Genomic DNA, 66,797 nt, shown 5'->3' with positions numbered 1-66,797 from the left:
CAGCAGAAGGAGAACGAACGGGCAGCGACGACAACGAGTTGCACGTGTTTGAGGCCCTTAAAAATGCGGCAATTGTTTGTCCCCTGCAGCCATGCGGCAATGGCATTGGCCATGAACACTTGGGCCACTACTGCACAGAGAGTATGGCGCATATGTTGGCTGCTGGCTGCTGGCTGCTGATCCTCCCTCCGTGCTGGGCCGGCAATTGATTACTTAACATGTTTTATGCGTACGGCAAGTTATGTGGCGACTGGCGCGTTAATTTGCCTTCTTGCCTACGGTGTTCGCAGTTCCCGCGTCTGGCCTTGGTCAAGTCTAAGCCGCCACCAGCAACTCCTCCTCCTCTTCCTCTCAGTGCATCCGAGTCTGAGTCTAAGTCTGAGTCTGAGTCCGAGTCTGCGGCTGCGTCTGGCGGCCAAACAAATTGCCGCTCGGCAGGCGCTGGCCGTAAATCAGCGCACCAGTCAAAACACATCAACGGCATCAATAGGCGAGACTGAAACTCAAAATTGCGTATGGCTTTGGAGTCGGATCTGTGGTGTGAGGTGGCTTCCCAGGCCTCGGTTCGATTACCGTTGGCAGACACCCACATGCGGAGTGGGGCGGGGGCGGGGGGCGGGGAGACCAATTTCAAATGGGGCGTTCCGCAAAATCACTTCAGCAGATAAGTTCAGCTATGAGCGAGTGCAGCGGTCAGCGATGGCAGCGTGAGCCGGGCACACACATGTGCAGGAGATAAATCGGCTGGCACAATTATTCCTTAAAGCGTTACCTCGTGTCACGCTGCCAGCTCTAAGCTCTGTATGCGCAATGGCTTGCATGTGCAAATGGAATTAATTATGCGCCGCGTAAGCAAATACAAAACGAATGGAAATTGAGTGCGAGATGAATTGCCAGCCGGAGATGCTGGCGGGCGATAAGTTCCTAAACGTGGCTCTGATTTATGCCTGGCTGTTGTTGCTCTTGCTCTTGCTCTTGCTGTACCTGCATTACGTATGCCAAAAAAATGCAAATTGGCAATTGGAAGTGTGAACACAGCCAGTGGCAAAAACACACACAGCAGACTCCGGCAACCAACACATGCCACAGCAGCGGCAGCGGCAGCGGCAGCAAACTTCCCCCGTGAATTATGCCGCAGCACCTTGCCCATTAGAATGTGCCGACAATCGTAGAGCCTCAGAAATAAATTACAAAATCGTGTAAAGTGCAAACTGGACTTGGACATGGGATGCCAGTACCTCGGACTCTGTGTCTCTCTGGCTTTTCCACCGTTTCCCCTTAGCACATTTTGTCTTTTGACGTTTTTCACTTGGTCTCTCTAATCGCCTTTATGGCCACATAAATCTTGCCTCAAATTTGCCGTTGTGCCCCGGCCGATTTCCTTTATTTATTCATACCCTACACGTAGACATAATATTATTTTGTTGCTGTTTTTGTTTGCTTTTCAATTGAGCTGCTGGCTTTGATTTATTTGCGCTCCTTCTTGGTGTGTGTCTGTCTCCCGATAATGATAACATTTTCACGCATTTTTAATTATTTATGCTGAGTGCCGGGCTCCTATATCTGCTGCAAATCAGACGATATGCCATGTCGTGTGCAGCCGGCGAGTTGTAATTGCATCGTTTTAGCTGGCAAAATATGCCAAGCATGGCAGCGGAGGGACTGCTGCTCCAGCTCCAACAGCTGACAGGTGCAGCTGCTGGTGGGTCCCATTCCAGAGTTCAGCCATTGTGACATTAATCTTGGCATTACATCAGCTGCAGTTTAGTTCTTGGTCTAAAGTTGCTTTGATTTCTGCATTTGTGGAGGTGATTTCTGCGGCTAAAGCGTGGCCATTGCTGGCAGGAAGTGTCCGCTTATCATTAGCCAGTTGCCTTTGCCATCAATTACAGCAACTCCTCCTGCCCTTCTGCTGCTGCAATTACCTGCGATTATCGTCAATACACCCACCGACGCGGCTGTTTCGGAACGTACAAAGAGAGCTCCCCCAAAAAGGCAGGCAGCAGGCACAATCACAGCCACATTTAGTCATACCAAAAGGCTACGTAAACTGACAGTCTATTTGTTTTGTGTCAGTCGTCTGCGGCCATTGCCATTTGGCTGGCCTGTTTGAGATTGTTGCAGCCACAAGTCGAAGGAGCAGCAGCAGCAGCAGCAGCAGTGGCAGTGGCAGGGGCTGACACGCCTGCAATTGCGCTGATATGAATCACAGACAGAGCGCGGACCCAGTGCCGAATGAGTAGCATTATCTAGATAAATAATTATTCAACTTAAATCGAAATCGTAATGAATTTTTTGCTGCTGCCTGTCCGCTCTGCTGTCCGTTCTGCTGTCCGTTCTGCCGTTGCTCCCACTTTTTCGCGGGAGTGTCAAAGTGACGGCAAATGAATGCATTGTCAGTGGTTCGTTAGCAATATCGCTGCACTGCTGCTGCATGCCCCATGTTGCACGGCTTAATTGGACAGCGATACAAATCGCACCGAAAGAGGCTCCCGGCCACGCCCAGCGAAAACACCTGCAACCGTTTACACGACAGCCAAACAACAGCCGCCACGAAGCCAATTTGTCAAATTTCCGCAACGAAATTGAAGCTGAAGCTGAATTAAAGCCAAAAGCCTAAAAGCCACGGGCAGGGACTCTACTTTAAGTTGGATCTTCGGGACTCACTTAACGCCTAGTCGGCGTTGCAATTATCCTTATTAGTTGTGGCATAAAACCCGAAGCTTTATCTGCACTCGGATTGGGATTTGGATGCTCCTTTCCAGTCTGCTTGTTTGCACTGATAAATGCCCTGGAAAGCCGAAGCTGTAGCTTCGGGGGCTGGCAACACTCCTAATTACACGGCTCGAGTGTCCGGCTGTGTCGGGCTGTGCTTCCAGGAAGGCCTTTTGCCAATTTCACACCAATTCCCTTTGCGCTTCAAGTTTATGTTCTGAGGGTTCCCTATCATTAGCCGCCAGACTTGGACATGAGCATGGACATGGTCAAAGCAGAGTCAAGCAGCAATTATGGATCGGCTGGCTGCCCCTGCCAATCGATTGCCTGCCTGCCGCATTGCGAGGCATTTATGGCGCCGCAGACGCTGGCAATTAAACAATTGGGCAGCAGCAACAATGCGGCCTTCTGGCCAAATGAAGCTTTGCTTTGCTGCCATAGTTGGTCAATGAAATCGTAACAAGTTGTAAGCGATAAGAACTTGGAGCCATTGTTTGGGGCTGTTCTCCATGGCTGTTGCTGTGGCTCCATTGTTGCTGCAGCATTGTTGCTGCTGTTACATGTTGCTGGCTGCTGCTGCTGCGCTCCTGCCGTGTTGGCATTGTTGTCGCCGCTTGTTCATTGACTTTGGCCAGCGGTTCTCCTTCTCGTACATATATAATTATGGACATTAGTATTATTGCCTGTTGCTCTGGTCTCAACGAAATTTACATGCCACGGCGCCAGCAGCTGTAGCCAGCGGGCCGATTAGCAATCAGTCGGGAGGCGGTGCCAGGCGGCCACAGCTACTGCAATAAATTCCCAAATGTTGCGCTTGCAAGAGCGACACCTGTCAGCCATTGATCTGCTGGGAAATTACAAGCAATTAAATGCAAGGGCAAGGAGATTTGCTGGAACTGCAAGAGAAGATGTCCCCAGGCTGTCGTTCATGCTGGGTTTATGCTGGGAAAAGAGAGAGAGGAGTCGCTCCCAGACTATGTCCCCTAGCCATGGCCCCGGCAGCTAATTAATTTGCCATTTGTGTCCCATTAGCGTAATTGTCTGTCAGCCGGAACGCGCCTTGTTTTCCCCTTTTGACTGGACATGCAACTGAGGCTGAGGCTGAGGCAGAGGCAGAGGCTGAGGCTGGACCGGATTGCGGGCCAACCTTTAACTGCATTTTATGTGTCACCATTGTCTGAACATTTGCATACGAATGAGAATTTGCATGTAGACGTTGGCCTTCTGCTGGCGCCTGTGTCACCACTGGGCATGGGCGTGCCCACATTGGAGTGTCTAATGGCGCCCATCAGTCTGTAGGAACACCTGCAGCTAGCCCACGCGGCAGAGCGCGAGAGACAGCCACAGGCAGAGGCAGAGTCTGGAGCAGTTGGAGCCATAAATAAATATCCCAAAAGCAGAATATTTCCCTGCCTTAGAGATGGCAGCTGGGAGGCAGTGGGAGTCGTGAGTGCCGACAGCAAAGCAAAGAGTAAAAGGAGAGTAAAAGGGGGGGGGGGAGGGGAAATCTGTACTAGAAGCTGCTGTACTTGGGCTCTTCCATGCTCTGAATCCCCTCCAAGTGTGTTGCTTCCTTTCTGCCTCGCATATTCTTTCCATCTGCCAACAATTGCATCCAAAGTTCCTCACGATCCATCGCTGGCAGCGAGAGTGCAGCTGCAACACTGTCGCCACACATGCCCCACCCATAGCTAGACAGAGGGGCAGTCTGTCGGCTCGTTTGCCGTATAAAGGCAAAGGTCTTCCATTGCCATAGATTGCTGGCGCAGATGTCGCGCAGTCTCTGTCCTGGCAGCTGCGGCCCACGCACTTGTCTGGTCGCCAAGCAAAGTCAATTTGGGCAGCCAGGTGGCGGGCAGGGGTGCTGCTGCGTGGGCGGTGGCTCTGGGACTGACTGCAAGCTCTGACTTCGGCTCCCCTCTGATGGGCAGCTTCATCGTTGCATATTTTGCAGCTGCGTAACATGCAACAGGCAGAGGCAGGCAGCCATGCCCCGCTGTGTCCTCTGCCCTGGATGTCTCATTAAAGTTTCGCCATTTATTTTGGTGGCTCTGCGGCTATCTTATCATAAAAATGCAGTTGCTTCAACACCTGCGAGCCGCATCAAACACGCATTAGCACTCTGATGCAGGAATTTCTCCTCATTTTTCACCAGGCAAACAGGCAGACAGGCAGAGAGATTGCCATCCCATCCGATCCAGGCGACTGCCGCATAAATTTCAATCAGGCCTTCAATCCTGGCTTGCTGCTGCTTTTTGGCATAAAATATTCGCAGCATGAAATTAAAAAGAAAAAAGAACAAAAGAAAAGAACAAAATGAGCTGCAAAAATTGAGATGCAATCGATGTGGCGTGGCTCCGGGGTATGCTGCAGAAAAGCACCAAAAATTGCAGCCAGATTGCTGCAGAAATGTTTAAATATTTTATTCTTAAGGCTGCCCCCTCGCTGCCCTGCCCTCTCTGCAGTTACCCCTTTCAATAAGTTTTGTTCCAATTTGGTTGCCTTCGCTGGGAATTTATGGGGCCTGTCACTCGGTGCTGCAAGTTCTCAATGTGATTTCAATTCGAAACAGAGAGAGAGAGAGAGAGAGAGAGAGAGAGACACAGCCAGTCCTTGTCTGAGTGCGTTTGCGTGTTCCTCATCATTTGTTTGCAATGAAAGTAACACCAACATAAACAACAGCAAGACAGCGGCAGTCTCAGTCCCGCTGCGCCTGCGCCTGAGCCTGCGCTTGGACTTGGGCTTGGCCCATGTCCTGGCCAGGCGCCACACCCTGCTGAGGTTCCAGCTCGCAGTCTGCGGTGAGTCCCTTTCCCTCTAAGTTATGTCAAAGTCCGACTGGGACAGTTCCATAATTGAATTTTGTGCTGGATGGAGTCTGCCTCTGCCTCTGCCTCTGTCTGTGGCTTGCGTGCCGCTGGCACATCATTTTTTGAGCTGAAAGACCACAGAAAATGCTCATCAATGATGCGAAGTAGGAGTGCGGCGTACGGCCTGCGATTATGTGCATGTACATATATATAAATGATCATTTTGTGGGGGTTATGTGGCTAAGAAAAAGTTCTTGAGACAAAGGCAAAGGCTGGCAGCCCAAGGGGTGCACAAGCCTGAGGCTCTGTCCCTTTGCTTCCAACTACTTTTAGCTTTCTTTAGGTTTATTTCTGTATCGTAAAAAGTGCAGCCTGTCTGCTCGTGCCGTTTGTAATGTGAGTAAACAGTTTTATATATTTTTGGGGCCACTGTTTTGATTTTGAGACGACTCCGGCTGATTGAGACATTATGGGCGGCTGCTGCAGCTGACACGCCATCAGAGTGCCAGCTTCCAGTCTCCGAGTGTCCCCTGATGAGACTTAGGTGCAAGCAGCTCAAATTACAAGACTCTGATGCCTCAATCGGCTCGAATTACCAGCTCGTTCGTCTATGCGGCTGTGCGTTGTCTCTCTCTCTCTCTCTCTCTCTCTCTCTGCTCAAAACTGCCAACTTTTGCGCTGCCAATTAAAAAGTCATTAGGCAAAAGCTGAGCCTGCACAAGGGATTGAGTAAGGGTTGGAGCAGGGGCTTGGGAGGTGGGACAGTGCAGTGGCTTAATTGCCGGTTAGCCATGACCATAATGCCCCAAAGGCAAGGGCACAGAGTGCACAGGGGGAGAGGAGTGAAAGGAGCAGCAAAATCACTTTGGAGACCCCAAAAATGATGGGCACTTGCAGTAAACGAAATCGTTTAGCCGCGGCTTAAGGGGGGGCACGAAGGCAGAGGCTGGCAGCGATTTGATGGCAATTAAAGCAAACCATCGACCCGAGCCAGAGTCCGAGATGGAGTCCGAGTCCGCGATGGAGTCCAGCGTTCGAGCATCCCATGTCCATGTCCTAAATGTGTTCAATTTAAATTAACGATCACAAACGGCACAGAGCGGCAGAGGTGGAGAGCGACTGGGGCAGGGGCTGAGTGCAACATGCAAGCCGTTGTTGCAGTTGCAAAGGAAGCTTTGCCCCACCAGTTGCAATTAAGCAAAAGTTTTATTTAAATTGCTGGCGCTGCCTCGTGGTCTCCGGCGTGCCTCTGGAGTGGATATTTTGACTTCCTTTTCCCTTGCATTTTCCACTCCGCACTTCCCACATGTGTTTGCTAATTTCTGCGTGCAATTCGAACATTAATTAAATTCAACATTTTCGCCATAAATTGTTTGCTTAATTGCCATTTAGGGGGCCAGCGCTGGCTCCCAGCAGCTTCCTCCGCTTCCGCCTGCTCCCAGATTGGGTTGCAGCCATTCGAATGCCTGGCCATAAATAAATTAAAAGTCCAAGCAAAACGACAGCCAACAAGCTGCTGCAGAAACATCAAGAACCAGGGCAGAATGGGACTCGGGATTTGGCATTGGCGGCCACAGTTGTTGCTGCCCATTTCCAGATTATTAATGATGGCGGAAGCAAGTGCGGCGCCTTTTGATCACATGTGTCCCTAGACTGGGACGCTGTCCGTTGACATTGGCTTTGGCATTGGCTTTGGCTTTGGCTTTGACAGTGCAGCATGGAAAAGCGCAGAGGAAACGCTCGGGGCATTGATGGGGGCCACAGCTTGGGGGCAGCGACGCATAACTTGGCACCGGGCTGGCAAATCGTTTTCACTACCAAATAAAGCATTCAATGCAAATTCAAAGCCCCTGTCCGTGTCTGCTGCTTTGATTCCTCCTTTGAGTTCGATTGCGCCGCCAACTCCTCTTGTTGCCTTTATTGCTCTGCGCTCTTTGCATGTTGTTCAATTTCAATGGCGCCAAATCTTGGCCGTGGGCCGCAGACGCCCTCCTTGGCTTTGCTTGTTGCACGCTGCAAGCTGCATGTTGCTCTTGTTGCTGCAGTTTGTTGCAGAAACTGATTTGAGATAAGAAACACAAAGGAAAGACTCTGGCTCACGCTGCTCAGTGCCTCTCTGTTCCATTTAGCTTAATTATATATGCCCCAACTTCAGCCACGGACAAACTGGAGGAGCCACAGGAGCTTCCCACACTGGAATGCGCTTCCTGTTTCAGTGGAAATCTCTAACCCGAAAATCCACACACAAATTAGCAGCGAACGAGTGTGAGCACTTCCATTGAGCTTGAAGAGTGTTAGATGAGGGTCTGCTCCGCACACAAAGAGGAACAAAAGTTGTGGCGCAACTGGAGCAACTTGCAGCTGGCAGCCATTAAAAATCAATAAAAAAAATAAGCATAAATAAATGCTCAGCTGTGTGTGTGTGAGCAATTAAATATCAATTAAAACAAAATGCAAATGCCAATGCAACACGCACTGGGCACTGCCCGAAAAGCTGGCAACAAGTCGCCAAGACTCGAGACACAAACGGGCGGCTGTTCACCTTCAGCAGCATGTTGCACACATGTAAATAATAAACATTTAACGCAACTTATGGCCAAACGACAAACTTGATTCAACTTTTGTATCTGTGCGCATTTTTGGTTCGATTTGCCCATTGGCAAGTTCAAGTCGTTTGTCATTCGCACACTGCAGCTGGTCTGGTCTGGTCTGCATAAATAAATGCAGCAGCAAATGCCCACTGACACTGATTTTGTTGGCGGGGCGTTGCCGCAATTAGAACGCGGACTTTTAATTATGTGAGAAACGTCTCTCAATGGGCAGACACAGACACAGACTGCAGAAAGAGCAAGTGGTCTCGGCATTAAATCCACTAAATGTCTGTGGCTGTAAGTGTAATTGCCCCTGTGCGCTGTTCAATTAACTCAAATTGAGCCATTAGCAGAGCCAAATTGGGTCAAGTTTTTGGGCTATAAGCTAATCATATAGGGGCTCGGCAGGTGCCTCAAGTTAAGCAAAAAATACATCAAATAAAGTTAGTGCGAAGATTATGCAAATGGGAATTTGTAGCTGCTTAAAGGAGGAGCGCTCCTTAAGCGTTTATTTCTTGGCAAATATTTGGCCTGCCAATTGGGCAATTTTTGCATGCAAAACGCAAATAAATAAAAGCCCCACTGGAAACAGTGTGTTTTTTTCCCATGACCTCGAAAAGCGCTGCGCGCAGACTCAACATAAAAACAAAACCAAAGGCAGAGGCAAAGACAGCGACTGAGGCTGCGGCTGCGACTGCGGCGGAGGAGAATTCAAATCCATACCTGAGACCTGAGACCGTGATGACAACGTGACGTTGAAATTAAATTAACTAGACTAGAGAAGAGCCAGCCAGGCAGCCAGGCAGCCAGGCAGACGCAGACTCAAACCCACTTGACCAAGAGCAGCGGCAGACAAGTTTTTTTTTGGAGGATGAGGAGTGGCGGAGCAAGCAACTCGCTGACTAATGCACGACGACGGCTACTCGCTGGACAGGGAGCAGCTGGGATGCAGTGTAAATTGTTTAACATTTTAGCTGGCCTGGCCAGGGCCATCAGCGGCGTTGTCCGAGCAATTTGTAGCCCGATGCCTCGTAATGCACAATATTAATGCAGGCGCAGGCGCAAGCTCGTAGCCCGAAGGCGACAATTTTGATTAAAATGCCATTTAGCTAAAGCTGAAGTGGAACATGGATCGAGCGGACGGGGGGCAGTGCCCAAATAAAGTAATCCTCCATGATAGCAGCCGCCTCCAAAGTGAGTGACTAATTGTGGTCGTAATGGACGTGGATTAAGCGGCGAGCGAGGCCAACCCAGAGCCATTAATGGTTGAAGCTTTTGATCTATCCTTAAGTAAAGCTTAATTGTATTACGGATATTTTCCCTGCTGCAAAAAAGTTCAAACTACTTTCACGAGCAATGCACTCAGAAAATGCCCAAAAATGGAGTTGATTTTTTGTTCGCAGTTATTGAACTTCGGAGCTCATCCGAGCCCGAACCTGCACCCGACACGTAGCCAGCTCCCCCTCCTCCAATGTCTTCCGACAGTTCAAACTGATTTCAGCCACAAATCTCTGGCACGTAGCCGCAAATTGCGCGCCACAGGGTTCAGGTTCAGGTTCGAGTTCGATTTCGGGTTCGAGTTCACCTTGGACCCCTCGCCTGCTCCCGCCCCTCCTCTCCTGCTTATCGCGAGGCTGTGCAAATCAATAATAATCGTATTGACTGAGTGCAGCAATGCAGATCAAGAGGTCGCTTGCTGCTCGCGCAGTTATTATTTGCATGGCGCATCCAGCTGATGGGTTCTCCCCAGTCGCTATAACTCTTCCCAGATTGCAACCGCAGAATGCAGAAAGAACAGAATGCAGTCGGCAGTCGGTGGACTCCATGCCGAAAGGTCATCGCGATCATTTCCGCATGATTACCAATGCAATTCGTTGTCGTTCGTGCTTTTGCCAAGAGATCAGAGAGTCGGAGCCGGAGCTCGGAAATCGGAGAGCGCTGCTCGAAGTCGAAGCGCTGCTTTGAGTCAGAGAGAGCCTCAAACTTGCTCCAAGTCTACACTGGATCACCGAAGCTCAGGCTGGGGCAATGGTTGCGCCTGCGCCGTAACGGGGTAATGTAGGGGTAAAAGCGGGGCAAGCTCTCAGTGGAACTTGTTTCCAGACAGGGGTAACAAAACCCCTGCCAAGCTATGGGCAGGAGAAACGGTGGTGGGTTTCATTTGGCAGGGGTTAAGCCTGGGGTAAAAGTCTACACTGTCAACTGAAACTGTAACTTCCCCTGCAGATGGAGGAGGAGCAGTGTGGATTCTTTCTCTTGTTCGGTGTTACTCCTCTTGCTTGGGGGATCTGTGTAGATTCTAGGGGTAATGCTGCTCCTCTTTCTTTGTAGAGTCCACCAACGATAGGGCCACTCAATGATGATCGATGATCGATGAACGGTGAACGGTGGCTCCTTTGGACTTCAATGAGTTATTGTTGTGGTGCGACCCGTGCACCTATCATAAGTGGCAGATTTCGCAAATGAAGCTGCGGCAGTGTCCGCCCAATATCTTCTTTCTGTTTTTTTTTTTGGCGATAGGCCAGGAGTTGAAGATTTTGCAATTGCCTGCCGAGCGTTGTCAACATATCATTTGTCACTGCAACGATAGGGAGAGCGAGAGAGCGAGAGTTCGCGACTGCAGCTACGAACTGGTATCCGGCTGCGCTTTGTGGCTATCGCTGGTTATTAATGAAGTTGCCAAATGCCACATGACAGTGGGAGAGGGGGCAGCCACATGGGCAATTAACCTGCTAATTAAATGACTGCCACGGTAGCTGTAGGAGCTGCTGTACAGGAAGCTCCACCTCGACTGCGCATGTGTTTTATTCCCCGTTATCAAGCCATGCCAATCAGCCAAAAAAGAAACACAACACACACACACTCACACACACACACACACACACACACACGAAAGATATTTCGCTTAAGCCGCAGAAGATGCCTCGTGAATCGCCGACTCGCTGGACTTGAAAATGCGAGGCGACATTTTCTGTTCTGCCTGTGGATGCTACTCCTGCTGTTGCTGCCACTTCATTAAGTCCGAATTGATGAGTTCAATTAGGCAACAAGGCAACCCAAGCAGCAGAGAACTGGGGTTCCAGCTGCACAGACCCAATTCTGCGCGGCTTCCAGGCCAGTCAAGTAATTAGCGCAGAGATTTTGTTGGCTTTTTTTTTGTGGTTTTTTTGGCTTTTTTTTGGTGCTCCTCAAATTGCCAAAACTTGTTGGCCGACAAACAGACTTGAGTTGGGCTCCAACTCACCTGCCACATCCCGAAGTTTCACTTTCGCAGCAAATTGTGAAATCAAATGAATATGAAATTCCAAAGTTTTGCAGCTTCGAAGTTTCCGTTCTGTTCCGATTGCAGCTGCTGCTGCTGCTGGTCTCGGACATTCGTAGAATTTTGGGCTGTCTCATATATATTCGGGAGTCCTTAATGAGCTCGTTTTGGAAATGGTATTCCCGTGTTAAAACATTGATTCGATTGGCGCGCTTAAAAGGTGTCGCCGACCATAAACCTCAAGCCCAAAAACCCAACCGCAGAACCCAAATGAAAATTAACCGAAATGATTCGCTTTTTTTTTGTAGTCATAAAAGTTTTTGGTCGAAGTATAAAGGAAGAATCAAAAGGCGCCGTATCCCTTTTTTTTGTTGTGCGGCTATCATTAACGCTTCATTCTCCTCCAAAAGGCACCGAAATTCGCTTATTTTTTCAGCTGCCTCTACCGCTCTCTCTCTCTCTCTCTCTCTCTGTGGAACTGTCAGCTTTTATGTGGGGGCTTATGGTTTAATTTTAATAGGTAATGCCCGTTTAGCAGCGCTGCCACAAATGGCTCTCAATTCATTAAAATTTCGGCCATGGATATATTTTTATATCCGTAACTGTCGCTTGCGGGCTTGGGGCATTGGGTTCTCAGTCCCACACTTGGGCCGTGTGAAAGGTATTTTTGTAATTTTTAAATTTCTCTGCGAAAATAATGCGCAGCGAATTTTGGATCATGTAATTGCTGCACCACTTTCCAAGAGAACTTCGGAAGAAGAGTTCAAAGCAACAAAAGAAACTCGTGAAGAGGTCAGAAACTGAAAGTTCTTCTCTCTCCGTTTCACACGACACGCCCCCTGAGAGCGAGTTCCCTTACGAGCAGAATGCGAACCATCCATCTCCTCATTTAAATCTCTCCAAACGTTTGGGAATTTCGCAAATCGCAAATAAAATATTTCCCACCCGCTCACTTGCCGCTCCCTCACTCCCTCTTCCTTCCCATTAGCGGACAGACCAACATAATAATCCCCCATTTAAGTTCACACGACACTTGGACGGTTAGTTGGTCGCACCCTCACATGGTCTCAGTTTCACGTTCCATTCCCAGTCACAGTGAGCAACTGTTTTGGTTCTCGTGTGATTCTCGCGTCGCTGAGAAGCAACAGCCGTGTGGCCGGGTCGGGCCGGGCCGAAGCCCTGATAAGCCCGCGGATCGGATCGGCGCGGATCCCACCCTAATGTCTGGCCGCGCACCTGCGATCCAATGGGATGCCATACGATTCCCATTCCCGGGGTGGGTTTTTGGACGCGTGCCGCGCCTGTGTTTGCCTCTTTTTGTGTGTGAGAACACACTCAGACACAATTTGTTATTGTTGCCTTGTTTGCTCACATTTCAGGCACACAATGCAGGATAAAGTTGATGGGAACAACATTCACATGAAGCTTGGATGAATTTGATTCAGATTTAATTGCAATTAGTTCAAGTTGTTGTACCGAAATGATGGTGTTGGGTTAGGTCTGCCATGTACCATGGATAAGGCGGGGCAATGTGACAACTCTGTGGATTTTTAATGAGGAAATTAGTTCTCAAAGAGAAAACCGATAGAGATCTCTGTGATGTCCAGATTTGAGCTTCCTCAAGTTCCATTTATCATGCTGTTGGTTTAGTTATGTTTTGCCTCCACTTACTTTTAATGGCTGACTCTTTGGTCGGTCGTATTTGGCTGCATAAATTGTAAATACTTTTCCTTTATGTTGTCCATCAATTCGTTGTCCGCAGACCAAAGGGAATTTACTCACAAGGTGGCGCTGTCCGCTGTGGGGAGCACCAATAGCTTATTCACCATGCACGGAGCGACAAGCTCTAGAAAGGGATAGAGATAGAGCTGCACTGTGGTGAAGACATCATCCGTTATCTCTCTCTCCGCCGCGGATTGTGAATTGTTTGCCTCAATTGTTGAGCGTTTATCGATGGCGCTGATCCCGGACTGAATGTGCCTCGTCGTGCCACAAGGGCCTAGGCTTTCGGATCAAATTGCCATCATTTGAGCGGCCACCACCAATGCCAGCGTAGTTTCGCCTGTCGGTCAGGCTGCCATCAACTTGAAGCAGCAAAAAACTAAACAAAACAGAGAAACTAACAAACGATATCAAACATCATCATCATCATCGCCATGGAGGAGGAGTGCAAAAGCCTGGCCTGGGAGCGATAAAAAGATTTTTTGTTTCTTGATTTTGTTGCACCAAAAAAGGCAACGGCAACTCCCATTAAACCTCCCAAAAAGGCAAAAAGGCGCCGTGTTGCTGGCGGATTGTTGTTGTTGTTGTTGTTGTTGTTGTTGCTGTTGCAGATTGCTGGCGCCCACCACGTTGAGGGAGCGGCAGAGCAGCGGCACGCCCCGACCCACGCCCACCAAGCAAACATTTGTGGCACAAACTCTGAGATTTGCTTAGGCCTGGACCAGCACTGCAACCCATTCTCATGCCCATCCTTGGCAAGTGCAACTGCAACAGCGTCAGCATCATTAAAGCAGCTGCATTTAATTTCAATGCCCATTTAGGACGCGGCTCCAAGGGCTCCGCTTTTCCTCTCCCTCTCTCTCTCTCTCTCTCTCTCTGTCAGCGAGCGGCAGCTGGCCCCCAACGATCCACGCATTTCTTACAACATTTTTGCCGCGACTAGTTCCCAGCCAACACGATCGCCCAACCCCACAGTGCCCTCGCCATCGCCATCGCCATCGCCCTCCCCCTGACGCTGCTTCTTCTGCTGCTGTTGTTGTTGCATCAATTAAAGCTGCGCTCGATTTTTCAGATGCGTAGGGCGGACGACAGGTGCAAAGTGCTACAACAGCTCAGCCACAATCCCCTCCCCACTCCCAACTGCCAACTGCCAGTGATTTGAGATTTTTCCATGCGGTTTCTTGGACTAGCAAAATTACAAGTATAAATACCTTCAGAAGGGGGGGCACAGAACAGGCTCCAGTTGTGGCAGGCACCAAGACTGGGGTTAGTGGTGGGACTGGGCCACAGGTGCAACAGTCAGTGGAGTGGCAGCGGCAACAGCTGGGGCAAATCATTTGCAAAGCGCGTTAAGTGCATCACCGGATGGGCGGTGACGAGCTCTTTGCATACAATGATATGGGCAAACCCAATCCATAATGTGATTCAATGGGATGTACATGGATTAGGCGGCACTAGGGGTAGTCATGGCAGTGGGCTACACGAGACACCTTAGCGTGCAGGCAGCCAAAAGACTCAGACTTCAGGTATAGGCAGAGATGACTTATAAAATGTTCCTTCGAATCATTTAAACTCTTCAATTGTTAAACTTTCACTTCGTTAAGGGTTTTCTTTTATTACTTGGGTTCGCAGGTGTTGTATTCTGACTGTACTTCAATTCGCAAGTGTCGAATGAGAGCTACAAAATATTACAAACTATACAAATGAGTGCAAAAAAGTGATGTACATAAATACAAAAAGAGCGAAAAGTGACATGTAAAGATGTCTACAATAAAGATGATAAACATGTACCAATAATATATTATTTAGGTATATAATATATATATAACAAGCCTCAAAAAGAGTGTCTCTCCAAAACGAAAGCCTTAGGCCTATCCAACTTTTGGGCACATATGGCGTAGTCTTATTCTCTACAAATAAACATCGTAGGCTAAGCACGTACTAACTAGCATTCTAATACTTCCTCTCAGGGGTCTCTCGGGCTATGCTTGGCGTAGATTCTGTGCATTCCAGATCTGTTGCTCTGTTGCCTGTAGGCTTTGACGCAGCCTGAAAATGAGACTCACCGCCTGGGCATTCCGTTGGCCAATCGCAAAGTGTTTCACCTGGTCCAGCAGCAGCTGGACGGTGGGCAATTGCAGATACACCAATGGATTGGTACGCTCCAACACAAGGTTTGGCCTTTTGGCCAGGCTCTGTCCGTCTTCTGTCGTTGTGTCGCACTCCTTTCGCTTCCCATTGCCAGCCAAGCATGTGGAGTCTGGAGATTCGACAGGTGAAGTAGTTACAAGTGGAGCTGGGACACTGCTTCTTGGTTTTAGGTCACTGCGTACTCTTATGGTAGGCTTAGCTTGTTCCCTTTCAGGGCTAATGGTGATCTCTTCTATGTTGTGTTTCGGTGTAGCAATGCTCTTATGGTCTGTCTTGGTGGGCTGCTCTGGTGGCAGGTCTGGGCTGACGGTCATCCTGGCGAAGCAGGGTTTCGGCATAGATTGCTTGGGGTTGTCATGGATTATTATGAGGAGCTCCTCTGCTGCCTTGTCAGAGCTGATGGTTATCTTGTCGTTGTTTGGTTGCAGCTGCAGTCGGTTCTTGTTGGTCTTCTCTGCTGCCTTGGCAGTGATCTTCTTGGCATCATTGCTTTTCAGCTGCAATCGGTCCGAGCGCACTCCTGGTAGGGGTTCCTCTGCTGCCTTGCCAGTGGTCATCCCGCTATCATTGCTTTTCAGCTGAAATCGGTCCGTGGGTACTCCTGTGATGGTCTCCTCTGCTGCCTTGCCATCACTGCTTTTCAGCTGAAATCGGTCCTCGCGTACTTCTGACAAAGACTTCTCTAGTGCCTTGCCAATGCTGATCTTGTTCTGTCCCACTCTTTGCTTTAGCTTTGCTTGATAAGTTCGACCCTTTAATTTGCTGGGAAACTGTTTCGTTGCGGTCTGGCTCACTCTTTTCTCAATCGGTTGCTTTATGGCACGCTTCTTCAGGGTTTCCACATCCAGCTTGCCATCAATGTGGTCCTCGTAGTCCTGAAGATTAATGTCGCCCAGCTCGTCATCGTGGATGATCAACGAGCATGGTTTTGACAGGCTAGATTCGCTGGCCAGCAAACTGTCTAGAATCTGGCACGTCTCTCCATCTGCACTTGAATCTGTCTCTGCATCTGTCTCTGCGCTTGCGTCTTTATCCTCATCTTCGTCGCTGCAGAGATCAATGACAAAAGGCGGAGATTGTTTTGCGTCCGTTTCTGCTGCTGATTGCTGGTCCGCCTGCTTCGGTGCTGTCTGCCCATTGAGACGTGCTATCCAGGAACCAACCCACGCCATTACGTTCTCGTATGATGCCGCAGGCAACCTTTTCTTTATATCCTCCTGGCATTTACTTGACAATTGATGTCCATTGGGTCCCTTGACGATTTTGAATTGCGCCACTCGAGAGGAAAACATCTCTTTCCTGGAAACAATGGAATTTACATTTATTTCTTGTAATGCCAGTCGTATGCTACTTACAAAGTGTCTTTGCTCAGCCCGTCAAAACTCTGCATCTTGAGATAACGTCTGCCTGCTGCTTAGAGTCGTAATGAATCTGTGTTCAACCACAGGTAGCACAGGAAACACCCAGGACACACACAAATCCTTTAATTGTTTAAAATGTGAAGCGACGCACTGATTGTTGAAATTCAAATGTCATATGTTTCTGACCCTCGGAAATATACCGATATAAACAACCTCATTTAGAAAATATACTGTATATATACCGCAATCTTAAATCAATTTCCAACATTTTGATCTACTGTTTAATATTACCAGCTGGGTAGAACTCTCAGCTTTAAAAATGTTACTTTACTTGAATCGTCATTCAATTCTCTACAAGATTGGCTAATTTACATGACATATCTTTATTGGATTGACTGTAAAACAAGATTAAAACTAAAAGGGTCAACCCACAAGACCCGTGGAAATATACCGAAATATACCTTCTCATTTGAAAAATATACTGTATCTTAAATCAGTTTCCTCGATTTTGCTATTCTACTTAATATTACTAAATTGCAAAGACTTTTAACACCAAATCAATAATTTTATCAGATTGAAGAATCAATTTGGCTTAGTATAATCACTCTTTTGTATTTATGTGTATAGCATTATGACCTTATATTTTAGTAATTACAACACATTTTCTGCATATTAATAAATTAGTGATTACTGATTAGAAATGCACACTTGTCATATTATAATGGTCGCAGTAGCGCACTTTAAAATCACGCTTTGCAGCACTGTCGCTGAGTAAAGGGGAGCGGTAAATCAAAATACCATTTGAAAAATAAAAACAATACATTTTTCAGTATTTACATCTCTTAAAATGGCTATTATTTATATAAATTGTATAATTATCAGATTTACAAATGGTTTCCCACTGAGCTGCGCTGTTCGCCGCGGTTTATTCGCAAGTTGCCCATGCAGCCTTCAAAGAGAATATCGGCGATGGCTTTTCGAGCCAAGATTCGTTGCGTCGGAGCCATCTCTTCATATTGGACCGCCCACGACTTGGCCAGCACCTCCGAGGCCTCGCTCAAAGCTGGAGGAGCATCTAAACTATTCGATTGTCTGGCCACAGTCAACGTCGCGTTGGTGGAGACGTTCGTGCGATCCGTGTAGTCGGATGTGTCAAGGCCACACGTTTCCGGCTTGACATCCTCTCCTTGAGTGTGCCTGTCGGTATCCATGGGCTCCTCGTCCTGCTCGATGATCTCAACTTTCGGACTCAGCAGAGAGTTCTCCTCTGATGGTGGTGCGCCTGGCTCTGGTAGGTAGCTTGCTAGTGTCTCCTTTGTCGCCCACTCACTCACGGTATCAAGTGGGTCAGATGAGGCCTACAAGGAAGCAAGTAATCACTGGTAAAAGCCATTGCATCCAAAGCATTTCCACACTCACGTCTTTTCCAAACTCAAACATCCTCTTTGGTTTTATGGTTGCCGCTACGCGAACCTTCCTGGATCTGCCCTGTTGGAACGACTCCTGTGTGAGGAGAAATCCCATGTAGTCGTAGAACCAAAGCGTGGGCTTGCATAGGTCCGAGTGGAATCCGAGTTCCTTTTGTTTAAGAATCCGCATCTGCTCCCGCCGGTAGTTCGTGCGAAAGATGTTGATGCGACGCCCAACTTCAGTGCGGGTTGCATTTGGCTGGATCTCCCTTAGTTTCGTCTCCAGCCGCTCGTAGGCTCTGTTTCTCAGCTCCTTGTTTCGGTAGTTCAAGTGGTTGGCATCCCAGAGCTCCGGCATGTCTTGGTAGAGGGCCAAGAACTCGCGCCAAAACTGGCGCTTGCCGGCGCTGAAGCGGTCGGGCAATGATGCTGTCATCTGGTCACAAAACGAAAAAGAGTTAAATGAATTATAAACTCTGGGCAATTGCCTCCTTAAATGTCGATAGAGATATTCGAAATGTGTGCGAGTAGACGCAAAACCAACAGCAATGTCATTATACTCCTTACATGTCACTGACTATGCGAGTTAATTCTGTTTTTGATTATAAATTGTAAAAAAAATACAAAAAAACAAACACGCATCAGCTGTTCGCTGGAGTGTCCACTCTTTTTATGGAAAATCACACCAACACCAACAAGAAATGTGCAGTGCTGGAAAACACCAATCACACAAACACGAAATTCGACTCGATTCTTTTATGCATACCCTGGAACTTAATGCCGTCTGTGTGTTGTTTTGTTGTTGCATTCTCAAATTCCGTTTTAAACAAGACGACGCAAGCAAACACCCTCGATGGACCGACCCTCACTATTCAAGCAGCAATCATGAACTGAATCTCTGATGTAGACGCAAACAGCACCAGTGTGTGTGTGTGTGCCAGTGTTAGATTGAATGATTGATTAGTTTTCTGATGGCTTTGATTGTGTGCATGTATGCGAGGGTTGTTTGCCTGCTATTCACATACATACTACATCCATGTGTATGCAATACATACACAGAGCCAAGTCAATCAATCAACCGACGCGCATTGGGAACAGCCTCAACGGCTGAAAATGCGCAATAATGCAGATAAGGCTGCCTCGAATATAGAATTTCACAATTTTTAAAAATTCTCATTGCTGGCGTTGGGTTCGGAAAGTGCCACTTACCCCCCTGACCAACTCCCTTGCAATTCCACAACTCTGATGCACGTGGATGTCTGTATGTACATGTGTATGTTTGTGTCGCTGAGAGAACTGTGGGCCGGAGAACGCCTGGCCAAATGCCAGTTTGGACCAGACGTCTGGCTAAGGGCAGACATGCGCACATCATTCACACAGACAAATCTCGCAATCAACACGAGTGTTTTGCCATATTTAAGCGCTACTATTACAAGTTGGGGAACCGATCACTAAGAAACTACCTCAATATTGATATGGATTGAATGATTAACATGCCATATGCAAATGCCCACTTTTATTCTAGCGAATTTTTACCTACATACATATGTATGTTTGTATGTATTCTTGACACGCACTCACAGTCGGCGCCCACCATTCTCACACGCACACCAACACCGTACACACTCAGGTGCAATCAAAACAGATGTTTGATTGTGTTGGGTTTGAGAGAGCGCCCGCCCGGCCCGGCTGGGCCATCCATCTATCCATTAGGCAGCGGCAGCGGCAGCGGCCGCTAAGGGCAGACCTGCGCACTGACATATACAGCGTATATATTTAGCCGACTTTTTGTGCTGGCCATGAATAGGTGTGTACACACACACACACCCACAGCTACGTATAGTCTGATTCTATATATATGTACATTAGTAGGTACTTATGTATATTCCATATCGAGATTGCAACAATGACGCAAGGAGGAACGTAATGATGTTTGGTTTAAGTGTATTTGGTTCGAGTACAAACTAGAATATCCCTTATGGCCTAGTGATTGAGTGCATCTTCGAGATGCCTGGCTACGAACTAAGACTTAAGACTGGCTTGCTCTTTGGCTGAAGCATATTTGGGTTCCCCTGAATCTGACTTATCCTACGACGAGGCATCGTCCACCTCCCTCATCACCTCATCGGCACGTGTGATCAGCCCAATCAGACGAATGTTCCCCTTGTGGAGAGCGAATTGCTCCAGCAATTTCAGGTACTTTCGTGCATCGGCACAGCTGATGACGTTCGTCCCGCTGGCGGATTGTTCACCATTGTTGTTGTCGTCGTGGTCCATCGGTTGGCTACGCTTGATGCCTTGGCGTACGGCTGCTGGCGCCATGGTCAATGCTGGCATCGGTGGCAGTGTTGGCATCCCCTCCGCAGCTGTGCTCTGCCTGCGCTGGCGCATCTGCTCGATGTACTCCCTTGCGTTCTCCACATTGGCGGCCAGCACCTCGGCCAGCGACGTGACACTGGAGCGCCCTCCATTCGCATCGTCCTCGAGTTCATCTTCTTCGAGTGGCTCCTCCTTGATGCGCACGACGGGGGCCGCTTCCGCTTCTGGCTCCGGATCAGGCTGCGCCTTGGATGGTGCCATAGCCTCTGCTACCTCTTTATCTGTTTCTGTCTCCTCCTCGGGGTCTTTCGGCTCCGCTTTGATGTCCTTTTCCTGCTTGATCTCGACCATGGGTGCTGGCACCACTGGACCCTTCTCCGGAAGCTGTGGCTGCGACGACGGACGCTTCGTTATGCTCTGGGCCAATGTTGCCAGGGGAATAATTGTCATCGTCATTGGTTGTGCTCCACCGGCGGGTGGCTTTGCGCCTGGTGGCAGAATGGGCGTGGCCAGCAGCACCTTCTGCGATGTGCCAGGCGGTGTGTTGAGTGGAAGTGGCATTGGCAGTCTGACCAACTGTGGCAGTGGATGGGCAGCACGTGCAAGATTCAGTTCGCCCAGCGATGGCTTTACATCCTCCTCCTCCTCCTCCCGCTCACTTATGTCGCCACCATCCACATCGACTTCATCGTCCTCCTCGCCGGCATGACTGCTGAACGAGCAGGGCAGGCTCGCATTCCCATCATCCTGATCGTCCTCCCCTTCGTTCTGCTGGTTGCTGCTGTCATTGGGCTTGCACTCGGACGTCACATCCTTCACAATGTCCTTGATCTGCACCGAGTAACTCTGCGTGTAGCCGATCTTCAGCAGCTTTGTGTCATTGCTTTCGATACCGTAGGTACTACGGAACTTGTCGCACCACTCCTGGTGGGGGAAGAAGTTGGCCAGCCCCATGGAGCTCTTGAACTGCAGCGCCATCTTCTGAATGAGGCCGTCGGAGATGATAAAGTCCTTGTAGTACATCATGCGACGAATCCAGTCGTACACGGCCTTGCCCAGCATCGACACCCGCATCGTCTTCGTCTCCATCGTGCCGGCGTCTTGGGTGCGCCGCGTGCGCTGCTCCCAGGCACTCATGATCTCCTGGCGCTGCTGCACGATGCGCTTGATCTGGTCCGGACTGCAGTTGAACAGCCGGCCCACGTGCTTGTAGACCGAAAGGCGATCGTACTCCCGCAGGGCGGCCACCTTCTCGTTGAGAGCGAGGACATTCTTGCGCTTAATGCGATTGTCAAAGGCCACCTTCTCGGCAGCCGAAAGTGTGGGTGTCGGGGTGAATGACCTCGGCACGATTATCGGCCCTCTGGGCCTCACCACTGCATCCACGTCGATTACCTGTGGACAGCAAATGGCATGCATTGGGTGCCGCAATCATGGCAATGGCTATCTACTCACCTTATCCTTCTTGTCATCTCGTTTTGGGGGCTGTGCATGTTCCTGTGCCTGGCTCCTTTGCTCTCTCTCCCTTCTGCGTTTTTCCCGAATCCTCATTTTGTTGCTGCTTTAGCTGGGGACGACCCGCGCGCCTCTGGCGAATGTCGCAAGACACAATTTACAGTTGTTTTGCTGCGCCCACTCACCCTCTCCGGCTCTCTCACAGACACATCCAAGCGCTATGTATGCGAGTGTGTGTTTGCATGTGTGCGAGCGCTGGATGGTGGCTACGATTATGCGCGTTGACTGCTTGAAAACGTCGCCAGCCGCCACTTTTCTTTCCGATTTAATTCATTTTCCGCCTCGCATTGACTTGCAATTTTCGCCAACCTTTCGCGTGGCCACCAGCCAAGTGCAGTCCGCTGTCGATTATAGTATTCAATGGTTTTCCAACAACGCTCAGCTGCACGCACCTCGCCGCGTTGTGTTGTGTCGTCTAGAACGGTTACTATAAAAATAGCTGCTTTGTGCTGTTGGCCGCGGTGTACGGTGTTCTGTGTTCTGTTCTCCCTCTGGCGAATGCGCAGCGTGGCGGTCGTGAGAGAGTGTGAGAGAGCGCGCGTTCAAACTGCGCCGGCCTGTATTTCGGTGATAAGCGTGCGGGAGTAAAACTAACTGACACAAAGAGTGGAAAAGCGAGAGCATAGAAAGAGCGAAGCAAAGCGAACAAAACAAAAAACAGCTACGCGGAGAGAGGGTTGCAAAAGTGGTCGTGTGTGTGTGTGAGAGAGTGCTTCTGCGCATGCGACAACTTTACTGTTAGCTCTCTGATCGCACGAAATTCGAAAATTTTCATTTTGAACTGCAAACGCCCCGCTTCTGATATATTTTTTTTTTCTCTCTCTTTATATTTACAATCTGTTTTTAAACAATAAGTAAATTGTATAATTAATATTCAATTAACAGAAATAGCAGTTTTCCAATGAGCCCTGCTATTATATATAACATCTTTTTAGTTTGTTAAATTTATCTATCAGGGATATCGAGAATGTTGACATTTTGCTTTAATGTGGTTTTTCCATGTTAATCTGCGGTCGAGATGCAAGCCGAGATACTTCACACAGGTACTTTGTGGAATTGGTGAGCCGTTAAGTGTAACATTTGGGCAGTTACCTGGTCTTAATGAAAACGTTATTTGGACGGATTTCAGGGAGTTTATTCTAATTTTCCATCGAAGGAACCAGTCTTCAATTAGGCTTAGCTCACTCTGCAGGAGTTCAGAAGCTTCATTTATAGATGTGCTTGTGGCTAAAACGGCTGTATCATCAGCATATGTTGCAACAGTGCAGTTGTTTGTAACTGGCATGTCGGCCGTATATAGGGTGTAGAGAATTGGTCCCAATACGCTTCCTTGTGGGACGCCTGAGTTGATGAGAAGTACTGATGAACTATCGGTTTTCTGCTGCACGTAAAAGCATCTTTTAGCCAGATATGATTTGATTAATAAATAGTACGGAGCAGGTAGCCATTTCTTTATCTTGTACAACAAAGAACAAACCTTTGTGCCAGACTCGATCGAACGCTTGTTGAACATCAAGAAATGCAGCAGTGCAGTATTTTTTGTTTTCAAATGCCGAAACTATATCATTAATAACCCTGTGACATTGCTCAGGGGTCCCATGACCCCTCCTGAATCCGAATTGGTATTCAGGAATGATGGAAAGTTCGTCTAAAATTGGTAACATTCTCTTCAATAGTATTTTTTCAAACACTTTCGAGAAAATTGTCAACAGACTAATGGGACTAAATGGGTATGATGTCAATTCCGTTTATATTTTGTTTGGTTTTAGGATCATAACGATCTCTGCACATTTCCATTGACTTGGAAAGTGGTCTAGTCTGAGAATCGCGTTATATATAAGAGTGAGAAACCGAATGCATTTTGGTGGTAAACTTTTTAGGGTGGATACCGTCTATTTTATCAGGGCCTGGTGCTTTTTTATTGTTCAAGCATTTGATTTCTGTCACAACTTCTTCATATTTAATGCTTTTAATAGGCAAGCTCATTTGGCAGGGTGACTCAAGGAATTTTTCTACTTCAGTCTCTGTTGTATAATTATTTATATCGTTTGGCTGAAACACAGAGTGCAGATGTTGTGCAAATGCTTCCGCTTGTTCATTATTAGACCTACACCAAGTTTCGTTGTTTTTGCGAATATTTATGTTTCTTTTAGCTGGTTTCTTTAGGTATTTAGTCGCCCTCCATAGGTTGTATTCATTGTTGCTTGAATTAGGGTCTAAGTTTCTCAGATACGCAGCTAGAGATTCATTGCGTAAGTTCGACAGCAGTTGTCTAAGCTCAGATGCAGCCTTGTTGTATAATCTTTTGTCAGCAGGGTAGTGAGTTTCTTGCCAGCGTTTTCGCAGATTCCTTTTATTTTGTATTTTTTGTCGAAGATCGGTTGAAAGGTTCAATTGGTTTGGTTGTTGATGATTAAGAGCATGATNGAAACCGAATGCATTTTGGTGGTAAACTTTTTAGGGTGATACCGTCTATTTTATCAGGGCCTGGTGCTTTTTTATTGTTCAAGCATTTGATTTCTGTCACAACTTCTTCATATTTAATGCTTTTAATAGGCAAGCTCATTTGGCAGGGTGACTCAAGGAATTTTTCTACTTCAGTCTCTGTTGTATAATTATTTATATCGTTTGGCTGAAACACAGAGTGCAGATGTTGTGCAAATGCTTCCGCTTGTTCATTATTAGACCTACACCAAGTTTCGTTGTTTTTGCGAATATTTATGTTTCTTTTAGCTGGTTTCTTTAGGTATTTAGTCGCCCTCCATAGGTTGTATTCATTGTTGCTTGAATTAGGGTCTAAGTTTCTCAGATACGCAGCTAGAGATTCATTGCGTAAGTTCGACAGCAGTTGTCTAAGCTCAGATGCAGCCTTGTTGTATAATCTTTTGTCAGCAGGGTAGTGAGTTTCTTGCCAGCGTTTTCGCAGATTCCTTTTATTTTGTATTTTTTGTCGAAGATCGGTTGAAAGGTTCATTTGGAATTGGTTTGGTTGTTGATGATTAAGAGCATGATTCGTGTTTCTGTAGCTCGCTTATAGCTTATGAATTGTATTTGTGAAAAGCTCCACAGCATAGTCTATCTCCTCTCCTGTTTTTAACGGAATGTCCAGGCTTATAGCTGAATCTAAATGGCTTTTAAATGGCTAAATGCGTTAATGTCTGTAGAGGCTGTTATTACTTTATAGGGCTTTTCCAACATATGGGCTATTGTGCTGTAAGTTGCTATTATTGGAGAATGATCTGAGCTAAGGTCAAAGCTCTCCATTACTCGCATGTGTGATTGTGGGATTCCAGAGAATACTATGAAATCAATCAAATCTGGAATTTTTCGACTATCAGTTGGCCAGTATGTGGGCACACCAGTTGACAAAGTCGTTATGTGTTACGAACCTGTTTTGGTGTTGGGGCAGTCATCCCAGGGCTGAGTTCTTCCCAGGCCCCCAGGTCGCACAACAAACCAACTGTTCGGACATCTCGAACAAATATCAAAAACAAACGATAATTCAAAACATGCATCGGACTTTACTCTACATCTAACGGACAAACATCTCTCCAACACAGACGTGGACAAGTCTGAGGTGCCGATGGTCTAGCTCCTACGTACTCTACCTGAGATGCGACTCAGAATACCTCAGATCTCCTTCCCAAGTGTGGCGGACTTTCTCCATCTCGCCGTTGTGGTCCCCTTTCCCCCCCCATACTAATGTGTGATCGTGAAGTAAAATTTGCAATATTATAAATTTGGTTTTTGAATTGTGTATGAATTGATTTTTAGGGATATGATTACAGAGCACCGCGCAGGCGGATAAGGGCTGAGAAGTTGAATTTAATTACCCACCCTTATTAGTGTTTTTTTATTATTTATATTTATTATTTTATTTATATTTATGTTTATGATGTAAAATGTAGGCGTAGATTAATTATATTAATTGTCGGTGGCGCTGTGGCGGGTCGCGCCCGATCAGGGGTGTGACGAGGATTCCGCGGGCCGGGGAATCGTAATTTTGGCCCATCTACGGGAAGCCAGCCGATACAATTTACGCCCTATGGGTTTTAAAAATATTGAATCTGGGATTCATTTTCCCTTTGGACTGGACTCACTTTTATTTCGATTCGGGTAAAAGGGTCCTCTACGTTGGCCGGTCTGTTTTTTTTTTTCCTTAACGGTCACACACACAAAACGCCCTAACACTGCCGACGTTTATTTTCCCACTGCCGGCATGTTCAGCGTAGCTACTCTACGCAGTCCCCCATGCTGCAGTTGATCTCATCTCTTCTACTGCCCTTGAACCAAATTCAAGGGCATCGCATGGCATTCTTGAGGGTGTGGGTGAGCTGGCTCGTGGATCCCGCAATATTCCCCTCTCTTACATTCTCCCGCTCTCTCACCGGCACCGTTGATCGCCTTGCCCCTTCGCCTATCGACCTATCAACCTCCAAAAAAATACTACCAAATCTAGTATTTTGCATATCGCTCTCCTTCGAATGCAACATATGTTATTGTTTCGTATGCATTTGTATAACTCCGATCCCTTCGGGTTAGTTAATCTGGTGGATCCCCACCATGGATGTTTGGCATTGAAGTCGCCTCCCACGATAAACTTTGTTCCCAGTCCTTGGAAAAAGTTTTTGAAATCGTCAAGAAAATAACACTTAGAACCACCCTCTATTTAGCGACAATAACTATGTAGACGCACGTATGTAAAATAGACTTAACACCGTCGAACGTATCGCAAAAGGGATCATGACAGCATGATTTGAAATTTAAGGCCCTGCTTGACAAGAATTGCAGCACCTCCATGAGCTCTATCTGATGGATGGTCAGCTCTTACTGTGTTACTGTGTCGTATCCAGTAACTTTAAAAAAAGATTTGCTAGTGAAGTGTGTTTCTGGAAATAAGCATGACGTCAATGGCATTCGTTTTTAAAAATAAAGCTATTTCATTTACATGGTTGGAAAGCCCATTGGCATTCCATATTCCTAAGTTTAGATTTATTTGCATAGCTTATTTACAAGTAACATTATCATGTTAGGTAAATTATTGGTAAGTTGAGATTGTTTTTCTAGAAGCTGTTCTATTCTTTCTAGAGACTTGTTCGAGTTACTATTTCCTGCAGCATCTTGAGCGTATGATTGGTAATCTTTGGGTTGTTGGGTCGAATTATTAGACGGAGCAAATGATTGATATGTACCATGGTCATTTTTATTTTTGTCATCTTTGGTGTTTCTCTGGTGGTTGCGTCCGCTTACTATTTTTTTTTTTTGATATAAAATCCTGATAGACTTTACACCCTTTGTAACTAGCAGCATGATCTTCGTTGCAGTTGGCACATTTTGCTGGTTGCTCTTTATCTTTTGGGCAAACGTTGCTGGGATGGTTAAGAGAGCATTTCACACATCTGTGAGTTTTGGCACAATGTGACTTTGTGTGTCCAAATTCCTGGCAACGATATATCACTGACTTCAGATAAGAATATAGGTGGCGGCTTGGCAGATTCAGTTAAGCTATCTTCAGTTATCATGTCCAGTGCTTCGTTTTCATCTTCATTTCCGTTATTTGGAGGGCATATTGATTGGAGCTGGTTCTGGTTCTGGGTGCTAAGTCCAGAGCGATTTTTTTCTTTAGTAGAATAGGAGAGACTTGGTTTTGTCTCTTGACTGCCTTTGACTTCAATTTTACTCTCTGCCAGTTCCAAACCGTTGTGTCGTCTTCGTCGTCGTTCATGATAACAACAACACTTTTTTTTTTTTTTTTTAGATTTTAAGTTACCGCTCTACCCTTGGGTAGGCGGGAATTATTTGGCCACCCGCCTTTACAAGGGGGAAATCGCCACGTCGAAATATGTAACTTGTTACAGTTTTGCTCCAATACTTACCTGGCGTAGAGGTTATGTTCCCCACGTGCTTGCAGTGTGCCCAGACACTTTATCTTTATTTTTACAACAACACTTTGTTATTGCTTATCAGTAACCACTATTTTGTTTGCTTTTGTTTTGTGAATCGAATAGTACTTTTGCTTTATATTTACGAACTGAAAGTTTTTGCCAAGGCAACTTCGGCTCAAAAATGTACTTTTATTTCCGAAATTTTATTTTCACTTTCTCTCCTAGATGTTGCTCCTACGAGCTACGAGCAGCTCCGTTCGATTGCTTCTGATATAATCGTTATTTTTTATTTTGACAGGCGCTTAACCAAAGTTGGTGAATTTGCGCAGAATGTAAGACATGGTGGCTGGATTATCGGCGGGCACCATGTGTCCGGCACGGTTCACCCAGAACATGCTGAAATTGCCAGCCGTCTTCTCATAGCCCTCGAGCACACGGTCCACCGTGATGCCAACACGGGGAGCAGCCAGATAGGCCGCCTTGTCCGTCCACTCCATGCCGGCAATCCAATTGACAGCGCCTGGTGTGGCACAGATCAGGTCCAGGCCGCCGGAGAACACACCCACCCGGACGGTAGTGTTGCTCAGCAGTTCACCCACTGAAAGCACGAGGACGCCACTGTAGCAAAGGTGATCAAGGTACAGGAGGGACTCTCCACTTACCAATGTGCACGGCGGGCTTCATGAAATCACCCATTAAGGAGGAGAAGGTTGCGCTGCTCTGTGCGCCCCACTTGACGCCTGTGGTGATGTTGAGGGCCTCGGTGACAGGTCCACGCATCAGCTCCTCCAGCAGCTTTTCCCGATCCTCATCAATGTCAAAGTGCACCAAAGTGCGGTACATGATCTCTGGCAAAAGAACTGATTGAAAAAACGCTTTCCTTCAGCAGGTCTCATGTCCTCCTACCCTCTTGACTCATTCCCAGGGACCGCAACACGTACTTGTCGCCCAGGGTGGGTGTCTCCACATTGTAGAAGTCAACGCCCTTCGACTCACGCAACACCACCGACTGCGTGGAGCTCCACTGAAGTGTGGCCAGTGTCCACATCTCACGGTCCACACATCGCTTGGTCGCTGCGGCCGACGACTCGATCTTGTCGTGGCCATCCTGATCAACGATGCCCAGCTGCAGGAGGAACGGCGCCCAGGAGAGCACCGAATCGATGGGCGATGTCCACGGATCACCCAAGCCAACAGACACCAAGTTGCTGTTGATCTCCCCGCGCTGTATGGCATAGTACAGCTCCAGGGCGAACTCTGGAGCCATTTTGCCGCCGTAACTCTCGCAGAAGATGTGCAGCGGCACGGCCTTAAACTCTGGATGATTGTCATAGAAGCCCTTCATCAGCTCCACCAGATCCAAGGCGATCTGCTTGTTCGTCGTCGTATAATACGAAGAGTTGTCCACGTAGCTGAAGCCAGTGCCCACGGGATTGTCGATGAACATGACATTCATGTCCTTGGCCCAGTTCCACTCACGGTAGCTGCCATCCAGCTTGAGTGGTCCGAGTTCCTCGAAGTTGCCGTAGCCCGTGGACGAGGCGCCCGGTCCACCTTGCAGCCAAATGGCCAATGGACGCTCCGTGTAGCTGGTCACATTGGCCGTGGTGTAGTAGAGCCAATAGAACATGTGGGCGCCTGTGCGCACATCCATGAAGCCCCAATCCTGTTCGCCCGGTCCATATCCTTGGCGTGCTGTGAAGGAAGGAAGGAAAGGGGTTCGTTTGGCTACTTCAACAGATAGGTTACTGATTTCGCTGGAACACTTGACTCTAATCTGGACACTTGAAACGTTTCATGCCCCAATTAAGGCAACTCAAGCAGCGCCACTCGTTGCTGGCCGATAAAGCGCCTTAGATTATTCTTCATATAAGGCAAGCCAAGCCAATCACTCCCGTTGATTTTCGAACCGAACACACCTAATGATCGGCATACAAAGTGTTTGCTGGCCAGAAGCCAATCCAATCGACTCACCATTGACAGAGCCACAGCTGAGCAGCGACAGACAAAGCGACACAGCGGCAATGATAAGACCAGGAGCCATTGTGCACTAGTTTCGAGTTTCTAGTTTTCTTTGTAGCTCGAAATTTGAAGACCCAACCGAACGCTTGGCAGTTCGACAACTGTCTGATCGCTGGCCAGGCCAAGACCAATGAAAGTTGGCCCGCAGACGACGGCACACAAAGATATCTTGCGAGTTTGTAATCTACGAGTGGAACACTATTTATGACCCTTGGAAGTGATGGCAGTGACGCGGCTTATTGGTAATTATCTGCCTGACATTTGTCAATTTTTGGGCCAAATCTTCAGCACTCAACATGGGCAAATCCTTTAAGCTTGCATCACCATTATCTGGACAGCACCCACATTGGGTTTTTCCTCTGCTTTATTTCACTTTATTTACGATGTGTCTCTCCCCTAGCCGAAGCTCGTGAACTCGCGCAGGACATGGCTCATGGCGGCGGGATTATCAGCGGGTGCCATGTGACCCGAACGATTGATCCAGAACATGGTAAAGTTGCCGCCAGTCTTCTGGTAACCCTCCAGTATGCGATCCACGGTGATGGCAGTGCGTGGAGCAGCCAGATACTCGCTTCTGCGGCTCCAGTCCAGCTTGGCTATCCAGTTGACGGTGCCGGGAGTGGCGCAGATTAGATCTAGACCACCCGAAAAGACGCCCACTTTGAGCGGAGTCTTCTCCAGTAGCTCATTGACTGTGGAAGGGGACAAAGATTACTCTGGCTATCAGGCAGGGGTCTTGGTTCCCTTACCAATATGTATCACTGGCTTCATGAAGTCCGTGCGGTGTATGTCAAAGGTGCTGCTGCTCTGCGAGCCCCACTTGACGTTGGAGGGTATGCCCAGGGTTTCGGCTACAGGTCCGCGCATCAGTTCCTCCAGCAGCTGGTCGCGATCTTCGTCAATGTCAAACTTTACCATGGTGCGATACTGGCGCTCTGCCAGCAGGGAAATAATCTTAAATCACGAATTTAGCTGCACTTTCGTGTGGCACTCACCTTCGGGGGACATGGCCAACTGTCGCTGGAATCGATCGCCGAGTGTCTGCTTCAGCACATTGTAAAAGTCAACGCCCTTTGAGGCCTTCATCACCTCCCACTGGGTGTTGCCCCACTGAGCTGTGGCCTGAATCCAGCGCTCCTCCGCCACCAGTTCGGCAGTAAAGTTTGCAGCTGCCGCAATTGCCGCGTAGCCGTCGTGATCCACGATTCCCAGCTCCCTGAGCAGCGGTCCCCAAGCGAGAACCGAATCAATGGGAGATGTCCACGGATCACCTAAGGCAACGGACGTCAAATTACTCTTCAGCTCGCCACGCTCCTTGGCATAGTAGAGCTCCAGGGCGAATTCGGGTGCCATCTTCCCCCCATAGCTCTCGCAGAAGATGTGCAGCGGCACAGCCTCGAATTCCGGATGCAGCTTATAGAATTCCTTCATCAGCTCCACCAGATCCAGGGCGATCTCCTTGTTGGTGGCCGTGTGATAGGCCGTGCCATCCACATAGCTGTAGCCACTGCCCACGGGATTGTCGATGAACATGACATTCATGTCCTTGACCCACGTCCAGTTGCGGTAGTCGCCATACAAATCGACGGGTCCCAGCTCCTCGAAGTTGCCGTAGCCCGTGGACGAGGCGCCCGGTCCACCTTGCAGCCAAATGGCCAACGGACGCTCCGTGTAGCTGGTCACATTGGCCGTGGTGTAGTAGAGCCAATAGAACATGTGGGCGCCTGGACGTACATCAACGAAGCCCCAATCCTGCTCCCCCGGTCCATATCCGGCCTTGCCTACGGGTTTGCCAATGCGCGTGTAAGAAGATAGTCAGTAAATGATTTATGGACGCAGCTTACCATGTGCCAAGGCCGCGAAGCACGCAAGTAATATCACCACCAGACCAGTCATCATTTCCACGAGCTGCATTAAACACTTTGGCCATGGTTGCGCCGTGTGGCTACATTTAAAGGGAAAATCTTATCTGCCGAGCGCGCGCACAAACAGTTATCGAAAGCAACGCTGTGGCCAGCGCACGCACCCCTGTGGCCGACCCCTGGAACAGCTGTTTGGACATCGTTGTTTTCCTCTTTTGTGTCTGGAGTTGCGAAAAAATTTTAATTAACGCATTTTCAGAGCAACAATAATGGCAACTGTGCGCATACCCAAGCAAAAGGTGATCCTCTGCGGTGACTATGGCGTTGGCAAGAGTTCGCTGTTTCGTCGCTTCACCAACAACACATTCGTGACGGAGACGGACCGAAAATCCACACTGGGACTGGATCACATTGATCGGGAGTACGATGTGGGCGACAAACAGATTAAGGTGTGTAGTGTACATGCCTGCAGCTTGTCTCTGCTAATTCTTTGATTGTTGGCACAGCTGCAACTGTGGGACACTGGCGGCATGGAGCGTGTGGCCTCTGTGACATCTTCCTACTACAAATTTGCAGAGGGTGCCATCCTGGTGTTCGCCCTGGACAACGCAGCCTCCTTTCACTCGCTCTCGCAACACTTGCTGGACATTGTGACATATGCGGAGAATGCAAAGATCTTCATTTGCGGCAACAAGAGCGACCTGGAGGGCCGCGAGCCAGAGGTCAGTGACGAGGAGGTGGAAGCCTTTTGCGAGCAGTGCCACTCGCTGATCAGTGCCACCTACAAGACATCCTGCCGCTCTGGTGCGGGTGTGGAGGAAATGTTTCGCGACATTTCGCGTCAGCTGGTGCACGCCAATCGCTCCAAAATGGAGCTCCAGGCGCTCGAGCAGAAGAGCTTCAAAATTGACACCGCCTGCGATCCGACCATCAACGAGGAGGCCTCCTCCTGCAGCTGCTAGCAGTTGGGGAACATTGAGTTTGGTTAAAGCAAAAAGCTAAACCCGAACTCAATGCCAAGCAGAAATGCATTTTATTATTTAATTTTTATTTATTAATGATGCGAAGGTTGGTTTATGTTTTTTAATGCAAAGATACGTCCCCGAAAACACCAAACGAGTCATAGGTATAGGAGTTAGTTATATGTTATATATATCTCTATGCCAAATATAAACTTTGAATGTTTATATTATAATGTAGTTTAGTGCGTAGGTCTGTGCAGCTTTCTTCCACTAGAATTAGCCAACGTTAGAATCGTTTTCCTTTACACACAACACACACTGAATACTCATAGACGTAAGATTTGCTAAACAAATAATAATAAATAAATAATCAATTCACAAATAAAGGAATGTCTCTAGTGTTGGGTTACCCCTTTAGGTTTACTACGAACTGGCAGCAGCCGAAGTGGAACTCGGCGCAAAGGTCAGGTATAAGCTGACACCCACAGCCACCACAAAGCACACTCCCACGCCATATAGAACGACCTTTTCCCTGAGTGCTCGCAAAACCATGGTGTTCAGGGTGCGCGAGGCACGGCCGATATCTGCGTTGGTTTCCCTCAGGCGTGCCCGCGCGCCTTGCAGTGTTTCGCGCTGATGGTGCAGATCGTTGAGTACTTGTGCGCCCAGCGCCTCGGTCTCCAGGGCCACTCGATAGCCCTCGGTCAGCCGATTGCCAGTGCGCTCAATCCTCTCCGAATTGTCTAGCAGGCGCTGTCGCTGGTCATTGTTGATGGACACATCCTCGTAATAGTCACTGGTCCCACCCAAGTCCAGTGTTGTGAAGGCGTTTGGTTGCTTATCCTTGGTTTGCTTGTACTCCGCCTGCAGGCGTCGCAGTTCGGCTTGGGCCACCTGCAGCTTGCTGTTGAAGTTGCTGCGCTGTGCAGGATTAAGCTCTCTTACCTCCAGACCCATCTGCTCCAGCAGCTCCTGTGCCTCGGGCATGCTGCCATCGATTTTGCTGCACAATTCATGACGGTCACCTGCAAGGATTAGCGATAAATTGATTATCACCCCTGTGTGTTTGTGTGTGTGCCGAATCTTCTTCACTCACTGCTGCTGCTCTGCTGCTGTAATCTTCCTATATGCGCTGTTATCTCTGCAATTAGAGCCGCGTATTGCTGCTCGTACTGTTCCAGCAGCGACATTTGTTGTTATTTTTCAAGTTTTCGCAACAATATGGGTGGACTATTTTTTTCAATGCAGAAAAAACGTAAACATTGGCGTAGTGTGACCGCGTCGGAGGCAGCTGATAATCGCAACCAGTGCAGCGCTGCCAGATGTAATTATCGATGTTGATGTGAAATTGTAATTATCGATATCGATGCAAAAGTGCAATCATCAATGAAATATCATTTTAAGCCGGCTGGCAACTCCTTTGCGGCAGTTTAGTTTAAATTAATGATTTTATTTCACTTAAATAATACTACATATTTTAGTAATCTATTCGATACACTTGTATGTACGCTGTTCATCACATTTGTGTTTTGTGTTTGTCATTTTAAGGAGCAACGCCTCTAGTCTAGCCCTCAACGAGCGTGCCCTTCTCGCCCTTCCGCAGCACCAATTCCAACTGTGAGAGCAGCCCAATGGCTCGAAAGTTCTCTTTGAACAGCACAAAATCCTCCAGTGGCTTTAGATATTCGAGCGCATCCGTGTAGCTATCGAGTTCCTTCAGCACTTTCATTATGCCCGCGGAGCCCTTCGTCTCGAGTTCGGGTGATGTTCGGCCATTTGTCTGGCTGCCAGATCTGCTTCTGCTGCTGCCTCTGCTATTGGAGCTCCTCTTGGGCGAAGCTGGCGTGGAAGTGGATGGCTGCGCTGGCGAACTGTTGCTCTTGATGGAGTGGGCTGGCGTGGATTTTCCGCTGCTGCCGCCGCCGTTTGTCTTGGGCGCATTCTCCTTGCTGCTGGCACTGTCGCGCCCGCCGCTGCTGTTGTTGTTGTTGTTCTGCTCCTTGGGACTGGGCAGCCGCAGATTGGCCGTCTGTTCGTTGAGATCCTGCGTGGCTTGTGTGGACTCGGCCAGGGGCAATGGCGAGCCTCGTGAGATTGTCGAGCAATTGATTTCCTGCACCTCCATGTCATTCGCTGACTCCAGCTTTGGGTGCAGCTTCGGCAGCTGCACTGGCTGGAAGGGACTCACACGCTGTGGCACAACATTCGGTGGCAATTGTGGTTGGAATGGCTCCCGCGGCGGATGTGGAGCGGGAACAGTCATAGGTGGGAATTGCATTTGTTGCTGTTGCTGCTGCTGAAGCTGTTGGTGCATTTGTTGCTGGTGGCGCTCGAAGTAATAATCATTGAAGGTAGTGAAGCCCGGATGGGTTGGGGGATGCGGCGGCGCTCCTGGGAACGGCGGCCATGGATGATTCATTGGATGCTGCAGGTGCTGCTGCTGATGCTGTTGTTGCTGCTGCTGGAGTGCAAAGTGCTGTTGCTGCTGCTGCTCCTGATAGCTCTGCTCCTTGATGTCCATGCTGTCGTCATCCTCCTCGTACTCGCCATACTGCTGCATGTAGTTCATGTAGTGCTCCGGCATCTCCTCCAGCTTGGCCACCCGTTCCGCGCTGGCCGGCGGGAACAGGTGCTGCAGATCGTGGACAATGTCGGGTATCCAGAGGGAAGTGCCCATGGGCTTCAGCTGATTGGTGGCCAGTTTCTGGGCAAAGCCCTGCAGATGAGTCTCCCGGAACCGGTTCAGCCAGCGATTGTCGGCAATAAACGAGGTGCTGCCGATCACCTGACGCGCCGTCTCTGCCTTGTCCTTGATCATGCCATGTGTGATGCTGCCACGCAGCTGTGGATTAATGTTGGCCCGCACGAGCCACTCGTAGACGACGGCATTGATGTAGGCGCACTTGCGACTCCGCTCAATCTCCTCCACCATCGCCTGCTGCTCCACAGCGACCATGTTCGATGGCACCTCCAGCCGCAGCGTGGGCAGCGCATTCGATTGCAGCCTCCGCCCACCCAGGACACTCGGATCAAAGTGCAGCGCGCACACCACGGGCTTCTTGAAGGGCACAATCCGACGCAGTGAGGCGTGGCACGCCTCCTTCCAGAGCTTGTGGAATGGGCTCTCCGGCCGTGGAAAGGCGAAGAACTGCATGCTCGGATGCTGTCGCGAATTGGACATGCAGCCGATGATGCAGCAACGCCGAATGGTCGGCATTCCGGAAACGTTGTTCTGTATGCCCCGAATGTTTAATGAATTTTGTCTTGGCGTTGCGTTATTGCGCCGCCAAGCCACCGAAGAAAAAGAAAAAAAAAAGAAACCTCAATGTCCACCGAAAAGCTGCAAAGAGAGATAAGAAAATTCGCTGTTAGTTTGCTGTTTTTCGTTGTAAATTAGTTATATACACACACAAAACAAACAATAATGGCCGTCTTTTTGCATTCTGTTTTGTTTTCGCTGGGTCCCGTTAGAATTCATACTACTGCGGTGTTGCAAAATGTGACTGGCTGGCGCAGTGTTGCTAAACGACATGGTGGGCGCCAAGGCACAACAAGTGTTCCCTTTTTGAATTTTGTACTGCATTTGAGTCATATTTACCCAGAATAACAGACGTAATTATAGATTTATAGTAAATTCTATGAGCAAGCAAGCATCACGAGCAAGCTACACGAGTTTTAAGATGGATATACACACAAAAGACGCCCACGAGGGCCTTTTGCAGCATATCATTCCTAACATCATCACTTGAGGCACCACTTGAGATATAATGGAATACATATAAGACGTAGCACGCACCATTACCCTAAGAGTCACAGATATAGAAATGCCTACAGAAATCGATACACTTACAGTCGCAGCGCCAAAAACCAGAACCCATAGATGCCTCGTACGACGAACGAATTATTCACTATTATATCGGGCAGTATATCCACACCCACACATACACCTACAGCCTACCGACTGATACATACAGATGCGAGCTAGAAGTGACAGAGACGCCTGACTAAAGTGAACCACTTGGCCGCGCCCCCAGGGGCTTAAGAGAGGGCGAAACAGATACAGATACGACATCTCTGCTGAGTCACGACTACGGTTAGTCGGGGCCTCTGACTCAGGGGCCGGTCTGTGGATTAGCAAAGCAAAAGCAACGACACTGAGAGATGACTTAATGCGAACAGCATGTCCGTTTCTCTCGGATAAATTGAGATTGCCATTGATTAGGTTGAAACTTTAAAGTGAATTTCAATTTCCCCTCTCTTCACACAGCTGTCAGGCACTTCCTTTCATGTTTTGGGGTGAACCTACGGAATTGGGTTTTATCTTTCAGTTATGTTTAAGGGTTGTTCACTGTCTGTCTGCCTCTATCGCTCTGTTCGCTCTCACGCACAAGCTTCCTTCCTCAGGCAGCTGTTCTGCTTAACTTTGGGCAAAAGTTTTTGCTCCGGAAACTTCTTGGCATGGCAGGCAGAAACCCAAACCCAAACCCAATAGCAAGACACAAAACGAACCCTTTCCGCACTCAAGCATCTTGAAGATACACCTCGCACCTTGACACACAACGCGACTGCGCTTCGTCTATGGCTCTTCGTGCGGCAATAAACGCACACCAGCACAGACATGACACACACATACTCAACACACTCAAAAGACATTGTCGAGTGTGGCAGCACTACACCATCAATTCCAATTCAAATCTCCCCTGACTGACTTGCTTTATAAATGGTTTTATATTTCCTTTTATGTCGCCCTGGCTATGCTCCGACTATGGCTCTTTGGCTCTTACTATGGCTATATACTCGGTCTTGGCTCGGATGTGGATGTGTCTGAGGCCGACTGTAGCTGTAGCTACAAGTACATCTCTCTCTCTCTCTCTCTCTCTCTCTCTCTCTTGCTTTCTTTCCCTTATATCGATTGGCACTTTATCTTAATCGCCTCGAGAGTTGTCCCTCCTCGTCTTTCCTGCCCCACCGCCTGCCCTTGGGAGCGAGCGAACTTCCCTCCATCCATCCATCCATCCATCCATCCATCCACCTAATGGTTGCCTGGCATCGCTGCCTTCTGGAAATTTCCTGCAGCATCATTATCATCAGTCGTAATCACGATGTGATGGCCCCGGACTTACACAGTCAGGGCCTTCGTTTTGGGTTCTTTTATGTTGGGCCATACATATCTTTTGTATCGCTGTATCTCCCAGGCAATGGCATTGTGTTTGCCTAGGAAGTTTCTACGTTCTAGGTTCTACATTCTACCCACCACACCACCAATCCTCTGTCTGTCTGTCTGTCTGTCTCTTTTGTCTGCTATTCTGTTATGTTCTGTACGATGTTCGGGTGGAAGGAAGTATTCCGATTCCCAGCTCGCTTGCTTCCCCCCTCCTGCCGCCCGTCCCTTCTGCTAAAGATTTAGTTTCTGTAGTTTTGGGTTTCGTTCGTTTCACGATGTCTCTCAGGTAATCTCTTGCGATTGGTTTTCCCTCATAGGCTAATGGTTTGTGCTTGGGTTTGGACATGGGTTTGGGCATTTACTTATTTATCTTATATCTGAAGCAGTTGGGTTCGGGTTCGGTTAAAGTTGGCCTTGGATGGACCATTTTGGGTTGCTTTTTGGTAGCATAAGTGGCAGGGTATAAGCTGAAGTGTGGGAACATAAAGTCAAGGGAATAGAGAAATACAATATACCCGAGAGAGAGACATGACCTGAACTTTGATTACCTTAGATTTTGGCATTTTTGAGTTGAATTAATCAGGCATATAGAAAATATTTGGTACTAAAAACGTTGTAAGTCCCTTGGCAACAAGATAATCCACTGTTTCCATGCATTAAAGCGGCTTGACAGGAACCAGGAACCACTTGGGGGCTGAGTTTTTGGCCTTGAAAGTTGCGTGAATGCGAAATTTCAAGGACAGACTTCCTTCCGCAGCAGCACGTTTATTCAATTGGCGCCAAAGTTGCTGTCCCGTTATCACACAAACACACAAAGAGAGCGCCAGAGAGTGGGCAGAAGAGAGAGAATAAACAAGCACAAAAAAAAGTGAAACGAAAACGCAAACAAACGGCTGCCGGCAAGCAGCTTAGACGTAAACAAAAACAAAGCAAGGCAGTGCCAGAGGCAGATCCTCACTGGACACACACAAACACACCCTACCACTCACACACAGGCACACAGATGATCCCTCAGTATGCAAATGCTGCTTTTTTAATTGCCAGCAACAACAGCCACACAGTAGCAGCAGCAGCAGCGGCAGCGGCAGCGTCACAACAGAAGCTCAACACCCCCGTTTGTTTACCGTTACAGCAAACGCCGCAAGGGTACACTTACACTTCCAAAACAGAGAGCAATCGGAATTGCTGGGCTCCGATCCGTTTGGATATATCCAACACAAATTGACGCACGTACTCCTTGGCTATATACTGCTGCCGGTATTACTTCACCGAAGCAGCCGAATACCCCGGGCAAGCACAGAGGCACTCGAATCGAACACGTTTACGGTAAACGCGCTGCGAGAACACAACGAAGCAGCGAACCAACCGCTTCGGACGAACGTTCGGAGTGAAGTGTACGAAAAATACGGCAACCAAACTCACAAGCAACTACCCAACCAACTCGACGAACGACCCCGACCGACTCGTTTTTCCCATCTATAGGAAATACTTAATCCCAAACAGAAAGCAGCCAACAGAAGCAAACGCCATCGCCATCGCCAGCCAGCAACAGACATCGCCATCGCATAGCATCGCATCGCAAGGACGGGCGCAAGAGCGCACCTCTTGAACCGCGCTGCGACGTCGACGTTGACGGCAGCGTCAGCGTAAGACGTGCCCAAAGCCAACACAAATACGCAGCGACAGCGACGCTGACTGCAGCAGAGCAACATATCGTCGGATTGTTGGGTGGTGGTGGTGCTGGTGGGTGGGTTGGTTGGTTGTTCGGTGTCTCCTCTTCTGGCTGTCAGCCCGCGGCGTTGCACGAACTACCCGATCCGATCCGAATCTGAACCCGAAGCTCTCGTCCTACGTTTGTTGTTGGGCTTCAGGGGCTGGCGCTGGGACTGTGACTGGGGGAGGGGGACTTTGTGTATATAGAGAACTCTCCGATGGGTTTTTCAGGCATACGTAGTGCCCGTTATGGGGTCCAGCACACTCTGCCCTGCTCGCTCGTCTGTATATATCGAACGCTTAAGGTGGATGAGTGCTTTCGGGTTTGGTTCTCTGACGATATGAGCTTGGAATTTCGGTATCTGCTGTTGCTTGAGCTAGATATATGCGCTATATACGCTCGATGCCTGACTAAACACACACACAGGCACACGCACAACACATACGAGTGCAATGTTACCTATTTTTGGGTATTACTATTGACTTTGTTTTCGATTGCCATAATCATTATTAGAGTGGACCCTGTTAGTCTGATCTCTAGAGGTGACAAAAGGGTTTAGCTTTTTGCTAATTGCTGGGAGTTGTCATACGAGCATTATAATATGTTCTTTTGTGTTAAACATTTTTGGTAAAATAAACTAGAAAGTGTGGTTTTGGTCCAGCCTATCTGCATGGCTTGTAACTCGCACATTTGGTAGGTATCTATCACGGCAATCTAAACAAGTTTCCTATGGTTACTCCATATACGATTTGCGATGCTTGGATGCTGCTTTGTGCTGGTCCGGTCTCAGAGGCCTCTTGGGACAACATTCATTATATCTAAGACATGTGCACATCCGCTGGCAAACTTCGATGGGAGCCTAGCTATATGCGAGTGTACAGAAAAATCCATTCTATGCCAGCCAGCTTCTTTTCCAATACAAACACATCGCATTGAGCAGCTCGTCGTGTATGTGTATATATATATATACATATATCAGTCTGTAACTTGAAGTATTGGGTTTTGTGGGGATTTGGATTGGATTGGGTTCTCTGCTACGAACCAGACCGAAGACCACGATGACGATGGCAGAAGCAGCAGCCAGGCCACCAGCCAGCCAGCCAGCCCATTATCGTTGTAGTTGCGTGTAGCCCAAAAGCAATTTGATGGATTAGTTTTAATACAACAGACGCTCAGTCTCTCAGGGTAAGTAAGAGTTGGATAGATGGATGATGGTTGGATGGATAACGCTCTTGGGTTCGTCTCTATTCGGTTTCCATGCCATTCCTTGGCCTTCTTTTCCATTTGATTCGATTTCATACGATTGTGTACTTCTTTTGGTGGTGGCAAAATCACACATAGAGGGAGAGATATATGTGTGTTTATTCTACATTTATATATATATGTGTGTGTATGTGTGTGTGTGTGTGTGTGTGTGTGTATATAACAGTTAAAGTATTGGAAAAGGTATAAAACCACAGCATCAACCACACCATCATTGATGGGTGAGTGTGGTGCTAATGGCAAAGGTTGTTCTCAACGCTTTTTGGGTGGGAGTGTCGGGCGGGGACTTTGGAATTTCCTTGGAAGCTCCTCGGGTTTGACGATGACTCGACTCGACTCGACTCTATTATATTATGCTTTTTCAGCAGGGCTATCGGACGACTGACTGACCAGCAGCGACAGAAACGCAGCGAAAACTTTTCTCGAAATGTTCTTTGCCTTTGCGGTCTGGCATGAAGCTGCAGGGAGGTTCTCAGGGAGAGGGGGCGCTAAGCTAAGCCCTTGGCAACCTTTAGAAAACGAGCTGTGTAAATCGCATCGACTATGGGACCAGGGAGGAGAAAGCAGCAGCATTGAAGAAAATGACCTTTCCTTGTGCCATTTCATGACTCCGCATAGAAGAAGCTACACAGACACACACACAAACACACACACACACACAGAGGGGATTGTGCGCTGGGATTACTCACATCGAACCGCACAGAGAGCTAAGCTCATCTATTATGAACTTTTTCTGGAGCGTCAGTATGCGGGGATTTGGCCATAGAATTTATTATGGTTTGAACAGAACACCCTCAGACTGGAGTTAGTATTTCCCATTACCTTTTGGTGATTATGTGCGGGCTTTGCCCTTGAATGCTGCTCCCTCGACTGGGGTATCCATCTATCTCGTCCCGTATCTCCACATCTTGCGCTCTCATTGTTGTGTTGCTATAATCTATATACGATGTACGCCAGCAGCAGCACTTGCTCCTCCATCTAACTGTCTGTCTCTCTGTCTGTCTGTCTGTCTGTTTGTCCCTGTGTCGTTTCCTCTGATTATCTGACGCTTTGTCAGTCTGTGGGGACCTGTGTTTTTCCTAGTAATTTCCTTTGTGCCCTTTTCGCCTCTCTAGTGGCCATGCCGTTGCCCGATACACTGGGTTTCGATGCCAGTGCCCTCAATGGCTGGCCCATGGCAGCGACGCTACGTCGCAGTTGCAGTCGCCGTCGCCGTCGCAGTCAACGTTAGCATTGGGCTCTTCGTAATGCTAAGCCCCTCACCCCTCGCTGCTGCGAGTTTATTGCCGTTTCCATATCTGGGTTTTATATCTCGAGCTGCCGAGTGGATTTCGTGAGTGAGGCATACTCGTACATATCCATGCAGTCAGTCAGTCCTTCTCGATGGTGGTGGGAAATCAGTTCGAAAACTGGAAATAAAGCAAGGGAACAGACGAAGCAAAACCGAAGAGAACCGATCGGGTGGGAGATTTTGAGACTGTAAGAGAGAAAGAGAGAGATAATGTCAGTGACTGTGCATGAAAATATGTGATGATCTGCGTAGATAATGTTGGATATAAATGGGGTATATGTAGATATATAATTATATATCAATATAATTGATGTAATTGAGATATGTCCCATATCTAGGCATTTCCCTTACTTAAAACTTCCCTGAACTTGCACATCTCTAGCCAACACACAATTGGAATGATTTACTTTTGCCCCTAAGAAGATTCCAAAGGCTTCGTTGCGAAGCTCACACCAAAATCGAACCCAAATGAAATCCAATACATACCAATGGATGGTTGGATGGATGGATGGGTTGGCAAAGACGATTTGTATTTATAGCCAGTGTTCCGAAAAAGAGTCGAAGCAGCTAAACGATTGAGCGTATGGACTGAATGGCTGAATGACTGAATGACGAACTGGTTCGATGCTCTCGAGGATTTTGTGGTGGTGAAGAGGGTCAGAGCAGAGCAGAGCAGAGCAGAGCGTCCTCTCGACATCTTTGCACAATAAAGATAGATTAGCATCTATCGAAACGAGCTGGAACCGAAGTTGATTGTACGGATACGATGTACGAGGCGAGGCGAGGCGGCATTGTGCGGGTTGCTTGTTCGGTCGAGCGGCGCATGACTGAAAGCTGAAAGCATCATCAAGCATCAGCATTCCCAGCATTGGCATTGGCATCGGTATCGGCATCGGCAACAGAACCTGCAGAATCTCCCCTGGCTGGCCTCCCTCTAGAGAACAAACTGTTTGGAACTGCGACACTCAAGTGCCATCATCATCGGCCGATGTCTATGGAATGGAATTGAAGCCATGCCAGGAAAGGCGGCAGCAGCACAAAACACCATCCAGTGGCATCTCAAAGCCCAAGAGGCTTATGCAGGGCCGACAAACCAGTGAAGTGGAGGAGAACCGAGCCGAGCCGAGCCGAGTCGAGCCAGCTATAAAGTAGAGGCAGCTGCCCCGATGTTCGATGTTGGGTACCCGATTTCGAGGCTACAATAGCAGAGAACACCGACACACAGCCTGAGACGTGTTTCAGCTTCATCATCATCATCATGTTCAGTCGGTTGCTTCTCACGTTTTCCATTCAGTATGTATCTGCAGCTGTATCTATATCTGTACTCTAGATGAACGGGTATTCGTATAGCCACTCGACACGATAACCTCGCTTCCACCCCATACTGGCACTGGGTCTGTGTTTTTGGCTCTATGCGAGTGTAGGAGCGCCATTCATATTTGGCATACAATGGCGAACGATTATGCCTTGCCATGGGTTGACTATCCTCATTCGTGTATTATGTGCACTCGATGATTAAAAGGGTCGCTTTGGTTGAACTTTTGTGTGCAAAATTAAAGTAAGTAAATCAAATGGAAACGCTGCGAAAGTTCCCCTTCTAAATGACTCCTTGGGCAATACAAATCTTTATAATGAGATCTGTAAATGATGCAGTCATAGCTTAGAGGACACCCCAAGCCAAATGATTTCTATTATTACAAGAGCTGTTATTGTGAAGCACAAAGCACTGTCCATCGATTGGGATTCCAGAAAATCCATTTTGATCAAGCTCTCAACTATGACATTCCGTGAAAATATTGGGCACCTTCCCAATGTTTCTGGGAACTTAAATAGAATAAAACTGTTCGGAAATTGTAGCTGAAAGTTTTCTAAAAGTTTCCAATTATAATTATCCAAGAAGTGCACATGTTTCCATGCCTTAACTTCATTTATTTAGTTCCCAGTCTGCCACCGATCTCAGAATCATTTTGTAGCATCTTTCAGGCAAAAGCTGCAGCAACTGTACCCATAAGTTCGGGTAAAGCTGCCAGGTAAACAGCTCCAGGTTCAGCAGAGTTTGAGTACTAGCTGATATACAGCCTGTCTGGTCTGTCCCTGGCCCGTATATCCCTCAACAGCAATTTCGCTCGCAGCGTTTTATGTCAGAGCTCTCAACGCGCGCGGGTGGGTTTCCAGGGGGGGGGGGGGGGGGCTGTAAGCTGCCCGGCAGTCGTGTGGCAGTAACCTGAGTCGTGTCGGGGCCTTGCCTGCTCAACATTGTCGCTTTAACTGTGCGCTGCATTGATGTTGCTTCTTTATCGGAGCTCACAAACCATTACCATTACCAAAGTCCGCCCCATTCCCTATACCCTGTACCCTATACGGTTCGTGCCGCTAACCCTACACTCGTAGGTTTTCTGCAGCGACTCCGAGCGTGGAGCAGGTATAGTCAAGCCGTCAGTCAGTCCAGTCTGACGTCGGTCGGAAATCCTTGAAATGAAAATCCCGAGCTGAGGAGGGTTGCAAGCGTAATGGGAAACTTTACCCACAATCGAGGAACGGTTGGAGATGGCGCTGGGGCTGGGGCTGGCGAACGTCTACGTTTTGTGCAGCGCTTCCAGCGCTCTATGGCCCCGTTGTGTAATCGTAGCTCCTTCCATATCTATGTGTGTGTGTGCGTGCCAGAGTGTGTGTGTCCCACGTTGGGATGCTGCTGGCATCCGTTGCTACCCCACGCCACTTGCCTGTAGCAATTCTACCCATCTAGAATTGATGTAGCACCTACACAGGGCTCTCCGTCGGTCTCTTCCACGCACGTTCAACTTTATGCCACGCCACCCCCTCGCACATCGGGAAAACCCTGCAGGACATTCCAATCCAAGCGAATGGCCAGGGCGGGCGGTCGCTCGCGTAAAGTTTTAGAGGACGAACATAAAGTTTTAGCGCTGATTTTGCTTCTCACTTTGTCGAATAGCCTGAACCTGAACAAAGACAGCCAGAATGAACAGAACAGAATACTTCCCCCACGAAGGGGGTAGTTGTGGGGGTTACAGGTGGGCAATACATATTCTGACATATCAACCGAAAAAAGTTTGCACTTTTTGTAAGCGAAAGCAATCGCATAAATGAAGGATGTATGCACATAAAAGGGATTCATTTGATAGCTATGTGTACATGGGTGTAGATTGAGAGAGGGATCCTCTAGTCACTCTATATTGGTGGTTAACAAATAATTCTTAGGTACGTAAGCAAAGAGCAAACATCAAATGTATATGCAAATGTTTTAGTTATAGTATAATCATGAACCTTCTTCTTTAATTTATGCAAAAAACTGCACCGCACTTATAAATATTAACAAGTTTTTGTAGCATTCGCTTTTTCAATTGATTTTAATCATTTAAAGTGGTACGAAATACGTTATAACATTATTTTTTAAATATTTTGGTTACTTTGTACTCTCTTTAATTGAATAAAGAAGTTAAAAATTGCGACTGCCTTCAGTTAAACAATTACAATTCATTTTATACTTTGTACAAGAACTTTTCGAGCAACTTTTTGACGCATCTTTTCCAAGTGGAATTCAATTATTTCAGCAACTAATTGTTCTTAATGTAATATGTACATTTAGCTTCTGGCTAATATTTGGTACATTTTCTACTACTGTTTCCTCAACTTTAGGTCATTCTTCTTAAAGATCTGCTCCAGCTGAACAAGCAGCCCGATGGCGCGATAGTTTTTCTCCATGAGCGCAAAATCCTCCAGCGGCTTGAGCAAAAGCAATGCATCCTCATAGTTCTGCACACAGCGAGGCAGCTCTGGCTCTAAGTCTGCCTCATTGCTTGGAGTAGCAGCAGCCACTGGCGGTGCAGCTGTGGCGGCATGGAGGGACTCAACTTTCTGTATCTTCAGTGGTTGAGCAGCCGACTCAGTCAGGTGTTGACTCGAACGCTTTGCTGGCTGCGTGGGATTCTCGGGTTCATCCTCATCGTCATTGATTTCGATCAGTTCGGGCTGCTCCTCAATGGCAATGCAGTCATCGTCTTCATCAGCGTCAACACAATCTTCGTTTGCTTTGTCCGAAGAGTCCGCTCTTGGAGACAACAACACACTTGGACCCTCATTTGCCTTCGCTTCATCCACCTCCGCATTTGTCTTGGGATCCAGACGCACACTGGAGCGCTCCTGCTCCGCATAGCGACTATCGTTACGACCGCAGTAGCTGACAATGTCCCGCAGATCCAGGGACAGGGGCACTCTGCGATGGTTTAGCGGCACGCCCTGCGAGAAGCTAAAGTTGTAGTGGCTCTTGAAGTGATTGAAGAAGATTTTGTCGGGAAAGAAATTCTCAATTTTCAGTATGTCGCGCAGACTGATGGCCACAGAGCGCAGGTTGTCCATATCGGGTCTGCCCTTTTGGTGGATCTGTGAGCGTGCGATGTACTCGTAGAGGGCCTTCTCCAGAAAGTTAATCTTTCGCTTGCGTCGCTGCTGAACCTCCACGAGGGTGGCCTGGTTCTGACTAGAGGCGGCCACCAGTGTCTTGGTGCGGTACAGGGAGCGTGGTGAAGCCAAGTGTCCGTCTTGGCTCGTGGTTGGTGTAGCTGCTGGTGCTGGCACTTCGGGACTATTGACCATATTCTTGCACATGGACGTGTGCCGGCCGCAGTAGGACATAATGTCGCTGAGGTCCATGGAGCGTGATGGTTTGCGTGTCATGGTGATCTTTCGATTCGATAGCGTGATGTTGTAGGCAGCCTTGAAGTGATTGATCCACGGCTTGTTCGGCATGAAGCCCTCGATGTGCATGAGATTCCGAAACTCCACCGCCTTGGTGCGTATCAGCTCCTCGTTGATGTCCACGTGCAGATAGTACTGCGCCCTTTTCATGTACTCGTACAGGCAGAGGCCCAGAAAGTTGAGTTTGCGACCGCGCACCTCCTCATTGGGCGGATCGCTGTGGCGGCGCGAGGCTTCGTAACACTCCATAATGGCCTCGCGATTGGACACGATGCTCTTGATCTGCTCCCAGCTGCAGTTGAAATTCTTGGCTATCTTGCTGTACAGCGGCAGAATGTCGTACTGCCGAATGACCGCCACACGCTCCTCCAGCGTCAGCACGTTTCTTGTGCGTTGTACGCCGCCGTCGTCAAACTGTTTGCCTTCATCCTGGAAGAAGGGAAGTTGGTTAGTCAAGGGCAGGCTAAGGTTTGTGCGATGAGAGAGGCAAATACGGATACTAATCAAGCTTCAAACGATACAAAACCCAAAAGGTAACAGTGCCAACAGTTCTACTCTGACTCTCTGGTAAGTAATTCTAGTCTACTTACACCATTTCCACACTGTTCCTGCTGTATTTGTTCATCTGCAATCGCTGACAACCCAACAATAAGCGCGAGCTTTACGATTTTATTCATTCTTGATTGGAAAATCGTTTCTAGTCGTATAAAGCCCTTGCTTAATCGACTGTTTACAGTGCGATAATATCAAAGCTATCGCTCTCTCTCTTAGCTGTCAGGCCCGAATACTTACGTCAGAGAACATTTTCTACAGATACTGCGCTCACACATACGGTTACATCAGTCTGTTTCTCTCTCTCTCTCTCTCTCTGTGGCTGTCTCTTTTTGCGGGGATGCGACTCTCGCGCTGCTTGTCCGTTGATATCAATGTCTGTGGGTTAGTAAAGCACATTAAATTTAGCCATTACTAATTAAATACTAATGCTAGAGATAAATACACACCTGTGCACGGGCTCAGGGGCGCTGGTTTTCCAATTTTCACAAATCTGCTGCAGGTTTTTAGGCACACAAACACGCATCAAAGCAGCAGAACGGCAAAACAGCTCCGGATCATGTGGAGCGGCGAAAAAAACTGTTGAGCGAGCAGGAAAAAAATGTGTGTCGCAGTCGAATTGTAGTCATCTCTCTCTTGCTCTTGCTCGAAAACCTGTTTGGCGAGCGTGTTATGCGAGAGAGAAACGGCTCTTTTGCAATCGCTCTCAATGCACACACACACATGCCTTTGCTTTTTGCTTGCCGTGTGTTGGTGCTTCCATTCTATTTATAGCGTGGGCGGCGGCGTTGGAGCGAAAATGTTGATCTGATCGGGCGGCGCTCTCTTGCAATTAACTTTTCAAATATTGTTTGATTCTGCCTAAAATTCTCTCTTTTGTGTGTTAGTGCAATACAGTGTTTGGTCTAGTAGATAAAAATGTATGGATATATGTACGTGTGTATTTAGTACTCCTTTCCCACTTTCAACCGGCAGCCTTTTATCTCGTTTCATAGTGAATTTCTGGCGGACATTCAGTTTTAATAGAAGCCCCATTGCCAGTTGTCTTTACTTCTAATATTTTCGATAACTTTGCACAGTTAGTTTCACTAATTGCCATTCAATTTATGTAATATTTGTTTGTTTACATTTTGCTGGAGCATGCAACGGAATTTGCACATAGTCTTTTTCTCTTATTTTTACTTTATCAGTTTCTGGTCACATTGAGAAGATTACTTTTACATTCTACACTACATGTCACTCTACCTTACTTTACAAATGTAATGTAATTTTGTGGCCAGCTACCAGTAAAGCTCGTCAGATGTCGCCACGAAGTCATGTAGTTTGGCGGTGTAGAAAACAAAGAAACTTTTTTTTGAAACCTAAAATTAAAATAAATTCGAATAAATTACCACTGCTTCAAATATTATGAGCAAACAAAATTGAAATTATAAAAAAGTTGAGCGCATTTTTGGTTTTAAGGCATAGGAATATAAAACAAGGGTCACCCACCTTAACATTGAATCGAATGGGAAAACCCATTGACCACATCAAAAACTAATCGAGCGAATCCACAACTGAATTTTAATTTCCGCTACAGTACGACATGGAAAAGACAACAAATTAACATATTAGCAGGCCGTAAGGCAGCCCAGAGTTCGACTCCCACAACACCTGCGAGGAGAATGTGTGAAAATGTTTCGGCCGCGAGGAACCTCAAGAAGCGCACTTCCGCTGCTGGCCTAGATAATAACCGTGACAACAAAAAAAAAAAAAAAACTAGTAGCAACTGCAACTGCAACCCCTTAAACAAGTTGCAAGCATTTGGACTGTGCAACGAAGCGCAGCCTGAAGAGAGGAAAGGTGTTGCAGGCCTCCCCTTTTGGGCTCGCTGATGCGTTGGCCGAGGGAGTTCGGGTTCAAAGCCAAAACCGAATAATTGTTGCGCAACAAGGCGCAGCAGCGGCCAGACTCATTTCAGTGATTTTTTCCCATGAGGAAACGCGATCAGCCAGCCATAAAATGTGGGAACAAATCAACGAGAGACTCCAACATGATTGACACTGGGCCAATGGCTGCTCTGCTCTGCCCATGGCAATGGCTTCATTACGAGCCCAAAAAAAACAGCTCCCACAGTAATAACACTTTTGGTTGCTGGTTGCTTGGAAATTGCACTTCGTGCTGCCTTCCAATTCATGGTAGCCAAAGTAATTCTATCATGGATCATGTGCTCCGCTTCAAAGTCTTTGCCGCTGGTTCAACTGGGAAGGTTCAATGCACGCGGGTCACGACTTTGACTTCGACTTCGATTTCGACTTCGACTTCGACTTGGACCATAAATCCGGAGCAGACCCGTCTTTAACTTGTGCACTTTGAGTGACTGTTTGAGAGCAGATAGCCAGACAGGCAGACAGGCAGACAGACAGCCAGGAAGTGAAGCCTCCAGTTGCTCCTCCAGCTTGCCTACTTGCCCCATTTGCCATTTGTCAAATTTTCATTAGTTGGCCATAAATTGAAATCACGCGGCATTTGTTTTGGGCCAGCATACAAATAAATTTCAAGCTGATTCTCACGATCGGCAGATCGATCGCGGCTGCAGCAAAACTTTCTAGCTGTTCACACCAGCTGGTCCAAGCCACCTGCAAGCTGAAGCTGGAGCCATGCCTGAGGGAGGCAGCCTGGCTGTAGCTGGTCTTCGTCTCTCTGTGTGTCTGTGTGTCTGACTAAAAGCGAATTCCAGTTGCAAACCCATTTTTGGCACGATCATAGTGATGGCCATTTAGGGAAGAAGTCAGCCAGCCAAGAGAACGCCGCACGAAAGATTTTCGAGGCTAGGCATTGATTTTTTGTTGCAGTCTTTTTTTCTTGCCAATTGGCGGGCAGAACGCACACGTGGATGTGGCTGTTGGCTGTTGGCTGGTGGCTGGTGGCTTGGAGGAGTGGCAAAGGCGACTCTTGCAGGTGTGTGCCTGGATCGTGATTGCTTTTGCTTTGCTGGCAGTTCAACGGGTTGACTCGGACGCCAGCTACACATATCGACTGCATATCCAGCTGTGAGAACGCACCCACTTGGCCAGCAAACACACAGACACAGACTGTACACACACCCACAATCCATTGGGGAGCAGGTCGAACGAGGCAAAGATCGTGCCCATGCGGTTGGTTCGGTTTTCGGAATTGGATATGTGCACTCCCCTCTCTCTCTCACCCTGCCGCGATCTCTCTCTCTCTCTCTCACCGTTTCCGTGCTGATTGATTAATCATTGCCTGTAATTTGATTTTGTGCCTTAAACCCTGCAACGGCAAGCCTCTTTTCAGCGCTTTGATTGATTGTTTCATTGCATTTTTTGAGTTTTGAGCTTTAGACATACGACACGACATGTGTTCTCCCTTCCTCTGCATTTTTCATATTTCTTTTTCTGCACGTCAGCTTAGCACACAGCTGATTAGCAACTCAACGGCGAAGGCTGCCGTTTGACAGGCACAAAGAGAGAGCTGAAGAGTGGGAGAGAGCTGACAGCTGGCTGACGCTTGAGTTCATCGATAACCAAAAAAAAGCTATGAATTAATCGATTTCTTGTTTGCTTTGAATTTGAATTTGAATTTGAAGAACAAAAAGAACAGCTACACAGAATTAATAATTATAATCATAAAATATTTACAAAAGGTTTAACAAATATTAAATGTTAATTCCCCAGCATACATTTCAGCTATCCAAAAAATATAACCCCAGCTAGCTGACACCTCTCTCTGCCAAACAATCAATATAAATAATAATCATAATAATATGCCCATATAAACCAACAGGCAGATCTGCGAGGCGTTGCCCGTGACTTTGAAAGGGGCAGGCGACGCGTTTGTGGCAAGGGCAAGTCAAGCGTTGCACAAAGGAACGCTGAATGTTAAGGCGTTTACTTCGCACAACAGGCGCAGGCAGAGGCAGAGGCAGAGGCAGAGGCAAATGTTGAGCCTGTCAGCTGTGACGTCAGCGACGTTTCTTCTAATCGAGATGCTGCGAGGACAACCCCTAATTGAGGTTGAGTCTGCGCACCCCAAACCCGGAAAAAAAAGCGTGGAAGTCTGCGCGCAAAAGTGCAGCTGAGGATTTTGCGCTGTGACGCAATCGTGGGAAAACAAAAAATCAAAGCAGCAGCAACCCTAGCCGAAAAGCCATGACAACCCTTACACAGAGCGAAAGAGAGGGAGAGGGAGAGGGAGAGCAGCAACAGCTGTTCCCTGGTCTGGTCAAGATTTGCTTGTGGTCGGTCCGGTCCTGCCGCTGTTTGGTGATGGCCTAGGATGATTGGATGTCAACGAGTGGCGTACCGCGAAGCTACTACGCAGATACAAATGTATCTGTAGCGGCAAATCAGTCCAATTAAAAATAATAAACGTGCAAAAGCACGGCAGCAGCTTGTTAGTGGGAGATGGCAGATTGCCGCGCGAAAACAATAGAGGCAGCTCCTCCTGCTGGCCAGCCGCTGGGCGCGTGGGAAAGTCGCAACAACAAAAAAATGTTACAAAAATTCTCGGCACCTGCTGCTGCGTTTTCTGGCCACTTTTGCGTCTATTTTGAGTGATTTTTCCTGCGCTTTGGTGGCTTCAAGTGGAATTCCAACAGCAGAGAGAGAGCGAGCGAGCGAGACTGGCAATTGACAATGCCATTTGGCAGGAGCTCATTAAGCTCCATTTATATGCAACATGTGAGCCATGACTGGTCCAAAAGGAGTCAATGGTTGACAAGTTGTTGTCGCTGTCAAATGATTTACTAACCCGCCCGAGGTTGGGCAGCCTCAGCAGCATGCCGCGAATTGAAAGGAAAAACTGACAGAAATCGGAGCAAGCAAAGGCCTGGATCAGGGCTATTCAATAACAAATGAAAGCTGATGGTTGACACCAAACAAATCTGCATGGCTCCAGGAACCCACCTCAGATGTGCCCAGAAATGATCTAAGAATTTCACAACAAATAAACTGCAGCACTTTACATTGGTTTGAACTGGTTTCTACAATCTTTCCTTTGTTTTCTTAGCACATTGATTGCTTGATTGCTTCTGCCAGAGCTTCACCCACCGCAGCTCTCTTTGACCAAGGGGTCAGCTGGCAGTCAATCAGCCAGCGAGAAGGTCTGCCCTGGCAACTGGTTTTTTCCAATTTTTGCAATTAGCTGCCACCGTCGCGCTGTGTTCACACGAGCTGCCAGATGCGGACATTGCTGTTTTGTCAGAGCTGTGATTTTGAGTAATCATCGAGTGGCGGCAAAAGCCATGCAGACATGACCCACAAAAACATGACAAATCCATCTGCGAGAGTCTCTTCTGCAGCGTAAAGCAAATGCTCATAGTTGCAGCTTTTTGGCTTCAACTTTTGCCAGAGCTCCTTCGGACAGACTGTCTGGCTTCCAGCCACCTTTGACTGGTCTTTGAAGCTGCCAGGAAACTGCCAGCTAATCCCCGTTCGCACTTCTCGTAATTCTCTAATTAATAGACATGAGCAAAGGCAGTTTGAACTCTCGAAGACATGGCCACATGGCAACAGAGTCGCCATTAGCCAAGCTCCCAAAATGCAGCCAGAGTCGCCGGACTGTCGTTTGCCCTGTCGGCTTCATGTCAATTAGATGTTTGTCTTCGATCAAGTGCCCGACATTTGTGGCACTCCCAACTGAGGCGCTGACCCATTGACCGAATCGATAAACCTTGCCCCAGCCTTTGGTCTCGTGTTCAAAGTACTTCGATTGCCCTTAATGGAAGCGCAGGACGACGCAGGAGCTGCTCCTTGCTGCGATTGCTATTGATTTCCCAATGATTGTACAAATTGATTGATTGCCATAATTGGACAGAGGTCTAACGAGCGGCATTAACCGACTTTGACACGCGGGAGTGCAGTCTTTGGGTGTAGCTGGAGCCCAGAGCCAGGAGCCAGTTGACAGCCACTTGAGAGCGATTTTTGGTGCTCTTTGTGGCAGTCTTTGGGGTTTTTATTTGCAGTTCTTTTTGAGTTTTTATTTGACATTTTGTGGGTTTTTTGTGGGGCTTTTGGATGGGCTTTTGTGAACATTTGCTGGATTTTCACTTCACTTTAATACCCTGGACTATGGCCAAAAAGCAAGGCACTCCCGCTGGCAGCTAAGCGCCAGTTGCCTGCTTGCCTGCTGCAAGCTCATTAATAAGCGCCGTCTTTGGTCGGCTTCGGACTTGAACCACTTGTAAAATGCAACATTTGTTTGGGCGATAAAATCGACGACAATAAATTTACAATGAACATACCAAGCAGCCAGCAGCCAGCAGCCAGCAGGGGGACTCCAACCTCCAGGCTCCGGCAGACGATCGCGATGCAGATGCAGATGCAGATACAATGCCATTTGCTGTCTGTATCTGCATTCTGTGCACACGGAGAGACACAGAGAAATATGCCATAGAAAGCCGACAAAAGCTGGACCAGCTACCCGGAGGCCAATAAGCGAGCGACCACCGCAGCACAGACTCCAGCGAACGCGACAAAATAAAAAATAGAGTTGTACGACGACCACCTGCAGACCGGGCCGAGGCAGCAGTCCACAGTCGAAGCTCCCCCCCCCCCACACCGGGATATCTGTGGCTTCTTGTCTGTGGCACTTGCCGCCATTGAAATGTCGCGCTGCGGCCACTAAAATATTCAAATCTCCTTTTGAATGTCTTGCCAGAAGCGAGGCACTGACCCACTGGAATGTGGTAGAATAAACTTCATCCACAACTGCCTATCGAAGTGCGTCGTGTATCGATAGCTAGTTCGATAACTATTTCGATTGTTTTTGGACAGAGACTTTGAGGCTTTCCAGCGGCCGTTTAGACCCCTCTTCGAGCTGTCATTTGTCATTTGACCCGCGGCTAGCTGTCTGCAATTGGAATGAGACAATTTCCCAATCTATGGGCTCTGGCAATTGAAAGAGAATGCTGCGTGTCGATTGCCTGTACCGCCAGCTAATCGAACGAATCGATCAAATTCTCAGCAATCGCAGAGGTTTTTGGGTTTGGCTTGGGGTTTGGGTTTGGAATTCAATTATGAGCCGCTGCGAGCCAATAAACAAATGCACGAACGTGTTTAATATTTAATAATAATAAAAGCAAAGCCACAAGCCACAGTCGCTCAGTCGCTGTTGGCCAACACCCGCAACTGGAGAGCAAAACAACAAAAAAAAACACACACAAAAAAGCGGCAGAAACGAGTAAGAAAGAGAAACGAAGCAGGGAGTACCCTGGTCAGAGGTAGAGCGGGAATTTGATCATTTCTGCACAAATTTACCATAAACGAACTTAGAGCTTAGAGCTCTGACTGTACTTTTGGTCTTACTTTACTGCACCTCTGCCCCAGGCATACCCTTTCCCCTCGCCGATGCAGGGTATGCCGCAGCTAAACAATAAAACTTATTTATGTCTTTGGTCAAATTTGCGTTGCTATTTTGGGACTTATTGGACAGCTCCCACAGCTCCCACAGCTCCCACAGCTCTCAGGGATTGTGTGGGGCTGCTGCTGCTGGCTTCAGCGCCTGTCCTTTGTTTGGTTTACGAGCTGTTAATGTGCAACCAGGCAACTGGGCAGCTCTGATACGCAATTTGGTGCGCATTTTGTTTGTATTATTAAATAAATTTCATGTCAGTGGCGCGGCTGCATTTACTTGCTGTCGCGTGCCCCCGGGCGAAGGTGTGCCTGGCTGTGGGTGGGTGGTTAATAGTGTTTCCTGGCTCTAGTTTGGCTGCTTTGCTTATGGAAATTGACACCAAAGTAGAGGCAGTTTTGAGCTGAAAAGTGCCTAGATTGAAGACCAGAATATTTGGCAGCAGTTCTGCCATCCATCCCGCATTTGCCACAGCTCACCCGCAATTGGGTGATTGCCTCGCAGCATTAGTTCCCTGATTAGATTAACATTTGCCACAGCCATAGGGGCAATGCCTCGCTCAATTTATTTCAATAAAAACTTTAATTCCTGCCTCAGCCAATTGAGCTACAAAATTCTTGCAGCTTCGCCTGCGCAAGGCCCTCATTTGGTGCGTTAATCGCACTGAAAATTGGGCTTGGGCTCAAGTCTCGAGTTACCATTGTGCATATGAATGCGTTTTGTATTGAGTTACGTAAAGTGTTCAATTGGACACCGAATGGGCAGAGAGGGAGGACGATATCTCACACTGCCATGAACATGGAGGCCCCGGTCTCACGTCTGTGGTTCCACTTGTTGAATGCGCACAGTGGAGCCCACAGACAGGGCAAATAGTCAACAGAAATTGATGACACGTACGACATGTTCTTATCGACGAGTGATGTCTGCCCGCAAGGCATTTCCTGTGGCTTGGGACCTTCTGTTTGCTGAACTCAGCCCAGGGGTCCGTCCGAGTGATAAGACATTGGGCTGGCTGGCTGGATGACCCAATGTCAAGTCAAATATTTGTGATAAGTGCAGCCACAAGTGAACCAAAGGCTGATAGCAAAATGCAGTTGGAGTGAGCGATAGTCGGGGGGGGCAGCTCGACCTGCAGTGGCAGTGCCTGAGGTTCCAAGTGTACGACCTCTGTGGCTGGCATTCCTCAAGCTAAGATCCACACTCACAACTCATTAGTATGCTGGCACCGCGGGGCATGAATCTTAAATGAGGATGAGGCATGGAGGCCCCGCCACGAAAATGAACAAATCTTTGGCTCAACAATCGAGTGCCAGGCTGAACGTGATCCTGCACGCTGGACACGGACGTGTGTAATGCGAAACCAACACACAAAACAGAAGATGTCTCCGTCGGCGAAGCATGAAAAGATCACAGCCAGAGAGCGGGTTCCAGGAATGTCAACAGAGCGTTGTTGGTGGATGGGTACCTGCGACAGCGTTTCACACCCAAACAACCAACAGACAGGAGAGCACAAGGAGACACAGATGCACCAGCCAGGAAGGGGGCAAGTGCCAGCAGAAGACGAAGGCTGCCTGAAGATGGCAAACACATTTGAGGCCACAAAACTCAATTTATATTTGAGCAAAGTACTTCAGCAATCTTTGGGCAAACTCCGAGAGCTGTCGAAAAGTGGGATCTGAGAGTTTCTCCTGCAGACAAATTGCAGTCTGCCTGTGCCACATCGAGGAGAGCGATGTTGGGAGCAGCCACCGCCTGTGACAATTTAGCGCGCCGCGGCCGTGTGTTAAAAATATGTAAATGCTGTGCAGCCTGATGATGCCCCCGGGGCGCAAAAGGAACTTTCCCTTCTTGAAATTGCCCTGCCCAAAGTCTGACCAAATGAATTACGCACATGATTAATAAAAATGCAGCCAGCCAGCGAGCAATCGAAAAGTTCAATTTGGGCCACAATATTTTTGTATCGCAGCCATCTCCGGTCCAGTCCAGTTCAGGGCCTCCTCCTTGGCTGGGCTACCGCGCATTCCCATAAATTAAACGGCAAGTTATTTGAATTCTCGGCTCAAAGGAGCGAAGACCCTTGTGCAGCTGCCGCCGAACAGAGAGAACAGGAGCCGAGGCGGCCAGGAAGCCACTCTGATTTGGATGCTGTGATTCGTATTTGTCCATTTTTTGCACGCTGCTCAATTATCGTGTTTCATGTTTGCATTCTTCTTGGGCGCTGCGCCACATTTCCTGTCCCAAGGAACACCATTTTTCACAGTAGCTTTTGGCAGAGGTTCTTGGGGTGTCAGCAGCTCTGTGCTGTGTGGCCCAAAGGTGGCTTTGGCTGCTGGTTTCCTTTGGGCTGTGCAAAGTGTTTGAAAATTTGCAGCGCTTTGGCTGCTTTCTCTTTTCTCCTTAAGCCTGAGACTCAAGCGGAGACTTCTGCTGCGGTGTTCTCCATTTAGTCGCGCTTCGAGTGTTGCCATTCCGTTCCCCGCAATTACAATTCACTTTGCGGCAGGACGAGGGCGCCTTTGGGCTTGTCGGCTCGTTGCCTGGCCCGTACTTAAGTGCAATTACGCGGCGACCTCTGGCTGCTGGGCTCTCTGGCAAGTGTTCATCGATGTCGCGCCTTGTGGCTGCACATCTTGGCAGCAGGATCAGGCCTGGATCGTGTCTTGGCGTGCCTGCCACTTGCAACTTTAACGGGAATCATGTGCCGAAACTTTTAATGATCCGCGAGACTCACCGAATGGGAATTGAGACTCTTGCACGGGGGGCAACGTAACAGAAGCTTCATTTGATTTGATTTCTTTCTGCTTTGTGTTCTTTTTGTTCTCTTTATGCTGATGAGGATTAAACACGAAACAGCACTAATGGCAAGCCAGAACGTGGAGCAGCCAGCAGTGCCCCAGTGGAAGTGGAAATATCAGAAGATTTGAGCAAGAATCTGACTGGAAGAGAGCCAGAAAAACCCACCCCTAACTGCTAAGACACGCTGTGAGAGAGCGAAATTGGCTTTCCTCTCAGCTTTAACATTCCCCCAGAGAGAGCCAAGGCCAGGCTTAACTCTGGCACTCTGCCAGAGTTCTTTGCTATGTCAGAGTTTGACTCGTAATTAGGCTACTTGGAGGCAGCCCAGAGACAGAGCTAACACATTGCTGTCACAGGCACGGATGGGAGCCAATTGCTCGTCTCTGGCTGCTGGCATCTCGCTGGCATCTCCTCCCGTTCTTATCGAGCTTGACGGGCCGTTTAATTGAAATTCGTTAAGGAAAAAAGAGTCTGGGCCAGCCATGGGAATGGGCGGCACCGTTGGCTGTTTGCAGCTGCCAGTCTCCCCAGCTACCAGCTACCAGTTGCAAGTTGCAGTGGCAGTGGCAGTGGCAAGCAGTGTGTAATCCACCCGCAACGGCGCTCTAGTTGGGATAATTGCAGTTGTTGGCGTAAAAATGCTAATTAAAGTTTACTTGTTGCCAGTGGGAGACAGCAAAAGGGTTGCCCCTCCGTCCTTAACGAGCCAAAGAAATCGCTCAAGAAATGAAAAACCACCAACCACTCACATGAAGTTCGATGATTGGCAAGCCAGAAGTGCGAATACTCTGCCCAAAAGCAACAAATCAAACTGCATAAGGGAAAGGCTTGCGCAGCGACACTGCCCACTGCAGTAAGGGTATGCCACAAGCTATCGGCAAAAAAAAAATGCAAATTGTTCGTTGATGAATTAACAAAAGCGAAAATCGTGACTTATGCTTTTGGCAGCTGCAAATGTCCAGAAAAAAAGACCCAAAACAGACAACTGTACCGCTGCCGGGTTTTGCTGCCTGGAATTCCGATATACACTGGAACGATATCCCAGTGCCAAGTGGCAGTTCCTGTAGCTGCTCTCGGCTGTGCTTTCTATGACGCAGCTCGAGCCGAACACCTGCAAACAGCTGCATCGATGGCTGCTTCTAGGTCTCGTCCAGATAAGTCCCATTAATGAGAACAGCAACACAACTAATTTGATTGCCCAGTTATGAGGATGACGATGATGATGATGCGGAGAGTTTGCTGCTTTTGCTCCCGCACGTTTTTCGCGTTGAACCTCACTGAACTTGAGGACTCAACTCGTTGCCAGTGAAAGAATGTGAGCCCAATCTGCAACAGGGCATGAAGGCATTTTGCCTTTGCAGTCGTGATTTGAGTGTCGTGCGAAATATTTTTACAACTTTTTACAAGTAGGCTTGAACTTTGTGCAGTCACTTAATATTTGCGGCTTTGAACTGCACAAGAAAGAGAGCTGAAGCTTAAAAGATGTGGGAGAGATTACAGGCAGGGTCAAAGAGAGTGTGGGGGAGAGATTACAGGCAGGGTCAAAGAGAGTGTGGGGGAGAGATTGCAGGCAGGCAGACTGGAGAGTGTGGAGAGATTGCAGTGCGCCGAAGAGAGTGCTGGAGAGCTTACACAGTGCCAAAGACAGTGGGTGAGAAAGAGACAGAGAGAGAGAGAGAGGGACAAAGAGAGCGCGCTGGCTGATTTGAAGAATTGCGCCAGCGGCAGACATTTTAATGTGCGGCTTGAGCTTGAGATTTTTGCCGTTGTTGTTGTTTCTTTTCTTTCTTTTTTTGCGCTTGCTTGTGAAATTTTTCGACTCTTTTTCTTCGAGTGGAATTTTAATGCCTTTGGCACACCTGCGCAGCAGTGTAACGGTAACGGTAACCTTGTTTCTGGGCTAAAAGTTTGAAGATTTTTCACCGAGACAGAACAAAATGCGGCACTGGAATGCACTTTTGCCTAATTAAAATGCACTCAATGAATGCCATGGCATGTCGTGGGAGCGGCGGTCTAAGGTTACTCATAAAACGAGACACGTCGTGCCTTTTGGGACGACAATCACAACAAATCTCTACCTGAAAGGTTGCCCGAGCCCCCTAAAGATGAGCAATGAAAGAAATCCTTTAGCCAGCCACAACTGGAAACCCATCAGCAAAGAGCCATCAGGCAACAGCAACAATATCATGTTTTTAATGGCCGATGACTCAACCACAGCCACAGAGCACAGAGCACAGAGCTCATGGGAGAAGGCAAAAGAAGACAAAGATGAAGAAATGAAATGAAATGAAATAAAATAAAGAAACAAACGAGGGAGAGAGACACACACAGACACACAGACACACGCACACACCTGTGAGGAGAGCTCAGTGCACACCTGAGAAACAAGAAATGCATGCAGGTGTCAATCGCCAGCGAAAGAATGGTCAGAAGTAGCAACAACAACAACAACAACAACGACAACAGAGGCAGCGCATCAGCAGCAGCGGTGGTGGTGGTGGTGGTGGAAAACCGAACTCAAGATCTCTGCCTATCTGCCTGTGGCCGCTCTGCCCGGACCCCCGGCACAGCGCACACACACACACACATACTGATCGCTTGGTTTGCGTGGTTGGGGGAGAAATGGTTAATCATTTAGGTATAAATCTCGATGTAGCGTCTTTGTCCGACATTGCCCGTTGGGGGCCAAACCAGCACTTGTGTGCACCCATTAACCCATTAACGTCCTTGTCACACTTTTACACTAGTGATGTAAGCAGCACAGAGGCTGAAGTTTGAGGCAGAAAAATGTTGTGCTAAAAATATGAAAATATGAAATTTGTGGCTTCTATGTACATAATCCATAATCTAAAATTTTCTCTCTTTTATCTTCCTCATTTTGTCACTTGCCTGCGCAACGTTAAAGGGTTAACCACGGACGCCGACGCAACCAACACACACACACACACACACACAGCTAGACGCAGCCACAAAGAGGTAGAGCTGGAGCTAGAAAGAGAGAGGGAGAGGGAGAGGTAGGGGGAGCTTCAAGAATTCGTAGAATTGTGAGCCTCAATTGATTTACTCAGCTGTGCGGCGGCTGCTCTTCGGTTGCCGCTTGATAACTCTGAGATTTGTTATATTTGCTTCATCATCGTGGCACAAACGAGGCAGTTGGAGATCCCAGATGGAGGCCAGGCCATGCCAAGGAACGATCTTCATCATCTCCATCTCCATCTCCAGCTCCATCGTCGACGCCGCACACATGTGCGCACATTAAAAAGCAAGTTTCTCAGGTGTTTAAAAGCGTTTAAAAAGAAAACAGACGCAGACGGCTGGCTCGACTCCGCACAGCCACAGCTACAGCCACAGACCGAGTCGAAGATCTCAACGAGACAACAATAAACGCAACGCAACGCAACGCAGCGCAACCCGAGACACAGACGTTGTAGAGTTAAAAATATCCAAAGAGTACTTCGTACTGTGCCAAGAGCCAGTTAAAGCCATGATCATGATCTCGAAGCGCTGCGGACAGCGGACGGTACGGACAGCTGGCTGGGGCCACGAGCACACGTGAAGGTTGCCACAGCCATGTTGGAGATTTACTTAACGAAATCAAGAGGAAGCGCGCGCGTAGCATCGATCGAGGATGGTGGAGTTGGGGAGGTGGCTGGAGGTGGGCTGTTAACCTAGCTGTCATACAGCATTGATTGCTGCGAGGCAATGGCAAATACAATACAAAAAAAAAGCCCCACAGACTTGCGCTTGATTGCCGGCGGTTGAGTTCGGGCTTGGGGTCGGGCTTTGGGTTTCGGGTTTTGGGTTTGGGTCTGGGTCGGGGGTGTACTGGACCACGTAGCCAGTGAGTCAGCATCTATGCATTCCCTTGCTTTGTTGGTGTTAACGATGCATCCATCTGGTGGCTGCCTTTGAGCTTCAGCCAAAATGTTAAGTGCATGTTTTGATTGGTTTGTGGCGGCCCCAAAACGGATCGAGATTATGGCCGATGAATGGGAGCCAACTCCAGCGACAGGCAGCAGGAGTAGGAGTAGGTCCAACCTCACGATCTCATCTTTGGCAGCGAGGATAATGTGCAATCTTATGTGCATAATCTGCTTAAGAGGTGTCACAGGCATTTATTATGCACGCTGCTCATGTCAGACACAAAGGCCATATTAATGATGAGGAACCAAAAGGTTCCCTCGGATCTAATGGAATGTGTGGCCTGTGGCTTATCGCTCCTTAAGTGTTTGAGCCATAAAAAGCAGCAACAGCCAGACAGAGTGTCAAAGATCTGCGCATTTTGGGTGCCTGAAAATGCAACTCCTTTGGCTTTGCCTTGGCTGGCATTCCGGTCCACATGTGGCATGACCATAGCCAATTGGCTGGCCAAAAGTTTGTCTCAATCCAATGCTCTGCCACAATCAAGTGAACATCTGCAACATCCGCAGGCGGCTTGCACCTGTTGGCCATATGCAAAAACTAGGCAGACAAAAAGGTGTTAGAAAGGTGTTTTAGTGGGAAACCCTTTCGGGCTGGAAGATGAATTAAGCGAAATTCTGGAAATTCCGCAACATGTTAACGGTTCTTGAGGATGCGGCAACGGCCACAGTGGACAATGGCTAGAACAACAACAAGAAGAGCCAACAGCAAACACGCATTAACAATGGGCTGCCAGATTTAGCACCTGTGTGCCAGAATGCACTTGGAAAATCTCTACAAATATTTGACGTGACGTGAGTGAAATTTGCATTTTGGCCCGGGAGTGTAGCGGCAAAAGAACAAAAGCCCGGCAACAGGTAAATGCACTTCTTGCGGCTGTCCCCGGTGCCGAGCATCATTAACACGTTCATGCCCGGCTGGGCGGGGATTAGACTGGCCGGGCCAAAAGGTGCGAAAATCCATCAGCGTACGGTGGTTCCGTTCCACTGTAGTTGAAAGTCTGGCCATGAATCGCTTGGAAGTTTACAAGAATATTTTGGAATGTTATGCAGCTGAACTGGGGGATTGGAGCCAGTGGAATGTATTGGATTGGCCATGGGCACGTTCGAGTGACAAATGTCAATTTGCATTCGAATTGGCAAATGTTCTTTTGGCTGCTGTTGCCGTTAATTGCGCGCGCTCGCGCTCTCCACCCTCTCCACCATCTCTCTCTCTCTCGCACTCAATCGCTCTCCCATTCCAATCTTCGACGTTTTCCAATCACTGGAAACGGCAACGAACGTTCAAGCTCAAGAACACACCTTAAACTTTGGGTTTGCTTGGTTTGCTCTTTGTTTTTCTTTTTGGAGCGCTCTACAGCTGGTTGCTGTTGCTAGAATTCATGAGGCAGGCCGAAGACCTGCCCCTGCCACAACAGCGGCCAGCAGCAACAAGTTCAAACACATGACTCTGACTCCCAAGAGCGGCATGGCCACCACTTCTGCCCCCCGTTTGCCGCTCTCTTCGTTTCTTCGCTTTACTCTACTCTACGAGCGACTCCCAGCTTCAGTTCAATGTCAATTTCGATTCGTCATCCGCAGCTGCGTTGATTTCTCGAGCGACCTCTTCCCCTCTCACTAACCCCTTTCCAGTTTTGTTGCTGCTGCGTTCTTTTTTTATGGCCATGTTAAGTTTGGACTTGGCTTTTAACACACAATCACACCGACACACACACACACACACACACACACACACACGGACTGAAGACGGCAGGACCACCACCGTTGACTCCATCGGATGGGGTTCATTCTACTGTAATTTATTGATGCGGTTCCACAGTTAAAGGCGTACGTCGCGACGGACATGTGTGGGCAGGCAAGCGGCCAGCAGCCAGCGGCGGCAAGATTACGTTCCGCGGATGCATGCCCTTGCTCTGTGCAGCTGGCAAAAGCAAAAACCACTCGAACGCCCACGCAAATGTCACTCTCTTTTTCTCTTCTCTCTGTCTCTGCCTCATCACACGATGGCCGTTCGGTTTACATAAGCACAGCGATAAAGGGCACAAGTGCATTGATCTATGGGGCCAAAAGAATTGCTTTTCTCATTTCATATTTATTTTGCGTGATATTTTTCGTGGTACAGTGATCGCTCAAAAGAACTGAACCTTTCGCTGCCAGAGTCCATTTCGCACGTACAACTGCAAATACAACAGCAATTGGGATTGTATGTGTGCGTATGAATAACTACCGAAAGAGAGGGAATGTCAATGCGTAGGTGGCTGCTATGACACTTCTTACTGTACTTTGCTCTCACAAGAGAGTGCAAGAACAAAGCATAAGCGACGATCAACGCCGACGTCAACGCTTCAGTTAGTTTCATAGAAAATTACGAAACGCAAAATTGAAAGTCAAAGTGTAGGTCAGTTTTTAATACACGACAAGAAACCCATCAAGAAATATGTCTTACAGTTACAAGTATATATTCGCACATACATTCAACATCTAAACCATTTAATCTCTACTTTGTGACCACAGTGCACTGGACAGGCAGGCGCACTCAACCGGTGCGCGCTCTCTTTGTATTTCACTCTCTCTCTCTGTCTCTCTCTCGCTGTCTTGCTGTTTCCCTCTCCCACTATTCGCTGCACTCGCGAATGTTACTGCAATTCCGCCTGGTCCAAGGCCATCTGCTGCTGGTTCAATAACATTTGCGAGGGCTGTGATTCCTCTTGTTGATGTTGCTGCTGCGGTTGTTGCTGTTGGCGTTGCTGCTGCTGAAGCTGCACCGGCGGCTGCTGATGCATCGTCTGCAGCAAGAGCTCTCCCATCTTGGCCCGAAAGAAAACGTTCTGGATGGGCGTCATTTGCTTCATCAGCGGCATAAAGCTGATGAGGTAATTATAGTCCGAGTCACCCACATGCAGCACATTTTTGCAGCGCGCCAGGTCTTGGCTGGTGGACTGCATCAGCTGTTGCTCTTCGCGTTTCAGCCCCTCCAGAAAGTTGACCTGCTCGTCCACGCGCTTGGCACATTGGCAGACGCTGGCCGCCGCCGCTGCCACGGCTGTTCCCATGTTCATGCCCATGCCCAAGCCAAGTCCGTGTCCTAGTCCCTGTCCCAGTCCTTGTCCAAATCCGAAGCCGCTAGTGGACGGGGATGGGGACGCTTGTTGCGGCATGGACCGCTCCTCGGCGGCGGCACTGGCCAGGGATATGCTCTGCGAGAGCCGTCGCAGGGCCTGAGGCGTGGCCATATTCTGGAATTCCTGCATCAGTGCATCGTTGTCCGCCTCCATTTCGTCCGCCGGAATAGTCTCTCTCTTAAACGACATGCCCGAATCCGGGCAATGGTCCGACGCCGCTTCCTTCTTCACATCCCCGTCATCCTCCTCGTTTGTGCTGCTGTCACGGCGCTGCATATTGCCAAGGAAGTCCATTTCCTCGGCATAGGACCACTGATGGACAGGGGAGGGTGCGGCTTGCTGCTTGCTCAGGCTCTGGCGGCGGTTGTGCCGGCGATAGCTGCAGCGTAGATTCTTCCATTTGGCGCGACACAAATCCACTGTTCCAGGGCAAGAAAAAGAGCGTAAACAGCGATGATATAAGCAACCGGCAGGGCAGCGCCAATCAGCTACTCACCATTACAACCCAACACTTCGGCCACGTTGTTCCATAGGCGCTGAGTCTCCAGGCGGTTGGAGTGGTCCGCATGGGAGGAATCCCAGAGAGCCGGCCATTGCCTAACTTCAGCGATCAGCCTGTGCATGTCCATGTTCCTGCGTTTTTAAATACAAACTGTAAAAAATCGACCGGCTGCAGCAACAAAAACCGCGCAGAGAGAACGAACAACTTTTGTGTTACGCTCTCTCAAAATGTCGCTCTCTCGCAAAGCAAAAACTTAAGTGAATTCTCGGTTCGGCGTGCGTGACAATGTGGGCGCTGTTGCCTTTCTTTTGTTTTTTTGTGTGTTTTTGGTGCAGGTAATAAAGAATTGTGGATGTGTTTGTCGAGTGAATGTGTTTTGATTCGGGTAAGTCGTAGAGTAAGTCCTTTTAAACTGTACAATGCAATTTGTGGATGATTCGCCTATTAGAGGGCATTCAATAAGTCGACCTCTATCGGTTGTTTTTTCTTCTCTCTGCTGGAACAATTGCCGTTTATTTGTCTTCCACTGATTTTCGTTCTGTTCTTGAATTTGCTGGACCGTGAAGTTGATTCTTTATCGTTTGTTTAGTGAAGTTTTATAATTAAATTGAATTTGGCAGAGTAAGTGGCTAGTCTAATTTTTGCTATTCATTTAGTGAGAGAACACATGGCAGTGGATTAATCAAGTCAATCTGCCGCTCTTTGCTGGAACAATTTCCAAGTTTGTCTGTTTGTCCGTTTTTGCGCTCATTTGCTTTCTGCTTTCTGCGCTGTTCTCGCGTGTTGGTGTTTTGTTCTCTCCGTTCGTTCTCATCTCCCAGAGACATTGAACTTGCCGGCACAGTGGAGCGGAATGCATAAAACATGCTTGTGGATTGTGGATGGCATATGGGATGGCTCGTAAAGTAATTTCCTATAGCCGGCTATCAGGAGGAACTTCCAAATATTTGCACAGCCGGGCGGCCGGCCACAGGCCATGGAGGAGATTGCAACATGTTGTCCGAATATGGGCAGGCAGCGGTGAGAGCGGTGCAACACATGTTACCAAGCTGGCAGCCGGTTGTCTTTGGCTGCTGCGGTGGCTGGAACGGCGACAACAAGTGGACGTTGAAAATATGCGACAGCAATTATCTCTGGCAACAAGCGGTCCATAGCCATATAGCATATACACACATAGTAGGTATATCCATATGTTGTCGCCTGCTTTGCTCTGCTCGGATTTGCGCACGACTTTCGCTTACCATTCCAGGCCGTTGGTTGTCATTGTTGCTGCTGCTGCGGCTGTTGTCGTCAGTCTGTTGCAGCTGCTGTCAATCTGTTGGCCGGCCGCTGCTGCTGCTGCAAAACAACAAAAATTTCCATGTGTCATTTCAAAAATGCAAATATGGACATGATCTGGTGCTCTGACTTCTGCTCCTGCTCCTTATGTCTGTGCTGTGCTGTGCTGTGCTGTCTGCTCTTCCAACCAAAACTCATCCGACCCGAACCAATCCCATTGCCTCTCTGCATCCTCCACATGTTCCACTCGTCAGGCGATCAAGCAGCCCCAGCTGACAGCCGAGTGACGTCTAAATTTTGTTCAACGAAATGATTATAAAGGCATTTATGCATGCGTAGTCACAGGCCAGACTACCAGTCAGAGTTCCAGCTCCTAGCCATGTCCAAAGCACCAATGAATTCAGATCCCATATCAATGGGATTGTTGTGTTCACTTTAAGGAGGGTATGATTATTTGTACAAGGTGTTTGCAACATTTACTGAAGATTTGTATTAGTTGTGATCAGAATATCTCTATTAAAATGTATATGAAACTTTTTC

General features: G+C 48.1%; 10 protein-coding genes across 13 annotated transcripts; 1 reads left to right on the top strand and 9 right to left on the bottom strand.

Moving 5' to 3' along the window:
• Positions 1 to 14,689: 14,689 nt before the first annotated feature.
• On the bottom strand, positions 14,690 to 16,788 carry LOC117589259. The gene is made up of 2 exons (XM_034281036.1): positions 16,607 to 16,788; positions 14,690 to 16,550 (listed from the first exon to the last, which is right to left on the bottom strand). Exons 1-2 carry the CDS (start codon positions 16,639 to 16,641, stop codon positions 15,083 to 15,085), a joined length of 1,503 nt encoding a protein of 500 aa, XP_034136927.1. The 5' UTR covers positions 16,642 to 16,788; the 3' UTR covers positions 14,690 to 15,082.
• A 666-nt stretch (positions 16,789 to 17,454) lies between these two features.
• Positions 17,455 to 18,971, bottom strand: LOC117588975. Of its 3 annotated transcripts, none has more exons than XM_034280562.1 (3): positions 18,788 to 18,971; positions 18,032 to 18,457; positions 17,455 to 17,970 (listed from the first exon to the last, which is right to left on the bottom strand). In XM_034280562.1, the coding sequence occupies exons 1-3, from the start codon at positions 18,827 to 18,829 to the stop codon at positions 17,497 to 17,499; spliced, it is 942 nt and encodes a 313-aa protein (XP_034136453.1). In that variant the 5' UTR covers positions 18,830 to 18,971; the 3' UTR covers positions 17,455 to 17,496. The 3 variants fall into 3 exon arrangements, with proteins under 3 accessions (XP_034136453.1, XP_034136455.1, XP_034136454.1); XM_034280564.1 differs by lacking the exon at positions 18,788 to 18,971 and adding an exon at positions 18,589 to 18,684; XM_034280563.1 differs by lacking the exon at positions 18,788 to 18,971 and adding an exon at positions 18,658 to 18,671 and having other exon boundaries at positions 17,456 to 17,970.
• A 974-nt stretch (positions 18,972 to 19,945) lies between these two features.
• On the bottom strand, positions 19,946 to 22,416 carry LOC117589189. The gene is made up of 2 exons (XM_034280915.1): positions 21,796 to 22,416; positions 19,946 to 21,735 (listed from the first exon to the last, which is right to left on the bottom strand). Exons 1-2 carry the CDS (start codon positions 21,889 to 21,891, stop codon positions 20,110 to 20,112), a joined length of 1,722 nt encoding a protein of 573 aa, XP_034136806.1. The 5' UTR covers positions 21,892 to 22,416; the 3' UTR covers positions 19,946 to 20,109.
• Positions 22,417 to 28,031: 5,615 nt separating this feature from the next.
• On the bottom strand, positions 28,032 to 29,873 carry LOC117588907 (retinoid-inducible serine carboxypeptidase). The gene is made up of 4 exons (XM_034280463.1): positions 29,715 to 29,873; positions 28,647 to 29,435; positions 28,403 to 28,588; positions 28,032 to 28,338 (listed from the first exon to the last, which is right to left on the bottom strand). The coding sequence occupies exons 1-4, from the start codon at positions 29,782 to 29,784 to the stop codon at positions 28,043 to 28,045; spliced, it is 1,341 nt and encodes a 446-aa protein (XP_034136354.1). The 5' UTR covers positions 29,785 to 29,873; the 3' UTR covers positions 28,032 to 28,042.
• Positions 29,874 to 30,108: 235 nt separating this feature from the next.
• LOC117588908 (retinoid-inducible serine carboxypeptidase) lies at positions 30,109 to 31,752 on the bottom strand. The gene is made up of 4 exons (XM_034280464.1): positions 31,607 to 31,752; positions 30,758 to 31,543; positions 30,512 to 30,697; positions 30,109 to 30,454 (listed from the first exon to the last, which is right to left on the bottom strand). Exons 1-4 carry the CDS (start codon positions 31,674 to 31,676, stop codon positions 30,159 to 30,161), a joined length of 1,338 nt encoding a protein of 445 aa, XP_034136355.1. The 5' UTR covers positions 31,677 to 31,752; the 3' UTR covers positions 30,109 to 30,158.
• Positions 31,753 to 31,817: 65 nt separating this feature from the next.
• On the top strand, positions 31,818 to 32,614 carry LOC117588910 (ras-related protein Rab-11A). Its single transcript, XM_034280467.1, has 2 exons — positions 31,818 to 32,073; positions 32,131 to 32,614. Exons 1-2 carry the CDS (start codon positions 31,894 to 31,896, stop codon positions 32,584 to 32,586), a joined length of 636 nt encoding a protein of 211 aa, XP_034136358.1. The 5' UTR covers positions 31,818 to 31,893; the 3' UTR covers positions 32,587 to 32,614.
• Positions 32,615 to 32,693: 79 nt separating this feature from the next.
• Positions 32,694 to 33,879, bottom strand: LOC117588909 (vesicle transport through interaction with t-SNAREs homolog 1A). The gene is made up of 2 exons (XM_034280465.1): positions 33,683 to 33,879; positions 32,694 to 33,611 (listed from the first exon to the last, which is right to left on the bottom strand). The coding sequence occupies exons 1-2, from the start codon at positions 33,774 to 33,776 to the stop codon at positions 33,010 to 33,012; spliced, it is 696 nt and encodes a 231-aa protein (XP_034136356.1). The 5' UTR covers positions 33,777 to 33,879; the 3' UTR covers positions 32,694 to 33,009.
• Positions 33,880 to 34,015: 136 nt separating this feature from the next.
• On the bottom strand, positions 34,016 to 39,149 carry LOC117588905 (integrator complex subunit 3 homolog). Its single transcript, XM_034280462.1, has 2 exons — positions 38,907 to 39,149; positions 34,016 to 35,926 (listed from the first exon to the last, which is right to left on the bottom strand). The coding sequence occupies exon 2, from the start codon at positions 35,801 to 35,803 to the stop codon at positions 34,151 to 34,153; it is 1,653 nt and encodes a 550-aa protein (XP_034136353.1). The 5' UTR covers positions 35,804 to 35,926; positions 38,907 to 39,149; the 3' UTR covers positions 34,016 to 34,150.
• A 6,259-nt stretch (positions 39,150 to 45,408) lies between these two features.
• LOC117589241 lies at positions 45,409 to 48,298 on the bottom strand. Of its 2 annotated transcripts, none has more exons than XM_034281005.1 (3): positions 47,736 to 48,298; positions 47,325 to 47,664; positions 45,409 to 47,163 (listed from the first exon to the last, which is right to left on the bottom strand). In XM_034281005.1, exons 2-3 carry the CDS (start codon positions 47,409 to 47,411, stop codon positions 45,655 to 45,657), a joined length of 1,596 nt encoding a protein of 531 aa, XP_034136896.1. In that variant the 5' UTR covers positions 47,412 to 47,664; positions 47,736 to 48,298; the 3' UTR covers positions 45,409 to 45,654. The 2 variants fall into 2 exon arrangements, with proteins under 2 accessions (XP_034136896.1, XP_034136897.1); XM_034281006.1 differs by having other exon boundaries at positions 45,410 to 47,163; positions 47,527 to 47,664; positions 47,736 to 48,297.
• A 15,533-nt stretch (positions 48,299 to 63,831) lies between these two features.
• LOC117589220 (mediator of RNA polymerase II transcription subunit 15) lies at positions 63,832 to 65,663 on the bottom strand. The gene is made up of 2 exons (XM_034280966.1): positions 64,974 to 65,663; positions 63,832 to 64,896 (listed from the first exon to the last, which is right to left on the bottom strand). The coding sequence occupies exons 1-2, from the start codon at positions 65,104 to 65,106 to the stop codon at positions 63,992 to 63,994; spliced, it is 1,038 nt and encodes a 345-aa protein (XP_034136857.1). The 5' UTR covers positions 65,107 to 65,663; the 3' UTR covers positions 63,832 to 63,991.
• Between the last annotated feature and the right edge of the window lie 1,134 nt (positions 65,664 to 66,797).

This window comes from Drosophila guanche, unplaced genomic scaffold, assembly GCF_900245975.1.
Source record: "Drosophila guanche unplaced genomic scaffold, DGUA_6, whole genome shotgun sequence".
Lineage (NCBI taxonomy): Eukaryota > Metazoa > Arthropoda > Insecta > Diptera > Drosophilidae > Drosophila > Drosophila guanche.
The sequence above is the reverse complement of the archived record's forward strand: the minus strand, read 5'-3'. Positions and strand labels throughout refer to the sequence as shown.

Excerpts from the sequence above, each read along its gene's own strand:
- LOC117588975 (XM_034280562.1), bottom strand. The coding sequence starts at position 18,829 with ATGCAACAACAAAACAACACACAGACGGCATTAAGTTCCAGG. Across the intron at positions 18,458-18,787 it reads AGACGGCATTAAGTTCCAGG|ATGACAGCATCATTGCCCGA; the intron begins GTATGCATAAAA and ends TTTTGTGACCAG. Across the intron at positions 17,971-18,031 it reads TGTTTGAGTTTGGAAAAGAC|GCCTCATCTGACCCACTTGA; the intron begins GTGAGTGTGGAA and ends GCTTCCTTGTAG.
- LOC117589220 (XM_034280966.1), bottom strand. The coding sequence starts at position 65,106 with ATGGACATGCACAGGCTGATCGCTGAAGTTAGGCAATGGCCGGCTCTC. Across the intron at positions 64,897-64,973 it reads CGAAGTGTTGGGTTGTAATG|TGGATTTGTGTCGCGCCAAA; the intron begins GTGAGTAGCTGA and ends GCCCTGGAACAG.
- LOC117588905 (XM_034280462.1), bottom strand. The coding sequence starts at position 35,803 with ATGCCGACCATTCGGCGTTGCTGCATCATCGGCTGCATGTCCAATTCG.
- LOC117588908 (XM_034280464.1), bottom strand. The coding sequence starts at position 31,676 with ATGCAGCTCGTGGAAATGATGACTGGTCTGGTGGTGATATTACTTGCG. Across the intron at positions 30,698-30,757 it reads GTTGGCCATGTCCCCCGAAG|AGCGCCAGTATCGCACCATG; the intron begins GTGAGTGCCACA and ends CCCTGCTGGCAG. Across the intron at positions 30,455-30,511 it reads GAAGCCAGTGATACATATTG|TCAATGAGCTACTGGAGAAG; the intron begins GTAAGGGAACCA and ends CCCCTTCCACAG.
- LOC117588910 (XM_034280467.1), top strand. The coding sequence starts at position 31,894 with ATGGCAACTGTGCGCATACCCAAGCAAAAGGTGATCCTCTGCGGTGAC. Across the intron at positions 32,074-32,130 it reads TGGGCGACAAACAGATTAAG|CTGCAACTGTGGGACACTGG; the intron begins GTGTGTAGTGTA and ends TTGTTGGCACAG.
- LOC117589259 (XM_034281036.1), bottom strand. The coding sequence starts at position 16,641 with ATGCAGAGTTTTGACGGGCTGAGCAAAGACACTTT. Across the intron at positions 16,551-16,606 it reads GGGCTGAGCAAAGACACTTT|GAAAGAGATGTTTTCCTCTC; the intron begins GTAAGTAGCATA and ends CATTGTTTCCAG.
- LOC117589189 (XM_034280915.1), bottom strand. The coding sequence starts at position 21,891 with ATGAGGATTCGGGAAAAACGCAGAAGGGAGAGAGAGCAAAGGAGCCAG. Across the intron at positions 21,736-21,795 it reads GAGATGACAAGAAGGATAAG|GTAATCGACGTGGATGCAGT; the intron begins GTGAGTAGATAG and ends TGCTGTCCACAG.
- LOC117589241 (XM_034281005.1), bottom strand. The coding sequence starts at position 47,411 with ATGAATAAAATCGTAAAGCTCGCGCTTATTGTTGGGTTGTCAGCGATT. Across the intron at positions 47,164-47,324 it reads AGGAACAGTGTGGAAATGGT|GATGAAGGCAAACAGTTTGA; the intron begins GTAAGTAGACTA and ends CCCTTCTTCCAG.
- LOC117588907 (XM_034280463.1), bottom strand. The coding sequence starts at position 29,784 with ATGGCTCCTGGTCTTATCATTGCCGCTGTGTCGCTTTGTCTGTCGCTG. Across the intron at positions 28,589-28,646 it reads CCTGGGAATGAGTCAAGAGG|AGATCATGTACCGCACTTTG; the intron begins GTAGGAGGACAT and ends TTCTTTTGCCAG. Across the intron at positions 28,339-28,402 it reads GAAGCCCGCCGTGCACATTG|TGGGTGAACTGCTGAGCAAC; the intron begins GTAAGTGGAGAG and ends TCGTGCTTTCAG.
- LOC117588909 (XM_034280465.1), bottom strand. The coding sequence starts at position 33,776 with ATGTCGCTGCTGGAACAGTACGAGCAGCAATACGCGGCTCTAATTGCA. Across the intron at positions 33,612-33,682 it reads ACAGCAGCAGAGCAGCAGCA|GTGACCGTCATGAATTGTGC; the intron begins GTGAGTGAAGAA and ends TAATCCTTGCAG.